The 69,277-nt window shown below is 47.8% G+C and overlaps 1 protein-coding gene across 1 annotated transcript; it reads left to right on the forward strand.

Moving 5' to 3' along the window:
- Positions 1–3,812: 3,812 nt before the first annotated feature.
- On the forward strand, positions 3,813–55,677 carry RSPO4 (R-spondin 4). The gene is made up of 5 exons (XM_053243139.1): positions 3,813–4,286; positions 43,820–44,008; positions 47,967–48,110; positions 52,135–52,323; positions 55,240–55,677. The coding sequence occupies exons 1-5, from the start codon at positions 4,208–4,210 to the stop codon at positions 55,323–55,325; spliced, it is 687 nt and encodes a 228-aa protein (XP_053099114.1). The 5' UTR covers positions 3,813–4,207; the 3' UTR covers positions 55,326–55,677.
- Positions 55,678–69,277: the final 13,600 nt, after the last annotated feature.

The raw sequence follows: 69,277 nt of genomic DNA on the forward strand, positions 1-69,277 counted from the left end.
GAACAGGCACTGAGAACTAATGCAATAATAGCAAAAGTCAAAAAATCAACAACAAACAGCAAGTGCCGCCTTTGTAAAGAAGCAGATGAAACAGTGGACCACCTGATCAGCTGTTGTAAAAAGATCGCACAGACTGACTACAAACAAAGGCATGACAGGGTAGCAGGGATGATACACTGGAACATCTGCAAAAAATACAAGCTACCTGTAGACAAAAATTGATGGGATCATAAAAAATAATTGACATAGCAATACCAGGTGGTAGCAGCAAAAAGCAACTTTACTGGGAACAGCCTATATTTTGCGACAATATTGATAATAAAATTCAACCATCCCAGGTCCGTGGGAAGGACTCGATGTCTGGATAAAACAAACGAGTCAATAACACCTGTCTGACTGTGTAAACAAGAAATAAATAATAATAGTAATAGTAATAATAATAATAATAATAATTCATGTAGACTTTGTTTTGGATAACATTTTCTCAGCAATTAGCTCCATATTCGCTGTCTGTGAAACATCATCCATTTTAATAAAATATTCAATATTTTCATGACAGAACAGAATTGCCATGTTGACCCCAAATATTTTTACAATGTGTTCCTATCCTCTGCCCGTGACAGCGCATTAGAAAATCCCCCAAATTATTTCTTTATTTCATGCATCTGTTTTAATTATCCCACTTTTCTTCAAATTACTTTTCTTCAGTAACAGCAATTCATAAAACAATAGAATATCAAAAACTAAGCAAAACATAAAAGCAAAACCATGAGACATCATTCAATGTATGAAGAAAAAAGAAATAAAGCAGTGGAACCAGAGAAAGAACCCCACAGAAGGAGAACATAAAGCACATCGTAACCAGGCTGGTCCAAAGAAGACCTTTCTCAAAATCCAGGTCTCAACAAGGTGGCTGAACAGCTGGAGGGTGGAGGTCTTGGGGTCTCACTCCTAGGACTCTGCTCTTAGGAGATACCCACTGAGCTTTAGTGGGGCTAACATCTCACTCAGGCCCCAGGGACGGTAGTAGATTTAAACTGGGAGTAGATTTAGATTGAGGACTGGGAAGAAATCTCAGAAGGTAGGGAAGCTTAGAGGGACAGCTGCTGAAAGGCAAGGAGGCTGAAGGAATGACCTGTGCACGTTTGAAAATATTAGACCCAATCCACAAATGCCAGTTCATTATCCTTTGGACCCTTCAGAATGTTGGGGTTGGGGTTGAGATAGCCCCCCCCCCGTGAAAATTCCCATAGAAGTCTATGGGAAAGCTCCGATTTCTCCCAAATGAGGTCAGAAAAATGGAAATGGACTTCCCTAGTTCGGATCGGAAACTTCTCAGACCTGAGAATGGTCCATCTTGGGCCACTTCCGATGTTCCTGACCTGACATGGCACAACCCTAGGGTAGAGTAGGATTGAGAAACAAACCTGATGGAAGAGTAGGTGGAGGAGAAGGAGGCTTGAGGGCAGGCAAGAGATGGGACTGAAGAATTTCACATATTGACTTGAATGAACGAACAAATTCGAGGGTGGCAAGGCTGTTTAGCTGTTGTTGAACTACAGCTCCCATCATCATTGTGTCTGGGGATGATGGGAGCTGTAGTTCAAAAACAGATTGGCCCTCCTTGGCTTCAGGCTTCATTTGGAAAGATACAGTTCCCTCTGAGGTCCATTTGCAGTCTAAACATTAGAGTAGGTGTGTCATTAGGAGGATGAAGGGGAAGGAAAGAGATTATAGCAACTCTCATAGTGGAGAGTGTCCTCCTTCCTTCTTATAATGCCATCTTCTTCACTTTCAATAATATGTCTTTTGAACCAATTCTCCTCTCCAAATTCACCAAAGCCCTTTGCATACCTGGTGAATTTCCACTTTCCAGAATCATCCGTCAAACCCAAGTTCCTCAGAAACATACCCTTCCCCTTTATGCAACAAGCCAACTCAAAGGAAAATGTCACGTATTTTGAGGTTTAAAAGCAATGAATTGCTGTTTAACTTGCTTAACCCCCAATAAAAATTATTTTATAATTGAAGAGGTCAAGATTTAGATTTGGATAAAATTCAGAAAAAGTTAGCAAAGGAAATGAAAACTGCATTCAGTGTGAATATGAAGATTTTGCTACAAATTCAGTTGAAATTCTTAAAGTCAGTTGTGGTGCAGAGCAGGGGCGTAACTATAATAGGGCAAGGGGAGACAGTTGTCTGGGGGCCCACTGTCTTGAGCGCCCCCCCAGAGGCAAGTCACATGACTGACTCCCCCAGCTGCACACCCGCCTGGGCTTCCTTCAGTTGTATTCATCCTCTGAAATAGATGTGAGTGTTAAGACTTGGAGCTACCAGAACAGCATGTCTTTCTGTAGTACCATTAAATGACTTGCATTGTCCACAATTTACAAAACCTTTTTAAAAATAATTTAGGATGGTGTTCTATTGTGGCACATAGGTCATATATAAATATATAAAAATATTACTATGCTTTTTGATACCACTATTCAGCCTCATTTCTTTAAAGATTTCTTTAAAGATTTCTTTACTTCATGAGCTGAGCTTCAGCGAGGGGGGCCCATTTTAAAATCTTGTCTCTGGGCCCACTCCAACCTTGCTATGCCCCTGGTGCAGAGTTCTGATTCTAAAACAAGACAGGTAGGAAGGAAGGAAGGATGGAAGGAAGGAAGGAAGGAAGGAAGGAAATTAAAATGTAGATCCTTGCAAAAATCTTTATTTTATCCTGAGTGTATTAACTTAATTGGATAATGTCAATGCTAAAGTTCTAAATTTGGTAATGACATGAAATTCTCAAATATTAACAATGAAAGAAACTTGAATGTTGCATTTGATATACTCCATAATCTGGTGGATTTCCTTGTTTATTAACATTTGGAAATGATGTCAACAATGTTAATGCTGCTTTTTCATCATCTAAATATTTTCAAAGTTTTGTCCCATCCCTGAAATATCATTTAATATAATTTTTAGCGACATAGATAATATCAAGACTCACAGGTTTGTTTTGAAAGAGGGATAAATTATCAAATCTGTATCTTAATTAAAATCTCTTTAGATTTAGATCTAGATTAGATTTAGTCATTTGTAAGCTCTGAAAAAATTGTTTTATTTTTTGAAAAAATGTTCCTTATTTGCTAAGCTTTAATTGGTTTTTTCCCTCTCTTAAAATATATTTAGACCTTTTTTCCCCCCAGGGATATGGAGAATGTCAGTTGTTGCCAACTATTTGTGGAAAATGAAACACTGAGCACTAGAATTAGTGAACAGACGAGATGACTCGATAAATGCAGAGAGATCTGCTGTTGTTTTGCTCACTGGAAGGAACAATATTCTTCGGTCGTGCAGAGATAAAGTTTGAAAAGAGACGTCCCAGGTCAGTAGCAATCAAATGAAAATTTATTAGTTGCTGTAGTAAGTGGTGGCTGTAAAAAAGCAAGTGCAGGATTCTTTTGATTCTCTCTTTCTGGTTGCTCTTGCCCCCTGCCAAGACACACCGCGTTTGTCCTATGGAATGCGGCGGAGTAAATTGAAGTGATTAAATTTCCCCTTTCTGAAATAAAGTCTCGAGGAGAGACCGGCATTTGTGTCTGACTAATCCAGAAAGTCTGTCAGGGATTTCACGGGGGGCTACGGAGACTGGGGGCAAGGGTGAAAGAGCAGCTTGTCGGCAGAGAGACAGTTAATTCCCTGACTCCACCCCAGCCATTGGGAAGGTTTTACATTGAACCTGGTTTCCCAACCATGGCAGAAGTTCAGCCTGAGCAGTGCAATGCAGCCCAGCACTTCCCAGCAGAGGTGAAGGCTGATGCTTTCTGGAGTGGCAAACTTGCTTCAGTTGGTTTCCTTGACGTGGGATCTTCTCGTATTGCGCATGGGACAGGTGAGGAGGGGGACCTCAGCTTATAAGAGTCTTCCGGACCTGCCCGTCCTGCTTCTTTGGTACCATGACTCTGATGACAGACTGAATGCCTGCCTTCTCCTGTGAGGCATGCTCCATGCCACCACAGAGCCTGTATTTCGTGACCACTTCATGCCAAGATCCCACTCCTGGGGGATGCTGTGAACATCTTTTCTTTTCTTGTTGTTGTTGTTGCTGCTGCTGCTGCAAGAGCTGCTTTCTCTCCTTTGCTCAGTCTGCATTTGGCAGAACGTCACTCTCTTGGATGATCTGATTCTTTCCTTGCCCCAATTTACTCCTGGCCAGATGCAGGGGATACTTGTTCTGTTGCTGTTATTCATAAACTCCATGGAAATGCTCACACAAGCCAGAAGGAAGAAACAAGGTATGGGTCGCGCTCGGTCGTTTTGCCTTGATAGCTGCAAAGGCTCCAATGGATTCGCACCACTGCCTTTGAGGTGGTGAGTCCTACTTGAGCCTTTGCTCTTTTCCCAGCACATGTGTTGGGTTGAATGGGTCTTGTGAATCCTGGGGTGGGGGTCTGTATTACCACTCATCACACTCTGGTTCAGAAAACTCCAGAAAGTGTTTTCAGGACATGTTGAGTTTTGTCTGGGTCAGGGGTTGCATGCACAGCTTTGGGTAGACCCAGCTGGACCTGAATTCAGGACATAAATACACACCGACTGAAAGGCCAGCCGAGATGCAAATGCCTGTAGTTATCCCTTGCCGCTTTGCCACCTTTGGGGCTCTTCATTTGGTCATTTCAATCTCAGTCTTCATTGATACTGTCCCTGACCAGTAGAAGTAGAAGACACTTAACAGTATTTTGCTCGGTCATCAGAAACGCTGGTCAACACACAGTTCTGGAGAAGATTTAAAGGGCAGGAGGGATCCTGGGCTACTCACAGAGATGTCAGAAGCATCTTCTCTTCCTGCGATATTCTGTACACTCATTAGTCCTGGCCCCTCTTTGTCCTCTTTTTGTCTTTGGTCAAACAGGTTTTGGGGATTTCTTGAGGATTTCAAAAACCCCGAGAACTTGTCTATGGAAATGATAGTGGGCTGGGTGGGCACGATCCTCCGTCTCTAGTCAGAAAGAGCTGATGGGAACATGAGCATCAAAGCTCTCCCTCCGCTAGCTCCAGAGCCCCGAAAGTCATGGGACCAGAACCTGACTCTCAGTCCCAGCCCTGCACAGCTCCAGCTGAAGCATTCTCAAGACTGATTCAGTCCTCGCACTGGTGCTGCGAAAGAATTGTCCCATTTTATTTGTTTGTTTACTTATTCATTTGACCTGTTTATATGGCACCCCAAACCTGTGTCTCTGGGCAATATACAACATTTTCACTTTGTCGCCAAAAAACTCAATTGTGTTAATATGATCCTCCCAAGTTCATGAGTATTTGTGTGTGTGTGTGTGTGTGTGTGCGTGTGTGTGCACGCACGCGCATAACTTATGGCATTCAGTGCTGCAAGATGTGGTTATCACTATTAGCATAGATAATGCTATGCACATTATGCATGTACATAAATGTATATATCATTGTTTGGTAACAATATGGACATTGCAGCAGGTGAGAACGATGAGCAAAAAGGTGCTGTGAAGAATAACCAAGACGATTAAGAGGTTGGGAGGATCTTCTCTACAAGCAAAAGGCTAATCTATGTTATGGGTTTTTTTAGTTTGGAACAGGGACTCCCACTTTGCGTCCTCAGATGTTGTTAGACTACAACTCCCATCATGGCCTTTGGCCACTGTGGCTGGGAATGATGAGAGTTGTAGTCCAACAACATCTGGGGACCCAAGATTGGAACTCCCTGCCTTAGAAAAAGGACAACTTACTTTCTCCTGATACAGGACCTGATAGCGGTTTGTAAAATTATGGCTGATGTGAACAAAACAAATGGAATTTCTTCTCCCTGTATTTATTCTACTAGATCTTATGAAAATGTATGGTAGGGGGTTCAGGGCAGATTTTAAAAAATGCTTCACAGAGCACGTAATTAACTTATGGCATTCAGTGCTGCAAGATGTGGTTATCACTATTAGCATAGATAACTTTATTATTATTTATTATATTAAAAATATTCACATCCCACCCCTCCAGTACAATATTGCTCGGGGTGGCTCACAACAGTAAAAGTAATATAAAGTTTAAAACAACAAAACAAATAAAACACAGCATGAAATGAATCCAATTAAAACAAACTCATTACAAACCTTTTTTAAAAAGACCATCAATTTATCATTAAAAGATTTTAAAAGCCTCTCTAAACAGATGGGTTTTTAGATTTTTTTTTTTTTAAACAAACCTAAGGGAAGGAGATTGGCAAACAACCTCTGGTTGGGCATTCCATAGCCAGGGGGCCACAACTGAGAATGCCCTGTCTCTGTGAAACTGTGAAACATCCCTTGGCAGCTGTGAAAAAAGGCCAATTCCATGCTAGGGATCATTAAGAAGGGGACTGAAAAGAAAACTGCTAATATTATAACGCCCTTATACAAAAACTATGGTGTGGCCACACCTGGAGTACTGCATACAATTCTGGTCACCACATCTAAAAAAGGACATTGTAGAACTGGAAAAGGTGCAGAAGAGGGCAACCAAGATGAACAGGGGCCTAGAGCACCTTCCTTATGAGGCAAGACTACAACACCTGGGGCTATTTAGTTTAGAAAAAAGACGACTGCAGGAAGACATGATAGAGGTCTATAAAATCATGCATGGTGTGGAGAAAGTGGACAGAGAGAAATTCTTCTCCCTCTCACATAACACTAGAACCAGGGGTCATCCTATGAAATTGATCGCCGGGAAATCTAGGACCAACAAGTACTTTTTCACACAATGCATCATCAACTTGTGGAATTCTCTTCCACGTGATGTGGTGACAGCCAACAACCTGGATGGCTTTATGAGGGGTTTGGATCACTTCATGTAGGAGAGGTCTATCAAGGGCTACTAGTCGGAGGGCTACAGACCACCTCCAGCCTCAGAGGCAGGATGCCTCTGAGTACCAGCTGCAGGAGAGAAGGCATGCCCTCAACTCCTGCCTGTAAGCTCCCAGCGGCATCTGGTGGGCCACTGTGTGAAACAGGATGCTGGACTAGATGGGCTTCCTTGGGCCTGATCCAGCAGGGCTGTTCTTATGTCCTTATGTTTTTGTCTCTGTCATCTGAATCTCTGTGAATGGCAGGGCTGCGAGCGAGGCACAAGATGATGAATGAAGAGCCCTGGCAGATTTGTTTGGGCAAATGCGGTTTAAGAGATATCCCAGCCCCAAGCTGTGTAGGGATTTAAAGGTCAAGACCAGCACTTTGAATTGGGTCTGGAAGCAAACTGGCAACCAGTAAAGCTGCTGCAGGATATGCATGATCCTTGAGGAGCAACTAGCACCCACAAGCATCCTTGCAGCAGCATTCTGGACCAGCTGAAGCTTCCAAACTGTCTTCAAGGGCAGCCTCACATAGAGCACATTGATTGCAGCAGTCCAATCTGGATGTTACCAGTGCATGAGTGACTGAGGTCAGGTCCAGCTTCTCCAAGTAGGGTCACAGCGGGCGTACCACCCGTAGCCGGTAAAAGGCGCTCCTGCACTTTGCTGCCACCTGTGTCTCCACAGGCAGCATCGAAGACCCAAGCTGTGAACTTGGTATTTCACAGGGCGTGTGACCCCATCAGGACCCCCCAGCACCACCATCTGAGCATGACCCTCCAGGTAGGAGCGGAACCATCATATAGCTATGCCTCCAAGTCCCAGCCCAGGCCTCTGAGAAGTCTAGGAGAACCAACAGGGTCACACTCCCCCCATCTATCTCCCAACATAGGTCATCCTCCAGAGCGACCAAGGCAGTTTTCATCCCATAACCAGGCCAGAAGCCAGACTGGAAAGGATCGAAGTAAACAGTTTCATCCTCCTTTAAGGCAGGATGAGGCAAATTTTGTACAGAACAAGTCTGCTAACCGTTATTTACCAGCCATGCCGACTAAATAGAACCTCCATGTTCAGAGGCAGCCTGCCTCTGCCTATCAGTTGCTGTTTCTTTTGAGCCCTGCTTCTGGCCTTCCCATTCCCAGAGGCATCTGGCTGCTTATTGTGGGATTATGGATGCTGTTCTTTTAGCTGTATCTTAGGCCTGACCCATTCAAGGCTCATTTATTTTCAGTTTTCATAGAACTACAATAGCATCTATCCTGAGTGGCAGATACGATACACCCTTCAAGGGTTTGCGTTTCTGCAGATGTACTTTAGTGTTAAAAACACCCCAACACCTGACCTAAGGTAATCTGGAGAGAAAGACTTGCCAAGGGCATCTGGATTGCAGGTTATTTCTCTCCACAGCCACTGCTTACTCACTGCAAGAGTGTGTGGAAGATCTGCTTCCAGCATGAAGAGAATGGAAATGAATGCAGTGTTGGAGCGGTGTGGGTGGGTGGGTGGGGTTAGGGGACGTTTTTATATTGAGTCTAACTGGATGAAACAGATGCAAAGCACTTTAGAAAAAGCACCTGGAGTAATTACTGTAGGGGGGGGGGAGAAAGGAAACCCAAAGACACATGGGCAGCCCTTTCCTGAGGCAAGGTGAGGCAGTACCTCAGGTGGCAGATTATTGAGGGTGGTGACATACTGCCCTTCCCCTCCCCCGGCCCTCAGCATCAGAGCATCTTTTGGACCACTTGGCCCCTTGCAGGCTTTGGAAGAAGCGCCTGTCCTCACACTCATTGCAAAGTTTGCAAGACCCATGAAGAACAATGCTGCCCAGAGAACAATTTGTTATGGGGCAGCTAACAAATGCAGTATCTTATTCATTATAATTATTTCTTGTTTACACAGTCAGACAGGTGTTATTGACTGGTTTGTTTTATCCAGACATCGAATCCTTCCCAAGGACCTGGGATGGCTGAATTTTATCATCAATACTGCTGGTTATTATAGATATCGTCACAAAAAATAGGCTGTTCCCAGAAAAGTTGTTTTTTGTAATTGGCTGGTGGTGATTTCTGTGGCCCCCTATGATGTTGAGGTGCTCTTCAGGGTGTTTTGGAATTGCTCCTAGGGTGCCAATTACCACTGGGATTATTTTGGTCTTTTACTGCCACAGCCTTTCAATTTCAATTTGTAGATCTTTGCATTATGTGATCTTTTCTATTTCTTTTTCTTCTATTCTGCTATCCCCTAGTATTGCTATGTCTATTACTTTGACTTGTTTTTATTTCTTCTTGAATACAGTTATATCTGGTGTGTTGTGTGGCAGATGTTTGTCTGTTTGTAGTCTGAAGTCCCATAATATTTTTACATCTTCATTTTCTTCAACTTTTTCAATTTTATGGTCCCACCAATTCTTGGCTACAGGTAGCTTGTATTTTTTGCAGATGTTCCAGTGTATCATCCCTGCTACTTTGTCATGCCTTTGTTTGTAGTCAGTCTGTGCGATCTTTTTACAACAGCTGATTAGGTGGTCCACGGTTTCATCTGCTTCTTTGCAAAGGCGGCACTTGCTGTTTGTTGTGGATTTTCCGACTTTTGCTCTTATTGCATTTGTTCTTAGTGCCTGATTCTTGTGCAGCCAGTATTAAACCCTCTGTTTCTTTCTTCAAGTTGCCATTCTTAAGCCATTGCCAGGTCTTGGTGATGTCTGATTTTCCACTTATATTGTGCAAATATTGACCATGCAGTGGCTTATTTTTCTGCTCGGTTCTTGACTTGTTCTTTCTTGTAGGCTGCCTACAACCATCCCAGTGGTTGTTGTTATTGTTGCTGCTGCTGCTGCTGCTGTTGTTGTTATTATTATTATTATTACATTTATATCCCGCTCTTCCTCCAAGGAGTCCAGAGCAGTGTACTACATACTTGAGTTTCTCTTTCACAACAACCCTGTGAAGTAGGTTAGGCTGAGAAAGAAGTGACTGGCCCAGAGACACCCAGCAAGTCTCATGAGTCTGAGTGGGGATTTGAACTCGGGTCTCCCCGGTCCTAGTTCAGCACTCTAACCACTACACCACAAGCCCGGCATGATAAGCTTCTGCCTAGTACCTCCCTGGAACCCCACCATTCCCCCAACACACACTATCTCCCCTGAGAGCCTATCTCTAACCCCATCCGTCCCCATCTGCCTCTCTGAGCTACCAGTTAGACAGTATAACTGCCCCTCTCTGCTCCACTCTCTGCCCCTCTCTGCTCCACTTGCCCTGGGCATGGTTTGTTTGTTTTAATGGATATCTATTTTGGAGGGCTGTCAAGCTGGCCCTCGCCTTGCCCGTTATTGCAGAGGGGCCCCTGTGGCATGGGCAGGGTGTGCTGCTTGTGGTGGAAAGAGCCGCATTCCTTGGATTGCCAAGGCGATGCAAGGACCAGGAGAGCTGGTCTTGTGGTAATCCACCTGCCGGCTTGCATGCAGAAGGTTCCAAGTCCCCTCCCTGGCAGCATCTCCAGGATAGGGCTGAGAGAGAGTCCTGCCTGCAACCTTGGAGAAGCCACTGCCAGTCTGTGAAGACAATACTGAGCTAGATGGACCTATGGTCTGACTCAGTATATGGCAGCTTCCTATGTTCCTATGAGGAGGAGAGCTGGCCTCGTGGTAGCAAGCAGGACTTGTCCCCTTTGCTAAGCAGGGTCCACCCTGGTTGCATATGAATGGGAGACTAGAAGTGTGAGCACTGCAAGAGATTCCCCTCAGGGGATAATGGGGCTGCTCTGGGAAGAGCATCTAGGTTCCAAGTTCCTTCCCTGGCATCTGCATGATAAGGCTGAGAGAGAGTCCTGCCTGCAGCCTTGGAGAAGCTGCTGCCAGTCTGTGAAGACAATACTGAGCCAGATGGACGAATGGTCTGACTCGGTATAAAGCAGCTTCCTATGTTTCTAAGCTCCCTTCAGCATTCTGACCTGTGTGTAACTCCAGCAGATGGTGTGGGGAGGTCAGGGAGCATCACCCAACTGTGTAGGGAATTCCCTTCCCTCCCCTGGCCATGCTGGGAACTCAAGGGAAGAGGCAGCTTCCATCTCCTGCCAGGCTGCTTCCTTGGCTTTGAACAGCCACTGAAGAAGCTAAAACTGGCGGAGGGTTTTGTGGGGCATCTGAGATGAAGTGTGGCTGCAGCAGCGCAGTGGTCCATCTGGCACTGCCATGGACGGGCCACTTTTGGCCATCCCTTGAGTTGCAACATGGAGCTTCACCATCAGCCTCTAAACCAGCTTCTGACTCCAGAGCCAAGGTGCTCACACGTCCAGAGTCTGGATCACATGCAGAACAGAGGTTCTCCCATGATCTCACTGATCTCCCGGTTCCCCTCCTGTAACAAGCAGGGTGCCAGCAGATGGTGGTCCTAGTAGGGTGGACAACAGGGATGGGCTGACTACATCAGCCCACAGTACCTGTGAAGAGGCTGGAGCAAGAAAAAGACATGGAGTGCACCCAGGGATGTCAAGAACGCAGCCTTTCCTTTCCAGTCGATGTGCCGGAGCGAAGGGCACCTGGCATAAAGTGACACGCATCAGACTCTGAGGTCATTCTCATGACCTGCCCTGCCCGGGTCGAGCTGGTGGTGAGAACCACTGGTGTCACTCCTGATCCTGGAGCTCCTCCGTTGGGTAGCCCAGGTTTGGAACCCGGGAATGGACCTTGCCTTCCTGTGCTGAATCATATGTATAAGTAAAGGGGAATCTTGGGCAACCTGGCAGTCTTCTGGTCAGCAGGAGTTTCTGCCGGACCTTTCCCAGGGGGGTGGGGTTGTCAAAGCCAACAATCCAATAGTCCCCTGCGCTCTGGGAGTATGGAGTCCAGTGGGAACTGGCTCAAACCAGGGGGTGCAACTCTCCCTGCTCGCCCCCTGCTCTGGACACCCGTGATAATCAGCCCCCTCAGGGTTGTCCTTCGGGCATGGCAAGCAGGGTGATTGCCCCTGGCCCTTCTCTTTGAACCCCCATTCAAATTAACTGGAAGGGGCCCCCACACTGGCTGATTGGACCCAGGGCCTGCCCCCTGCCAGGGCTCTCTAGGGACAGCCCTGAGTCCCCTGCTCCGTCAAGTTGGAAACCCTTTCTATCATGCATGGGTGCCAGCTGGCAGCTGGTACAGGCCAGTGTGTGTGTGTGTGTGTGGGGGGGTGTCAGCAGGTGGGTGAGCCTGGCTGTAGCCTTGCCTTGCCGCCTGGCTCCCTTTAGTACTCTGCTGCTGCCTAGATGAATGGCAGCCATACCCCATGGCACAGGGACGTGGAGCTGGGTTCTTGGGCTCCCTAGAACAGCAGTTACCAGCCTTGGGTTCCCAGTATCACCCCTATCACCCCCAGCCACAATGGCCTTCTGCCAAAGTGTTCCTGAGAGAGGCTGTCCCCTTTGCTAAGCAGGTTTTGCCTTGGTTTTTAGTTGGATGGGTGACCACATGTGAGTACTGTCTGCTGTAAGACATATGTGCATCACTCTCCTTAGGAGTTGTGGCCATAGCTCAGAGGTACAGCACCTCCTTGCATGCAGAAGGTCCCGGGTTCAATTCCTGGTGGCATCTCCAGGTAGCGCTGGGAGAGCCACTGCCAGTCAGTGTAGACAATACTACGCTCGATGGACCAAGGGTCTGACTCCGTATATGGCAGCTTTCTATGTTCCTAAATAATGGAGCCCGCTCTCCATAAGAAGGGAAATAAATGGTAAGCAGAGGGGAAAACACAAAGCCATGTGTCTGAGTCTGATGTTGGAGAACTGGACAGATCTGATGGATTTTATAGAAACCGGATGGATTTTATGCTGTCTTGAAGATTTGAGCAATACTTGGCATTCAGCATATGGAAAAACGATACAGCTCATTAAAGTTTAGGCGCTGTCATGTACTGTGCTGTGCAGTGAGCAGGAAGGGCTCTGGCTAACTAGCTGCTGCGGTTAATCTTGTCCAGGACAACCTCATTCCTCTGAATGACAATGTCTGGTCCAGGAGCAGCGTCTGCTTGCCAGCGAGGCTCTGCCCTGAGCCCTGCTACTGCTGCCGCTTCCAAGGGAACAAGAAGGCCACATCTCCAGGTGAAAATGGCCCTCCTGCAAAAGAGGGAGGATTTCCTCTTCCAATCCTGCCAACCCCCAGATAGCTTTTACAGACAAAGACGCAGAAAGTTCAAATGATTATTAACAGTAGTAATAATCTATATTGCACTTTTGAGTAGTGCCAGACCAGAAAAATAAAGGAATGGAAAATGAAATAAACTTCTAGACACCTCTTTTCTTCAGGTGGACTTAGCCATTTGCACTGGTTTTGTGGTTCCCCAGATCTTTTGTCCCCCAAATTAGGTAACTGGCATGAAAGCAATCTGGGCACTTCAGTGCAATGCACTGACACCAGAGCCCCCTTCAGACATTATGTGGTATGTGCATACAGTAGAAGTGTCTGTACTGTTCAGGTTTCTGTGTGAATGACATTCATTTTCAAGGAGAACCAGGGTAAAGGCCTCCTCAAATGCAAAGTGTATTACTGTAAACGTGTTGAACGTCATGTCTGAATCTGTACATTCATACAGATCTGTATGTGTGAACACTGTGCACTGCTTGTATGTGTGTTAAACTTAGTGTGTGAACAGGGCTTTGGTGATGCCACACATGGCTATTCATGGCACCAGCTGTGGTGGGGTAATTTGGTTTCCACCGCCTGCACATGTCAGACTAACAGGGAGTGGCACAAACACCACGAACACACCTTTGTATGCCTTTCTATCACATGCACACTGCGGATCATAACAGGGTTAGGGTTCTCTAGGTTCTCATCCTTGAGACGTTTGGAGAATGACAGTGTTGCTTGTAGGATTCTTGCTGGGAGACAAACATGCTGTTGGGATGCAGAGCCCATCACATTGCATCCATCCCCGAAGCAGCCCTTGGAAATGGCTCCCTAATTCTACGATCGCGCAAGTGCGCAGCTGAGACTTATAGGCAGGAACTTGTGAAACACACCTGTAGCATTCTGCACAGTAATCTTTTGCAGTCTGTTTGTTTGGACATTTGTCCCAGGGGGATCCTGTGTGTGTGGGAGGAGTCAGAAAGGAAAAGGGAGGGGAAGGAGAAGGAGAAAATGGAGTTGTTGCTGAAGGAACCTTTAGTTAATGTATCTGACATATTTTTATACTGCCCAAAATGTATGTCTCTGGATGGTTTACAACAGAAAACAAAACATTAAAATGTTAATTAAAACAGAGAAATGACAACAGAGAAATTAAGACATTGGCTAAAATAAATGACAACAAAAAGTTAAAACATTACAACAATTTAAAACCTTAAAACAATATTTTTAAACAATATTAAAACTATTAAAATGGTATTTAATTATAAGCCTGGGTGAACAAATATGTCTTTAAAGATTTTTTTTTTTTAAATTGTCAGAGATGGGGAGGCTCTAATTTCAGCAGGGAGTGCATTCCAAAGCATTGACATAAATTAATCATAATATAAAAAAGTTAATCTACATAAGATTTCCTTATAGACATGGGGGAAGCAGCTATAAAACAATCCTCGGTGAACAGACACAGGAATTTGGGTTGCAATCTAGATTTCCTCTATCCAGCATTCAGGAAATTCACACTGAATGAGGTCTTCTCAGGTTCAAATCACTGAATTTCATGAATGGAAGCTGGGTCCTTCTGAGTGAGTTGGACCAAGCAGGCTCCAGGAGATGAAGCCAGACATGCAACCATTGGCACTGGCAACAGCTCCAGACACAAATACTTTAAGTAAAGCTCTGATGTCTTGGATTCCAGCTGAGTCTTTGTCGGGATGCAAGAAGAGACGGGCAGGCAAACGTCAGGGATGGAGACAAGCACATCAAGCAGAGGAGTCTTCGGCTTGGCTCTGCCCAGCTCCGGTTGTAAACCAAACACACCTGCTGGCAAGAGCAGGCCTATTGTGAAGCAGCAGGCTGTTCTCTCCCAGGCCTTTCTGCCCACAGTACCTGTGAAGAGGCTGGACTAAGAAAAAGATATGGAATGCACCTAGAGATGTCAAGAATGCAGCCTTTCCTTTCCAGTCGATGTGCCAGAGCGAAGGGCACCTGGCATAAAGTAACACTCATCAGACTACCGTATGAGGTCATTCTCATGACCCACCCTACCTGGGTAGGGCAGTGCTAGCCTGGGTCGAGCTGGTGGTGAGAACCACTGGAGTCACTCCTGATCCTGGAGCTCCTCCGTCGGGTAGCCCAGGTTTGGAACCCGGGCTAAAAGTGAGGTATGAAGATGCAAGTGCACCTCCTACCTGGCCGCCTGGTCATGTGGGCGAGTGGGCTGCTGCCAGAAGCTCCTTTTGGACTGCCAGCAGCCATATTGCCCATAGAGGCCAGGGGAAGGAGCGTCCCAGCAGCTGGGAGGTATTGCAATGCTCTGCACATACCTCACACAGTAAATAGTGGAGGCTGGGCCTCCTTCCCCTGGCCTTTGGATTGGTGCGCTGCTCGCTGCAGTACTGATCATGTGGGTGCATGAGTGATGGTGCCCGGAGCTGCAAGGATTGTGTGGGGGGGGGAGGTCGGTGGGATCCTGCCTTCTCCCCAGCTCTACCCAACCCCAGCCTAAGAGGTCGTATGAACAACCGTATTCTGTGCAGAACGCCAGATCTTCCTGAAGCGAGCTTACTGTGTATCTAGCCCTATTCAGACACTGGCCTGGTTCAAACAATCATTCAAATGTGGGTTACCAATGTGTGCATGTGTGAACCCATGCCAAGGTAGCTTATGGCCCAAGATGAATATGAGATTCCCATCTTGGTGTGGGTACACACAATCACACTAACGTTGCTAACAGACCTAGGGGTTGTTCACATGACTTCACACTGCCGTTTGGGAAGTCTGTGGGGGAGGCAGGAGCTTGCCTGCCATCCTCAACAGACAAGAGTTATCCACTTTGCTTTCACCACACTGCACGCCCACATGAGCAGCGGCTCAGCAAAAGCTGGTAAAAGCTCAGCAAAAGAGGACTTCCTCTTCCCAATCCCAGAGTACCCTGCACCCGCCATTAGAGCAGCTGCCATGCTCGACGTGGTCCCTCCTTCCCCTGGCTTGGTGCTGGAAATCTATCTATCTATCTATCTATCTATCTATCTATCTATCTATCTATCTATCTATCTATCTATCTATCTATCTAACTTCTATACTGCCCAAACTTTCATCTCTGGGACAGGGGGAAGCCTATTTATCTGGGGGCGAATGTGCACACAATCACCTACCGAGGTAGAACAAACCACAGGTAAAACCGTCTCGGTAAAACCCTGGGTAAAAAAAACGGGGGCTGCCACGTTCTGGAGCAGCCAGGAGCAGAGGGCTCTTGGTGCTCCAGATGACTCAAGATGCCTGGGTTACCCCAAGCAGCTCGGTTGGATCAGCATCCTACAGGTGCTGGTCCAACAGAGGTATTTTAGAGGCCAGTTAGTTGATTTTCTCAGTACTTTTAGAATGATCAGCAGACAGCTCGTGTCGTGTGAATAGACTTCCCGATTTGAATGATTGTGTGAGCCAGGCCATTATGTTGCATGTGTGTGCAGGTGTCTGAGCATATGTACATGTTCTTATGTGAATTATTGTACAGGTGTGCATCTTAAAAGTGAACCTAGGTATGGGCCCTTAGGCCCATACTGGTGGGTACAGTTGGGAAGTACAGATAGGAAGTGTACAACCGTGCGTGTGTTGAACATAAGGTCTGATTACCTGTATGTGCATACTGATCTGTATGTGTGTGCACTCTGCACAGTGTGTGGAACATAATGCATGCATAGGGCTTGTGTGCAACACCTGCGGAATGTCTTACTCTCTAGAGCCTGCTTATTATGGTCAATGTTGAGGGCAGGGGTGTAGTTATAATTGAGTGGATGGGTTCAAAGAACCCGGGGCCCCCAGCTCCTGAGGGCCCCCCAGATCCACACCTCCCTCTTTTCTTCATTATCTCCCTCACTCCAAGGGGCCACCGGGGAGAGGGACGGACACGGGCCCCCTCACCCCCAGCTACATCACTGATTGAGGTGTAAGTTCAAAATAGTATTTGTTGATTTGTAGCTTGCTTCTTCCCAAGTTCTCGCAGTGGAGAGAAAGAAAGAAAGAAAGAAAGAAAGAAAGAAAGAAAGAAAGAAAGAAAGAAAGAAAGGAAATAAATGAAGGAAGGAAGGAAGGAAGGAAGGAAGGAAGGAAGGAAGGAAGGAAGACTGTACCACATTCCCTGTCCCTTTTCCATCTTAATTCTATGTCCTAAGGGATCGTTCAAACTTCTTACAATCCTGCATAGACTTTGGTGGGTCTGCAGGAGTAGGAAGTGTGATAATTACTGGGCAAGGGGTGGGGGTGGAGCTCAGAGGCAAACTATTGAAGTTATGAGAGGTCCATCTTTCACTAAAAGCAGCCTCAGGTGGAGGGAAGGAGATTTTGACTGGGGCAACAGTGTCACTTAAAATATGACCTCTGTGAGGGGGAAAACATACAGGCATCCAATAGGCCTGCATGAAAAGAGGTCTTCTTTGATCCAGTATTCAGATTCAGTATTCAGATTCCGTATTTGGAGCATGTATTATTTGGTGATTCAAATCCTCCCAATTAGGATTTGGCGTTCTATCTCTCCATCTCTCTGTCTCTCTAACACCTGCTTTATGTATCTCTTGGCGGTGTACATAATCTAAAACACAACAATCTGAATCTGAAGTTTTGAAGTTTTGAATCTGAGCATTCGGTTGGTTCTCTGAATATTTGTCCATAGGATATCATGCCGAGAATCATTAAAATGCCTAATGCAGAATGGGATGAAACTTACAGATATGGTAGCCACTTAAATGTGCATGAGGCTTGAACAAATTTCTGTTAAATAGGTGCAGGGTTTTCCTAAAAAACAAACTCTAACATTTTTTTAGGGGAAAGCCCTAAAATTTGTGCTTTTTAAAATTATTATTATTATTATTACATTTATATCCCGTTCTTCCTCCAAGGAGCCCAGAGCGGTGTACTACATACTTGAGTTTCTCTTTCACAACAACCCTGTGAAGTAGGTTAGGCTGAGAGATGCGTAACTGGCCCAGAGTCACCCAGCTAGTTTCATGGCTGAATGGGGATTTGAACTCGGGTCTCCCCGGTCCTAGTCCAGCACTCTAACCACTACACCACACAACAGCTCAATGTGGAATAACATGGTATTCGTAAGCCCTTCTGAGGGCATTGTGCCTGAAAAAATTCATGCAAATAGGTGCAGGGGTTTTTCTGCAGGGCAAGTTTTTGAACGTTTTAAAAAGTGTTATAAGTGGCTTGCTTTCTGGTGGAATGAGAAGCAAATAGCAGGGAACCAAGAACCCCTTCTGAAGGAGCCTGCTGTATGTCAAGCAAAGAGGTGCAGGGAGGATTTCTGTCAAGTCGAACAAGAAGCTAAGCTATGACACACAGTAAAAACAGACCACTCCCCCCCCCCCCGCCACACCCCTCAATGCCTTCTAATTGCTACTGGCTGTATTTGGAGACATGTGTGTAGGAGGTACTTTGGTGGAGTGAGCAGAGCTTGATATATTCTTTCTACATCCCTCTGTCAAAGCACTGTGATTGGAAGGGGACAGAAAGTTGGAGCAAAGTCATTGGCCAACTTGAGAAAGCAGTTTCAATTGAGGATTCTTTCTCCCCCTTCAGTGGCTTCCATATATGGAAGACACCATATCCCCTCTCTTTGGTCAGTTTCGACAAGTTAAAATGTTTGCGATTGGAAATCAGTGAGGGAAATCTCTTCAGATCTCTTTGAATCGATTTGAACACATTGCTGATTTGGTTTGAAGAGATTTGGAGGTCTAGCCATTCAATTTGGATTTTGCAGTTCGATGCCCGATTCAGCCTGAATCTCAGCCGGATAGAATAGCAATCTGAAGTTTCGCACAGCGTTAGAAGCCATATTGCACCTGTCTCCCCCTTGAATGATTAAGTCAGCAAAATGGTGCAGGGAGAAGGGGCTAAAGCTCCTCACACCCAGCACTGCAGTCCTGACCCAAATCCTCCCCCATGCCTGCTATTAGTGCATGTAAAAGGTATGGGGAGATCTGTTCATGGATCCTGTCATTTGATGTTTGGCCTGTGGAGATATCATGAAGGAGCCAGCCTAGCCTGCTCGTTGACACGCTAAGTTGCATCCTGCAGTGATTTCGTCGTTGTGTGTGCATCAGGGGATGCAAAGATAGGTGGGCAGGTTGGTTACTGCCCAGTTGGGGGCATCAGGCAATTATCCAGCCCATGCCTCAAGGAGGAGGGCAAGACAAGGCAGAGTGAGGTGGCCAGGGACAGGGGAGAGGGGAACAGGAATGAGTCCCGCTTGTACGGGATGCTACTGGACTTGCATTTTTATTGTAAGCCAGCTCAAGATGCTGGAGGGGTGGGATAGAAATATTTGGAATGAGTGAATGGATGAATGAAGTGAAGCCTCTGTGTTCAGAGGCACCATGCCTCTGAATTCTAATTGCTAGGCCACAAACAGTGGAGGGAGGTCTATAGCTTGTAAACTTCATGGATGGATCTGGGTGGCCAGAGACGAAGGCCTAGGAACATAGGAAGCTCCATATACTGAGTCAGACTATTGGGCCATCTAGCTCAGTATTGTCTACACAGGCTGGCAGCAGCTTCTCCAAGGTTGCAGGCAGGGGTCTCTCTCAGCCCGATCTAGGAGATGCTGCCAGGGAGGGAACTTGGAACCTTCTGCTCTTCTCAGAGCGGCTCCATCCACAAAGGGGAATATCTTGCAGTGCTCACACATCAAGTCTCCCATTCATATGCAACCAGGGCAGACCCTGCTTAGCTATGGGAACAAGTCATGCTTGCTACCACAAGACCAGATCTCCTCTCCTAAATCCCATGAAACTGAAGGCAGGAAATTTAGGACCAACAAAAGGAAGTACTATTCCCCCACAGTGCATTCTTAATCTATGGAATTCTCTGCCACAGGATGGGATGGCTACTAGCTTGGATGGATTTAAAAGGGGCTTGGACAAATTCATAGAGGACAGGTCTATCAGTGGCTACTAGTATAGCGGCTATAGGCCACCTCCAGCCTCAGAGGCAAGATGCCTTAGAATACCAGTTGCAGGGGAGTAACAGCAGCGCATGCCCTCTTGCCTGTGGACTTCTCAGAGGCATTCCACCGTGTGAAAAAAGATGCTGGACTAGATAGGCCTTGGGCCTGATCCAGCAGGGCTGTTCTTATGTTCTTATGTGGCAGTTGCTAGTGTCTTTTTATTTACTTACTTACTTATTCAATTTATATACCACCAATCCTGAAGTGGCTCAGGACAGTTTACATGGAAATCAAAAACATGTAATAAAACAATTAAAATCAAGAAACATTTAAACCAGATTAAATGTCATTATAATTAAGGTTTAAACGAGATATCATTAAAAGCCAGGCTGGAGAAATGAGTCTTTAAGGCTCTCATGAAGGCCTCCAAGAAGACACTCCTCTTTTGTCCATGGGGAGCATGTTGCACAACCTGGGGCGACAACTGAAAAGGCCCAATTCCAGGTTGCCACCAGAAGATCCCTCCTGGTGATCTTAACGAATGGTGGGGATCTTGTAGAGAAAGGCACTCTCTCAGGTAACCTGGACCTAAGCCATTTAGTGCTTCAAGGTAATAACTAGCACTCTGTGCTTTGCCTGGAAGCGTATCAGCAGCCAATGTAACTGTTTAAGAACAGGCATAATGCTATCTGTCCGGAATACTCCCAAGACCAATCTGGCTGCCACATTTTGAACTAACTAACGTTTCCAAAAAAAGGCAACCTTACATAGAGCACATTGCTGTAGTCCAACCTGGAAGTTACCAGCTGGTGCACCACTGTTTTCACGTCATTCTCTCAAGGAATGGGCAGAGTGTAACCCCATCCAGAATAGGAAACTAACCTATCTTGCAGATTACGACCCCCATCAATAAGCACCTCTGCCTTATTTGGATTCAGCTTCAGTTTATTATCCCTCATCCAGTCCATTACTGCCTGTAGGCAGGCATTTAAGGGGCTAATGCTGTTTCCTGATATCGATGGCAAGGAAAAATAGATTTGGGTGTCATCAGCATATTGATAACACACAGCACCAAATCCCCTGATGACCTCACCCAGTGGTTTCATGTAGATATTAAAAAGCATTGGTGACAGAATGGAGCCTTGAGGGACTCCTTATAATAGCTCCCGTTTTGAAGAGGAAATGTCACCAAGCTCCACCATCTGGAATCTGCCTGAGAGATAGAAAGAAACTCAAACTGAAAGAGAAACTCAAGTATGTAGTACACCGCTCTGGGCTCCTTGGAGGAAGAGCGGGATATAAATGTAATAATAATAATAATAATAATAATAATAATAATAATAATAATAATAATAAGATGATGATAGAAGTGGAACCACTGCAAAACAGTGCCTCCTATCCCCATTTCCCCCGGGCGACCCAGAAGGATACCATGGTCGATGGTATCGAATGCCGCCGAGAGATCCAAAAGAACCAGCAGAGTCACACTCCCTCTGTCGATTCCCCAGTAAAGGTCACCCACCAGGCCGACCAAGGCAGACTCAACCCCATAGCCTGCTCTAAAGGCAGTTTGAAATGGGTCTAGATAATCAGTTTCCTCCAAGACTGCTTGGAGCTGGTCAGCCACCACCCTCTTGATCATCTTACCCCACCATGGGAGGCTGGAGACTTTTTAGATTGTGAGCCCATCCTTTGGGGACAGGCTACTTTTATTTAATTATTCTCTTTAAAATGTAAAGCAGCTTGAGAACCTTTTGGTTGAAAAGGTTAAATAGTGGCTGACATGATGCCATTACGGAGCTGGTGTATACCCTGGCCACACTGCTGCAGGTTCCGAAGGGAGTGAGAACACAGGCCAGTTGAGCAAGCAGCATCCCCCCAGTTCTGCCCATTCAGCTTTGCAGCAGACACTGCTGTGGGGATGTTGCTTGCATGGCCTACTTGCGTCCTTGCCTGCCTGCACTGTTGGTGGCAGAGGGAGTGCCAGCGGGCCCTAGAGTAGACGCCAGGGAGCCGCCGCTGGGGAGCTGCCAATACAGGTAAGGTGACCTCTACCTTGCCCACCTGCCCGTCCTTTCAACCCCTTTTTGGCATTAGGGATCCTCTTTGCTTGTAAATCCCTTACCGGATTTCACTTTACAAGCATCCTAACCTGGCTGAACTGGACCTCCGAACCTGTCCTGGTTTAGTTTGAATTCTGACTGGCCCCCTTTTGCAGAGGGCCGGTCCAGTTCGAGCTTGAACCGGTTGAACTGGGCCAGTACTGATCGAAACGGGCTCGATTCAAACCAGTTCTGCACACCCCTACACTGAATTATTTCCCCACCCTACTTAAGTCTGGCCTCATCGATACATGTAACTGCTCCCCACATGATCACTTTGGGATTGCAAGACACACAGTTTATCCAGGATTACACAGAGCAGGGGTTCTCAGTCTTGAGCCTCCAGCTGCTGTTGGATTTCAGCTCCCATCATCCCCAGTCACAATGGCCTTTGACATGCAAGAAGGTCATAAAAACCTAAGAACAGCCCTGCTGGATCAGGCCCAAGGAGGCCCATCTAGTCCAGCATCCTGTTTCACACAGTGGCCCACCAGATGCCGCTGGAAGCCTACAGGCAGGAGTTGAGGGCAGGCCCTCTCTCCTGCTGTTACTCCCCTGCAACTGGTACTCACAGGCATCCTGCCTTTGGGGCTGGAGGTGGCCTATAGCCCTCTGACTAGTAGCCATTGATAGACCTCTCCTCCATGAAGTGATCGAAACCCCTCTTAAAGCCATCCAGGTTGTTGGCTGTCACCACATCCTGTGGCAGAGAATTCCACAAATGGATTATGCATTGTGTGAAAAAGTACTTCCGTTTGTTGGTCCTAGATTTCCTGGCAATCAGTTTCCTGGGATGCCCCCTGGTTCTAGTATTATGGGAGAGGGAGAAAATTTTTCTCTCTCTCCACTTTCTCCATGCCATGCATGCAGCTGAGCAGATGCTCAAAGCTGCTCAGTCTCTTGCACTGGCATGACTCTGATTTACATTAATTGGTGGTGTGAAATGCCTTGCGGCTATTCTGATGTATCTGTACTTTTTTCTTTCTTTTTAAAAAGTCTGTCTTTTGAAATAGTGTGCTTGGTTTTAATTCTTTTAGCTTGAAAGGTGGGATAAAAATGTGCAGTTGATTAATTAATTAATTTCCAATTGTCCCAGCGGTCGATCTCTCTAGGGTGTTATTTACAGAGTCTGGCCTCCAGACTAACACTGCAATTGTGCTGCAAAGTTGCACACCTGCATGAAAACTGTTGGACTGCACCAAATCTCCAAGCTGTGCAAACGATCCCTGCAACATAAATGGATGGAGGAAGCGGTTTCCCAGCAGTGGGTGCATCACAGATTGTGCACCGTGTTGCACAAGCATGAGGCTGTTTGCACTAGCGCAACACTAGTCTGGCGTGCAAGCTCCCGACAAGCAGAACTAGCTCTCACAATATCTGCGCTCTTATGCAGCACATTTGTGCAAGCCAGTGGCGTAGGGAGGCCAGTGTCCCGGTTCAGCCGAGCAACTCTGTTTGCACCCAGACCCAAGGAGACACAGAGACATTGCTGTGGTGGAATCGGCCAATTTTATTGAGGCTTAGTTGTGTTATGTTTACAGGCAAATTAGCTGGGATTGGTTCCACCCCATACAGTGCGGTACCTAGCAGGCAGGCCACAGCCGTGGCCACCATCACCTAAATGACCGTGGCGTTAGCACCTTGGCTCTAGGCAGCTCCTCCACTCTAAAGCAGGGGTGCCCTTCTTTGCTGTCCTAAGGTCAGGTCTCGACTATCAAGCGCCACCCCTCCGATGCTGCACAGCCATAGGGAAGCGATGTCGCCTGCAGAGAGGAAGGAGTTACACAGCATCCCTGATCGGTCAAGCCTCAAGGGATCCGCCCCTCCTCTTTGATGTAAGAAAACTTACCTAAGGTGCCATTTACCCATTTACTTAGCTGCTGAGCCGCTCTGTTTTTCAGAAACTTAGCCAGCACTGGCTTCCCAGTCTGGCTGGGAACGCGTCTCCCTGCCTTTTAATATGGCGCTGGCTGGATTTTGCTCGCAAACGGGCCGTACTGCCCCATTTGTGAGAAAAACCACACACCCTGTGTCTGATGTCAGATGCAGGGGCGTGGCTGGGGTGCAAGGTGCAGCCCCTGAGCGCGGTGGCCCGGGTTCTTTGAACTCGTCCGCGCAAATGTGCTTCACCCCTGGTGCAAGCATTTCATTAGCTTGGATGTCAACTACTATTTGCACTATCATGATAGAGAGGAGACAGTCCTTCTACACATGACACAGATCTAAATTATGACATTTTTGCTGTCACAAAATGTTCCACAAGATGTGCTGATGGCCACTAGTTTCAATGGCTTTCAGGAGGGATTCAACAAGTTCATGAAGAGGTCAATAACGAGCCTGGATGGCTATGTGGAACATCTATGTTCAGAGGCAGTATGCCATTGAATACTGGGGTGTTGCTTTTGTGCCCTGCTTGTGAACTATCCAGAGGCATCTGGTTGGCCACTGTGGGAAACTAGATTGGTTTTGGGCCTTACCCAGCAAGGATGTTCTTTCTTATGTCCTTTTGCATTTAGTTCTGAAGCACCACAATTCTCCAGATAAAATGCATAGTCCAGACCATGACCACCTCTAGAAAGGGATACTCCATATGCTGTTTGGGTGTCTTCATAATAACAGGATTATTATCCCCCACTTTCTAAATATGCCCCCCACCCCCAAATCAGTGCAGTGATTCTGGAGGAGCAGTGGTTTTGGAGGAAAAACGCCTTGCCAGGCCACAGGAGAGAGGCTGACACTGCAACTGTGTTTTAAGTGAGCAAAATATCCACAAATTAAGGTTGGGACAGAAACGTGCAGTTAATTAATTAATTAATTTCCAATTTCCAGGACGACAAGAGAGAAAGCTCTGGGAGGCAAAGTAGACTGGCAATGATGTCATCTTGGACCACAATTTCATACTTGTCTCTGGTGGGGCAGGAGCAGCCGGGCCGTTGCCCAATTCTGTCGAAAACCTCCCGTGTCGGGACTTACCACTGAGTGACAGAAAGATTTTATTTGCATTTAGTCATCTGACTGTAGCACAACAATAGCAAAACAATGCAATAAAAACAAATGACAGAACACAAGTAAAGTAATGACCTCAGAGTGAGTGTGCAGCTACCAGATTCCTAATGGTTTTTTCTCCTCCAAAGTAAGGGTTGCCTTTAAAGGGGCTGAATGTGAGACTGAGACCACCCCCACCCACTACCGCTTCCCATCAAAATGGTAAATGTGGCTTAGTGTAAATAAGTGTAATGCGAAGCACACTGGGCCAATTTTTTTAAAATTAAAAATTAAATCTGAACTTCACATGTGCACTGATGGGGTCTGGGCTGATCTGGGGCTGCAGCTGATGCTAGAGCATCTTATCTCAGCATTCATAAGGTTCCAGGTTCAATGTCTGCTGTCTCAAGGTGTGTGTGTGTGGGGGGGGGGGAGACAAACCTTTGCCTGAAACCCTGGAGAATGATTGCCGGATAGAGAACTGTTCTGATCACACCCAAGTGTTAAAATGGACTATATATGTTGTGGAAGATTCTTTGCAACATTTGCATGTACTTTGTTGCATTAGGTGGGTGTGTTATTTTTGCCCAGATATGTGTACCATATAAAACTGGGGTTGATTGATTGACTTCTTGAGCATCCCTATCCCAGTTCATCTAGTCGCGTTATGCGATTCATTCATTTGTTTATCTATCATGTGGCTCCTGTTGGGTTAGTGATGCCAGACAGAGAAGACAATGAGGTTGTCCACATATCCAGGAGGGCTCCAGGGCTCCACTGCCCACGTGCTTCCATGATGAGTGGTGCTGTGGCGAGCCGGGCAGTGACCGGGAGCGGGGAGGGAGACAGGCTGCACGAGCACCGTGGTGCATTGGGAAAGATCCCTTCTGTTGGGCTGCTCCTTCCCTCTGGACCTGTGATAAAGATGGTTGCCAGCAGCCCACGAGAAGCCTGGGCTTAGAATCGGGGTGACCCGAGGAGGAGTGGCAGGATTGGGAGTGATTCCAGGGCTTCTCACAACCAGCCCTACTTAGGCTAGCCCTCTCCTAACTGGGTAGGGCTGGTGGTGAGAACGTCCTTAAAACTGAGCTAGAGGGACCAATGGTCTGGTTCATGATAAGGCAGTTTCTCATGTCACTTGATGGTTGGATCAAGACTAATCAGGAAAGGAAACCTGGGTTTGTGGTGGATGGTTCAGAAATGTGCCTCAGTGCACAGCGGCTGAATGAAAGGCAAATGCCATGGCAGGGATAATGGATGTCTGTGGTGTGTCTGCAGTTGGAATACTGTGTCTGCAATTCAGATTTCCACATCTCAAATACGATATTATGAAGCTGGCAACCAAAATGATCGAGGGGCTGCAGCACTTTCCTTGTGATGTACGGTTACAGTGTTTGGAGCTTTTGCGTTTAGGAATAACGGTGCCTAAAAGAGAGACATGGTGTTGAGGGTTAAAAAATTATGCATGGTGTGGAGAGAGTGGAGAGAGAGCAGCTTTTCTTCCTCTCCCACAACACTGGACTGGAGCCAGGGGTCATCGCCAGGGGCAGACCTAGGTAATTTGGGTGCCTGGACCACCCATCCGCGAGGCCCCCCTACTTGTACAAGGCTCCGTGTTTTTTTAATTACTACTGCAGCCGAGGGGTGGCTGTGGGGTGGGGAGGGGGGAGGCAGTCCTCCCCTCTCCCCCCCAGCAGCAACGGCAGGGGCTGGAACAACTCTGGGCCCATCTGTTCGGGCCAGAGTCTTTTGCCAACTGCAAGGCGTGCCTGCGCAGTTGAGATTGCCGCAAGCCCATGACATCACCGGCTTGAGACGATCTCTCAACTGTGCAGGCGCACCTCACAGTTGGAAAAAGACACTGGCCCATACAGACGGGCTGAGCATCACTCCGGCCCCCACTGCCCCTGCTGGGGGAGGGGGGAGAAAGGAGAAAGACACTATAACAACAATAATAACAACACTGAGGTTTGGTGGGGCAGGTGCGGGGTGGCCCCGGCCCCTGGGACCCCCGCCCAGACCTTGGAGGACCAGACTGGGTTCCCAAGTTCCGGGGCTTAGAGTGTCTCTGGCCATCACATGAAACTGATTGCCAAGAAATTTAGGATCCGCATAAGGAAGTACTTTCTCACACAGTGCATAATTGATCTATGGAATTCTCTGCCACGGGATGTGCTGGTGGCCACCAGGTTAAGTTAGAGGGCTTTAACAGGAGATTAGACAAACGCATGGAAGAGAAGTCTGTCAATGGCTATATGCTGCCTCTAGGTTCAGAGGAAGGATGCCCTTGAATAAGGGTTTGTTGGCATCGACTCTTACCACCAATAACTCATGTTGACCACTTGGGCCATTAGGAGCAGAGGTGAAGTGTACAGGATTGCCCACTTGTTATCTCTGTAGTCTTGTATCTCTGCTCTTAGTCTCTTGCTATTGTTATACTGACACTCTTAGGACACTCCCTTCTCTCTGTTCTTCCTTCTTCTTCCTTGCATCATGAGATAGCTAGTAGGTAGGGGTGTTCCCCGAACCGAAACTTTAAGGATGGGGGAGGGTGCACTTACCCCTCTCTCCGCTCCCCCCTCCCAGTGCTCTGTTTTTTAAGGCTCCTTCGGGGCGGCAGAGTAAGTCCGGGCAAGGAGGAGACGGGGCAGCAGGGAGGTATGCTGCTGCCCCAAAGGAGCCTTAAAAAATGGAGTGCCAGTGGGTGGGGGAGTGGAGGGAGGGGTAAGTGTGCCCTCCACCCCCCTTATAACTTACCCCTGCTAACTGGGCAAAGAGGCACCTTTTACTGTGGTGATTCTCTTTATTTAGCAGGGGGAGAGTAACTGGCCCTATCCACCCCCAGCACAGTACTTCCAGTGACTGTTGCTGGTGTGTGTCTTATGCTTCTTTTTAGAATGTGAGCCCTTTGGGGACAGGGAGCCATCTTATTTGTTTTATTTCTCTTTGTAAACCGCCCTGAGCCATTTTTGGAAGGGCGGTATAGAAATTGAATTATTATTATTATTATTATTATTATTATTATTATTATTATTATTAATAAAGTGCAACGCCCGCATCTTTGAACTGGTCAAACAGCCGGTTGCTCGAACTGGTTCGGAGGCTGTTAAAAGGGCCTCCAAACAGGTTCGTGCATATCCCAACTAGAAGAGGTGTGTGAGTCATCTCGATTCGAATTGTTGTTCGAATCAAATCGGCCCAGTTTGGGTGGTCCGAGTTTGAACCAGCACAGCCCCCAAAGGGGGGTGCTGGTCCGAGTTCGGACCGGACGGGCCTTGTTCTGAACTGGTTCGGGGATATACTTGTAAAGGGGAAACCAGTAATCAGTAAAGGGGCAGGGGGCTTCCCTAAGTCATTTTAGGTTACTGAAATGGCCTCCACCCGTGAGCATAGGCCAGCACTGGGTTGGCCCTGGCTACTCTGGGGGAGGCCAGCAGAGGTGTGTGTGTGTGTGTGTGTGTGTGTGTAGCTGCCACCCCACTGCCCCACACAGCTGCCACTGCTATTTTTAAGTACTACAGACTCCCCTCTCACCTTTTCTAGGCTTAGGGAAGCCCCCTGACCCTTTACTGGTAAAGGGGAATCATCACTTGATTCCCTTTTACTAGTATACCCCCAAACTGGTCTGCGAATTGGTTTGAACCAGTCTGGAGACTGAACTGGACCAGGTCTGGTTTGACTGGAACTGAACCGACAAAACTGGTTTTGTGCACACTCCTAGTAACTAGCTCGTACAGGGTGCAGGCGTTCTATCTAACTTTGTAACTTCTTAAAATAAATCTTCACTGGTTTTAGCCCTTGAGCAATTGTTTCCAGATCTCCTCTGTGAGCTCTGCTCTCATCATACTGGATTTCTTTGCTAAATAAAGGGTGGACTCAAATTCTCCACTACCAATTGCAGAGGAGCACAGCAGGAGAGGGGGCATGCCTTCATATCTTGCCCGTGGGCTTCCCAGAGGCATCTGGTGGGTTGTTGTGGGAAAGGGGATGCTGAACTAGAAAGGCCTTGCTATCCAGCAAGGCTCTTCTATTTGTGAAATCTTTCCACCTGTATCAATTTGGCTATAGCAAACCAAGAAAAAGGGGATTTTTTTAAATCAGTACACAAGGTGATAAAGGCATCAACAAATACAGCAGAGGAAAAGGGGGCAGCGTCAAATGCCAACAAAGGAGAACATAAGAACAGCCCTGCTAGATCAGGCCCAAGGCCCATCTAGTCCAGCATCCTTTTTCACACAGTGGCCACTCGATGCCTCTGAGAATGCTCACAGGCAAGAGGTATGTGCATGCCCTCTCTCCTGCTGTTGCTCCCCTGCAACTGGTATTGAGAGGCATCTTACCTCTGGCTGGCCTATAGCCAGCGGACTAGTAGCCATTGATAGACCTGTCCTCCATGAATTGGCCTAAGCCTCTTTTAAAGGCCATCAAAACTAGTGGCCATCACCACATCCCGTGGCAGAGAATACCATAGAATAATTATGCGCTGTGCGAAAAAGTTTGTCTAATCTCCTGTTAAAGGACATGTTCCAAGAGACAGTGAGACAGCCTGTTGGGGCACTTTTGCTGCTTGCTAGACCGTGATTAATCCATCATATTCTCATGACCATCTTGGGGCCAATTTGCAATTTATTGTGGATATAAAAACCTTCTCACATGGAAGCTGTTTCCACTCGCAGCCTCCACACAATAGACGTAATTTTGGGCGGGGTATAAGCCACCCAGAGATGTAAGTTTGGGCGCGGTATAAACTAAACAAACAAACAAACAAACAAACAAACAAATACCAGTAATGTGTGCATAGCCCGCAAGGTGTATTTTATCTTGTGGTCCAGACCCCGCTGTCAGACCTGGCTGCTTGGTCCTGATATAGTTCCATTATTCCACATATATGGACTAGAGCCTTTGTTTGCTGGCTGGCTCTTAGCATCGTAGGCTGAAATCCGCCTAGCTGCCTAGATTCCAACCTAAGACCTTTTATACCTGAGAGATTCATGCACACTTTGCAGCTCTGGCAGCTGATTTTAAAGGGGAAAGCACCACTGATTCCTGTTGGAAGTCATGTATGGTTGCATTGTTGAATTGCCTGCTTGCTTCTCTGCTCGGATTTTCAATCTTAGCGGCCAAAGGAAGGATCTAAGAAAGAATGGGAGGAAGACTAGACTTGAACCAGGCATTCCCTACTGCTGAAGTAAAACCCTGGGAGATGCAGCCTGGAGCCCAGATGCAGCAGGCAGTTAGCAAATCAGTGGAGTCGGCCATAAATCCTTAAGACTCCCAAATGCACCATTAACTGGTTGGGAAGACGCTGAGCGCTCAGTCGCAACAACAGTATCAAATCACAGCCGTGTCATGGAGGGGCAGGCCTTGTGGTGCCTCCTTTGGATGCTCCACCACAGAACCCTACCAGTGTTCCCTGTGACAGGAATTCCCAAAGGCCATTGCAGCTGGGGATTATGGGAGTTGTATTCCATGACACCTCAAAGCAGTTTACAGAGAAAAATAAATAATACATTAAAAAATATGTCCCCCTGTCCCCAAAGGGCTCACAATCTAAAAAGAAACATAAGGTAGACACCAGCAACAGCCCCTGGAGGGATGCTGTGCTGGGGTTGTATAGGGCCATTTTAAATCCCCTCCCTCTTCAGCTGTTCAGGGTGTAGGAGGGGGGAGTTTTATGCAGAAGATGCATGTTTTATGTTTTATGCAGCAGAAGATGCATGTGTGAGGTCGGAGAGAGCGTCTCATTAATAGTACCTAGAGACTGATGCTTAAGGTCCACAAGGCTTATTAGGGAAATTACATGCTAGGACAGAAAGCCTGTGTCCCTGCATCTAGCTACCTCATGATGCTGGGGAGAGAGAGGGAGAGGGAGAGAGCGGGGGCGGGGAGGAGAGAGAGAGAGAGAGAGAGAGAGAGAGAGAGAGAGAGGGTAGCCTGAGAATCTCTGTCCATCTGTTAGGTGCATTCAGAGCAGAGATGAAAGAGCAGAATCAAGAGGGATCCCTCCCTCACTACCTCTACTCCTAAAGCCCCAAGTGGTCAGTAGGACAAACAGTTGCAGGGAGCCGATGTTTCAGGGTGCTTTCCATATTAGACCCTGCAATGGGGTCACGTTGTATCTCGGAAGTGTGCTTCCACCCTTCCTGTGTTGTGACACCACAGTCCCTACACGGACAGCAGGGTGCCGTTCACATTGCCAATGCCTTGTTTCGCATTTAATCGCTGCTATATAGAGCTAGGACGTCGTGTATCTGGTTTGGAAAAGTTGCTGGTTTGTGGGGTTGTTTGTTTCTGCGAGACTGCTCCCCCTGCTGTTTACGTTTCGAATGCGACTTGCCTGAACGGAGGCATTTTGCTGCTGTTGAGCAGCTAGTCTGGAAAGCACCCAGGAGTCACATCTCCGACACAGGGTTGCTTTTTCTTTCTCTCCCATTATTTCATCTCCAGCTTCTTCCTCCCCAAAGCAACGTCTCTTGCTCCCCTCATGTCCTGGAACAAATTTCTCCTGAAATCCAGTGGTTTGGATTAGGGATGTGCGAACCGGTTCGGATCCGAACCGGTTCGGGTCCGAACCGGTTCCGGTTCGGAGGTTCGGATCGAACCGAACCACCCCTGGTTCGGTTTGAATCCGAACCGAACTGGGGGTGGTTCGTTTCGAACCGGTTCGGACCGGTTCGGATCGGTTCGGAAAGCTGAAAATTGGTCAGATGGTAGCTGGCACCCAGGGGTACCTGTCACCCAAACCCCAAAGCAATCGGACACTCGTACGATTTTTTATGAATTTTTGAAAAATATTTTTATTTTTCTCTCATAGGATATAATGGGACCCGAACCAGGCCATTATTTCTTATTGTGGAGCACTCATGGGTGCCAACAACCATGCAAACCCTGAAGCAATCAGACACCCCTGTGATTTTTTATGAATATTTGAAATATTTTTAATTATTTTTCTCATTGAGTATAATGGGACCCGAACCAGTCCATATCCCCTGTTGTGGAGGACCTAGGAGCACAAAAGCAGGGTGGGTGGTAGACAGGCATGGGTGCCTACCACCCAAAAAATCTCAAGGCAATTGGACACTCCTCTGATTATTGGTGAATTGTTAAGTGTTTTTGAATTCCTCATAGAGAATAATTAGGATTGCAGCAAATGTATAGCTTCACGTCGGGGGGAAAGGGGTGTCGTAGAGTGCAGTGTGGTGGGTGGTAGTTCCTAGGGTGGGCAAGGAAGCTATCAGAATTATTTGAAAGGAATTGGGCAAAGAGGTGATTTTTAAGTGATTTTTGAAGTTTACGCGTCTTTAAGGTTTTTCCTCATAATAAGTTATAATGGAGCTTTCAGCAGCCCTATAAGTGCACATGGGGGTGCTGGGGTGGCCCAGAGCAAGTGGTGGTGTAGTGCACATAGGGTGCCAACCACCCCCATGGGTTTCTAACCCATGGGGTACAGGGATCTCTGGTAGGGGCACCCCCATGGGTACAGGGTTCTCTTGTTTCTGAGGTATTGAGTGTGGATTCTATGATAGCAAATGAGATTTTCAATGAGACACCATCAATCCACTCTAATATGCTATCATAGAATCCACACTCCGCCTCCTGCTTCTTCTCTGTGTGTGTGCTTAGTAGGGGTGTGCAATTTGGGATTTTGGGTGATTTGGCTCGGACCCGAACCGAATCACCCCCGTTCTGTTTTGTGCCCAAATCTGGGTCACCCGAATCACCCTTGATTTGGTTCGGATTCGGATTTAATCCAAATCCAAATCGATTCGGGGGGGTAAAAAGGGGCCCAGGGGCAAAATTTTGGGGTGGGGTGGTAGTGCCCAATGGGTAGAGTCTACCACCCCAATTTCAGGGGGATTGGGCAAAGGGCTGATTTTTGGTGAATTTTTAAAGTTTTAGTGACTTTGGGGCAGTTCGGGGGCATAGCATGGGATTTGGGCAAAAGGAGTGGGGTGGGGTGGTAGTGCCTAATGGGTGCAGGCTACCACCCCAATTTCAGGGGGATTGGGCAAAGGGCTGATTTTTGGTAAATTTCTGAAAATTTCATATCTTTGGGGCATATTGGGGCATATTGGGGCAGAAAGTGGGGCCTGGGGCAGAATAGTGGGGTGTGGTGGTAGTGCCTAATGGGTGGAGGTTACCACCCCAATTTCAGGGGGTTTGGACAAAGGGGTGATTTTTTGAGAATTTTTGAAGTTTTAGTGACTTTGGGGCAGTTTGGGGGCAGAAAGTGGATCTGCCCCAAAATAGTGGGGTGGGGTGGTAGTGCCTAATGGGTGGAGGCTACCACCCCAATTTCAGGGGGATTGGGCAGAGGGCTGATTTTTTGAGAATTTTTGAAGTTTGGGTGTCTTTGGGGCAGATTGGGGGCAGAAAGTGGATCTGCCCCAAAGGAGTGGGGTGGGCTGGTAGATAGTGCCTAATGGGTGGAGGCTACCACCCATCCCCAATTTAAGAGTGATTGGGCAGAGGGGTGAATTATGGTGAATTTATTTGTATGAGGTTTGTCTTCATAAGGTGAAGTGTGCTAAATTGATTACTTCCTCATATTATTCATAGTAAAGGAAAGTGTGAAAAAGTGAAAGTGGGGTCATGAGAGTTGTTTAATTGAAAAATATCTCATTTGCTATGATAGAATGAGAATTCACACCTTTTCTATTCACCTTCCAGGCCTGTTGGGATTGGCCACGAGGACAATTGCCCAGGGGCTCACCCATGGAGGGTTGTGTCAGCACTGACAAGGGGCACACTCAGCTGAGAAAAAAGTGTCATGGGCACAGGGTACAGTGGGAAGGATGGTGGTGCACCTTCAACCCCCTACAACGGACCTCTTGCATTCTGCACCTCTTCTCTGCTGATCTGGAGCACAGAACTCATACAATCATTCTGCATCTTGATACAGTGCAGAATCTCAACAGAGAACAAGTGAATCACTGCTTTAAGGAAGTCTAAATTAGTTTGGATTTTTTAAAAGATAGACCTGCAGATATACAGAGCTTCCTCAGTCTTTCTAGGACTGCTGCCTGAGATACTTCTTAGCTGGAGATGCCAGGGATGGAACAAGGTGTCAACCAGGGACTGAGCCAGGGTGTGTGCAAAGCAGCTGCTCCATTACTGAAATATGGTGCAACAGAAGACAAGCCAACCACTCGCAGTTTTTAGGACAGGGCAAAAGCTGGATAGAGATCTTCTGGTAATTCTCTGAGGAACCTGCAATGGATTGGCAAGGCTGCCCGGCTCCCAGTTATTTAACATTAATACTAAGTAGAAATGCAAGTAAAAACAACAACCAACCTCTACCATTGTTGGGTTATGTGAATAGCTTCTTTCTCAGCCTCAGTGTTCCACACCTGTAAAATAGGAGTGTTAGGTTGTATTTAAGTAGATCTGTTTACAGCTCTGCTGGCTAGTTTTAGAATTTTGTTTCTGGATCTGTAGTGTTGCTTTCTATATGAATAGGCAGATCACCCTAGTGCATGGGTTCTCATATTCGGGTTTCCAGTTGACGTTGGACTACAATTCCCATTCACCTTTGGCTGGGGAAGATGGGAATTGTAGTCCAACAACATCTGAGGCTCCAAGGTTGAGAGAACGCCTGCCCTAGTTGGGGCTCCACTGAACCAGTTTGGTGTCTGACTCTGTTTCCCCCAGCTACTATTTTGTGCTGGGCTCCAATTGGTAGATCTCTGGATCTTGCAGGTCTGGAGTCTGCCCCTCCCCTAGAAGATAGACTAGGGGAAAAATAGCCCCCTTTATTTATTAGATTCAGTATTTAAAGTAAAGCCAGTGCTTGCTTGCTTGCTTGCTTGCTTGCTTCCTTCCTTCCTTCCTTCCTTTCCCATTTTAGCAGTCTGATTTTGATGATTACCATCTCCATTAATATTTTGTGGACACAACAATCCAGCTGAAAGGGCCCATTCTATGGTGGTTCAGATTCAGACTGGCAAGAAGCTTTGCTACGTGTGGAGGGGGGTGAGGGGAAATGGTCAGAAATCTCCCTTTCCCTGCTCATGTGAAGGCACAGCGGTCGTCTGGGTCTCAGCACTGCTGCACAAGCACAGCACTAATCTGGATGTCAGCCATAGTTTAGCATGGTCTTTTGAAATGTATATACATCTGTATATAAAGAAGTTAACACAAACACCCCATCAAAGGAACCAGCTGCTAAGAGACATATTTCCAGGGATAGCAGCCTGAAAATACCTATATTGTCTTTGACAGGAGCTAGATCCTCACTCCACTGTCTCCCACAAAGGGCTGCTTTGCTCTGACCCTCATTGCCTGCAAAGAGTGGCAGCATTGTGGCAAGCTCAGCACACTTTCTCCAAGCTACCACTTGCCTTATGTTGGTGGGTGGAGCAGAAGAGGAAGCCCATTCCTGCATTCAGCATGTTAAAGCAACAATGACCCTGGCACCTCAGGCAGTATGGAGGACCAGGGCATGAAAGAATGGATCCGGGGCACACACCCAGGTGGATCAGTACTGTCAATTTCCTTGCGTAGACAAATCCCTTCTCCCATGAATTTGCTGGGTTTTTAAAATCTATGCTATACAATCTATTTAAAATCTATTCGTTGTTGTGTTCTAGTAAGAACTAATCAGCCTACTTGCCTTGCAGTGTCTCTACAACTGTATTAAATCTGGTTAAAATCGAAGTTCACAAGTTAGATCTCTTGCACCTCAAATGTCCATGCATCCACCATCTTGGATCAGGGTGGATGACATTATTACAAACGATACCATTGAGGTGTCCCTGTGTGTCACTCACTACAACAGTATCAAATTTGGTTCAAATGGATTAGACAGTCCTCAAGTTAGTGCATTTGTGTCTCAAAGGTTCACACGTTCACCACCTTGGATCGGGGTGGATGACATCATCACAAACTATACCATTGGGACATCTCTATGTATCCATACAGCTGTAGCAAATTCGATTCAAATCAGTTAGACTGTCCACAAGTTAATGCACTTGCACCTCAAAAGTTTACATGTCTGTAATCTTGAATTGGGTTGGATGACATTGTTACAATCTACATCGCTGAGGTGTCCCTACTTGTCTCTACAGCTGTAGCAAATTTTGTTCAAATCAGTTAAGTGGTTCACAGGTTAGCCCACTTGCACCTCAAATGTTTACGCGTCTGCCATCTTGAATTGGGTTGGATGACATTGTCTCAATCTATGCCGTTGAGGTGTCCCTGTGTGTCACTCACTGCAACTGTATGCAATTTGGTTTAAATTGGTTAGACAGTCCACAAATTTGCCCGCTTGTGCCTTGGATGTTATGCGGCTGCTATCTTGAATTGGAGTGCATGACATCATCACACACCACACCATTTGGGCATCCCTATGTGCCGCTACAGCTGTAGCATATTTAGTTCAAATTGGTTAGGTGGTCAACAAGTTAGCCCACTTGTGCCTCAAAAGTTTACGTGTCCGCCATCTTGGATTGGGGTGGATGACATCATCACAAACTATGCCATTGAGGTGCCCCTATGTGCCCCTACAACTGTATCCGATTTGGTTCATATTGGTCCAGGCATTGCAAAATTGATAGGGGCGGGGAGACACACAGACACACACACAGAATGTCGGGTGATTTCATAAAAATATACACAATTTCATATTTAGACATATAAACAAACAAAAATGGTCTTTTAAAAGGATTTGAAGAACAGCATATTGCCAAATTGGGGGGGACCCAACCTCATGAGATTTATTTATTTATTTATTTATTTATATACCGCCCTTCCGATACGGCTCAGGGCGGTTCACAACATGATGAAAACAATTAAAAACAAATTAACAATTAAAATCAAACTATTAAAACACAATAAAACCAATAAAACAGCTAAAAGCCCTGGAAATCAGGGCAACAATTTAAAACAGTTTAAAACAATTAATCACTTTAAAACTCTGGAAGGCCAGGCCAAATAAGTACATTTTAAGGGCTCTCTTGAAGGACAGCAATGATCTCAGATTACGAATTTCTGCCAGGAGTGCATTCCATAGCCCAGGAGCAGCTACAGAGAAGGCCCACCTCTGCGTTGTCACCAGATGAACTGGTTGCAACTGGAGACGGACCTCTTCAGATGACCTTAACGTGCGGTATGGATCATGTAGAAGAAGACACCCTCATGATTTTGTGAGTCGTGTAGTAACACTGGCACCTAATTCTCCAAAAACTATATTTGCTCTGGGTTTTTAAAGAAACGGGGGATCCTCCAATAGCAAAATATGGCTGGCGTTTTTCAGAAATCTCCATTTTTAAACCCAGCTCCACATGCATCGCTATATTTTGGTCAGCATCCCAAGCAATGCTGTGCCTGTGCGGCTCAGAAGCCACACACTCCAGCAGAGGCGCTCTTACCCCTGGACTGCTTGGCCAAAGTCCAGGGCCTCCAGAGCCCCTGGGGGACCCCAAATCCCTTTTAGTCTATCCTGGGTGGTGTGGTCGCCCGGCTGAGCATGATGATGCTTAATTTGCAGGGGAGAGGGGTCTCCAAAGGCCTTGAGGTCCAGGCTCCACAATTACCGAGGTGCACCTCTGCATTCCAGAGTAAAGCAGCCCTAGTTCTTGCATGGGGCGGGGCAGAGGGGTGGGGGGGGAGATTTTTTTAAACTGATCTCCCTTTCCCTCTGAAGCCTACTGTGCCACCTGAAAATGGGTCCCTGAGGGCTGAGAGAAAAGGGGAGATCAGTGAAAAATAACATCTCCAGCATCACAAGAACATCAGAACAGCCCTGCTGGATCAGGCCCAAGGAGGCCCATCTAGTCCAGCATCCTGTTTCACACAGTGGCCCACCAGATGCCTCTGGGGAGCCCACAGGCAAGAGCAAGGGTGGATTAAGCTTTTTGCTGCCCATAGGCAAAAAGGCTTTTGCCACCCTTTTACCTTAAACAGAAGATTTGCCTTTTTAAAAATAAGGTCGGGGGGGCATTCTCCTCCCCCACTCCACCCTTGCGGCAGCCTCCACTGCCCACAGAGAGGGGTGGCAAAATTTGAGGGAGGGCAAAATTTGCTGCTCCTCAAATTTTGCTGCCGTAGGCAAATGCCTACTCTGCCTCTCCATTAACCCACCACTGGGCAAGAGGTCTGTGCATGCCCTCACTCCTGCTGTTGCTCCCTGCAACTGGTATTGAGAGGCATCATGCCTCTGAGGCTGGAGGTGGCCCACAGCCACCAGACTAGTCGCCATTGATAGACTTCTCCTCTACAAAGCACTGGTGCTGCTTTACTCTGGAATGCAGCGGCTACATGCATGCTTTCTTGCTGCATGGGTGCAGTGTGGGTCAGGATGCCAGCCATCATTTGTAAAAACCAACCAATGGCTGCCAGTATTCTTCTGGTAGCTAACCCTGCAATGTGCAAAATGGAGAACAAATAATAGTGTTAAGCTGTTGCCGGTGTTGGCATTTCATTAATATGCAGAGAAGCTCACTTTGCAAGGAGCTCTGGACTGATTGAGCAAATTAAGCTATTGCAGCATGTAGCACGCTTCACATATTCTTTTCATCTGTGACCTTGTTTTGTTTGTTTTGTGAACTTTGACTGTTTTATACTGTTTTTATATTTGTTGTATTTTCTAATCTGTACACTGCCTAGAAATGTATCTATCAGGCAGTACAGAAATATGATAGATAGATAGATAGATAGATAGATAGATAGATAGATAGATAGATAGATAGATAGATAGAATTTAACTTGCAAATAGGGTTGGCCCATGACCAGTGTTCTCTCTAATTTTTTCCATCTGTGTGCGGAATGAGTTTTGTTCTGGGCGGCAGTATCCAGGCTGTGTGCGTGCACATGTGCATTTCAGAGTGGTGCCTTCCCGATTCAACCTAAGCAGGATCTAAATTCAACTGAGCAGGCATCAGAAAATGTGTGAGCATTAGAGGGAACAGTGCCCATGACTCACAGCCTATGGCTCGCAAAGAGTGGCTTGCTCACAGAGGAGTTTGTCTTCCTCTCTTACATCACTAGATCCAGAGGTCATTTCATGAAACTGATCAGCAAAAGATTTAGAATGGACAAAAGGAAATATTTCTTCACACAGCATGTAATTAATCTCTGGAATTCACTCCCACAAGGTGTGGTAATGGCTAATAACTTAGATGGCTAAAACGGCATTGGACAAATTCATGGAGGAGGAAGGGTCTATTGATGGCCTCTAGTCTTGATGGCTACCTGCTGCCACCAGGTTCAGAAACAGCATGCTTCTGAAAATACCCATTGCAGGCGAGCAACAGCAGGAGAGGGGGCATGCCTTTGTCATCTCCTTCTTGTGGGCTTCCCAAAGGCATCTGGTAGGCCATTGTGGGCAACAAGATGTTAGACTAGATAGGCCTGGGGCCTGATCCAGCAAGGCTGTGCTTATGTTCTTAGGACATGTTGAATTCTGAAGCAGACCATCAGAAGCAGCACCCCCCTTCGCTCCCGTTTTTATTTTTTCCTTCTAAACCCATGCCCCAAATCCTCCCTTCTTCCAAAAATTTCCCATTCTTAACATGTTCTTGTTCTCAGGGCTGCCATTCTGCCCCTAGTGAGAACAACTAGCCCAGAATCTGTTGCCTGAAGGTGCCCACATCACCTTGCCTCACGGTAGGGCAGGCCTTGCTGGCAAAGGAGCTCTCTGTGCAAGAAGAGTTGGTCTTGTGGTAAAGGGAAAGTGTGCAGTCAAGTCGATTTCGACTCCTGGCGCCCACAGAGCCCTGTGGCTGTCTTTGGTAGAATGCAGGAGGGGTTGACCATTGCCTCCTCCCGCGCAGTATGAGATGATGCCTTTCAGCATCTTCCTGTATTGCTGCTGCTGCCCAATATAGGTGTTTCCCCTAGTCTGGGAAACATACCTGACCCTGCTGCCCAATATAGTACCAGCGGGGATTCAAACCAGCAAGCTTCTGCTTGTTAGTCAAGCAATCCCCCCTTGTGCCACTTAAGGTGACTTGTAGCAAGCCTGAATTGTCCCCTTTGCAAAGCAGGGTCTGCCCTGGTTTGCATTTGAATGGGAAACTATGTGTGAACACTATAAGATATTCCCCTCAGGGGATGGGGCTAAGAAGAGCATCTGGGAAGAGCATCTGCAGGCAGAAGGTTCTAAGTCCGTCCCCCCCCCCCACCAGAAGTATCTCCAAAACAGGGCTGGAAGAGACTCCTGCCTGCAAAGCTGGAGAAGCCGCTTCCAGTCTTTGTAGACAATACTGAGCTAGATGGACCAACCAATGGTCTGACTCGGTATAAGGCAGCTTCCTATGTTCCTAAGCTCTGGGCTGCTCTAGCACAGGGATCTCAGCTTTCAGTCTCCAGATGCTGTTGGACTACAACTCTGATAATCCCTAGCAGCAATCGGCCATTATAGTCCAACAACACCTGGGGACCCAAGACTGGGGCTGTGTTCAGACAACACAGGAAACCTGAGGCAAACTCACCTCAGGTTGGCCCGCGGTGATATCCAAATAGTCGGAGCCATGGTTCTGGGACCCAACTGCGGCTCTGATTCTCACCCCCTGGGTCCATCAGATGAACCCTCGGTTCTAAATAAGGTTAACTTACCAAACCGAAGGTCCAGAGGCTGGAGTGTGTCATCTGGTTTGGACACTCAAATCTGAGTTAAGGGAGTAAGCGCCTCCTGCTGCCTGAACGTCATTGGCTGGTGTGGCTTTCCTTCCTGGGTTCAGAAAACCCCACACAGCCACTTTCCGCTCCCTTCCAGGCTTGGCAAGCACAGCTCCGGCTCATCTGGGAGCACTTCAGGGGAAGGGGAAGAGAACCGCTGGTTCAGTGAATGGGCCCAGTGAAACCCTGATCGAACAAATGGGCTCTTGCAAAGCTTTTTCTGTGCAACAATTGCACTACAGCGCCTCCATGATCAATGAGTAATTTTTGTGGGACATTCGCTGCCTAAGGCATTAAGGCAGGCGTGTCCAACTCAAATGTCGGAACCAACCATGATTTAGTGCATATCGGTGTGTGTGTGTGAGTGTCAATTTTCAGCATATTAATTATTACATTAAAATTATTGATTGATTGATTGATTGATTGATTGATTAAGTGCCATCAAGTCAGTGTCGACTCTTAGCAACCAGATAGATAGATTCTTTCCAGGATGATCTGTCTTCAACTTGGCCTTTAAGGTCTCTCAGTGGTGCATTCATTGCTGTCGTCATCAAGTCCATCCACCTTGTTGCTGGGTGTCCTCTTCTTCTCTTTCCTTTAACTTTCCCCAGCATTATGGACTTCTCAAGGGAGCTGGGTTTTCACATAATGCATCTGAAGTATGATAGTTTGAGCCTGGTCATTTGTGCCTTTGATTGATTGATTAAGTGCCATCAAGTCGGTGTTGACTCTTAGCGGCCACATAGAGAGATTCTCCCCAGGATGATCTGTCTTCCACTTGGCCTTCAAGGTCTCTCAGTGGTGCCTTCATTGCTGTCGTAATCGAGTCCGTCCACCTTGCTGCTGGTCGTCCTCTTCTTCTCTTTCCTTCAGCTTTCCCCAGCATTATGGACTTCTCAAGGTAGCTGGGTTTTCTCATTAAAATTATCGATGAACGCAATTTTAGTTACTTGTTGACTCCCCACCCCATGAAGGGACAGAAGCAATGTTTAACCATGGATATTGACCAGAATCTCTACTGAGTCAGCGGAGCACAGAGTGCACGCCAGCCTCAAACAAACACCAAGTTCTCTCCTCTCCCTACATTGCTGTTGCTTTCAGGCTGCAATCCTAGGCATGATTACTGGGAAGTAAGCCTCACTGGGTGCAGCGTGGGATGTATTTCTGAGTAAACGTGCATAGAATGGCGCTGTAAGGTAGTTTCCAGTTCCGATGCTGCTGCAGAATACTCCTACTGGGGACCAGTAAAAAAAGTCCCTGGGGGCCGGCTCCAGCTCCAGGCCTTATGTTGTGCAGGTCTGCATTAAGGCCAATCACTCATTTTGGTCTGTCATTTCACAATTGTCCCCCTTTCCTCCCCCTCCATCCGGTTGACATTTAGACAGGCATCAACTTGTTATTTCCACAAGCTCTCTTGCAAACTATTTTGTCCCTTCGCATGCTTTGGAATAATTGGAGCTGCATGTTCAGTAGCAAGAGCTGTGCCTTGCCTCTGGTTGCAGGGAACAATCTCTCCACGATGGTTTTCAAAGGGGGCTCTCTAGGGAGGCAAAGGCCGTCAGCAAACTAAGGCAGTAGCAGTCCAGGCTTCTTGGAGCATGACGGAACTCCAGCAAACCTGTTTGACGAGAGACGAGAGCAGGATCAAAGAAGACATGAGCAATGACTGCAACGAGACACAAGTGTGGCCCTTGCTCAGCAAAGCCAGGAAGTGTTTCACATGGGGCTTTGAAAGCCCTTTAATGCGCATCTCCTCTGGAATGGAGGGCGGGGGGGGGGGGGGTCCACATATCGGCCAATTTTACCCCAAAGTCCCTGCAAGTTATTGGGGAGCGGTTCACACACAATTCGGGCTTTTTACTGTGCGTTAGATGTAGCCCAGTTTATATCCAGGGTAAAAAAATCCACTATTTTCGTCGTATTTGGGGGGACAACTTCGAGTTTGCAGTAAAGCCTCCCAGAAGACTTGCAGTAAAACCTGCCATGCATAAAAGTCCCAGGAGGAACAGAGAAGCCAGGGGGGAACAGAGATACCATAAAAGCGCAACAAAGGATCCATGGGTTTGTTGGTTATGTTTTTCCCACCCAAAGGGCTGAGGCTTGAGGAGGAGCACAATTTGGATGTTCTGGTCGAGCGCCAGCATCTTTGGGATGTCTCCAAGCCCAAACTCCTCTCTGATGCCCCCTTTCCAAATGTGATTGGGCCAAGTATTGGAACGCTAGCCTGTGCATCCGTGGGTCGCCCATTTCCGCCTGCCAATGATTTTTGCATGTAACCTTCCCCCTGCCTTTTCTTTTGACATCCTTGCTCCCACAGCAGGCACGGGTGCGGGTGGATGTTGCAAACAAGCCAAAAAAAATGCTCTTTCTGTTAGTCTTCATGCTCTGGAAGCTGCTGGCTCTGAGCAGACATCTGCACCCAATCAGAAATCCAGGGAACCTGAATCCAGTGGTTAACTTCTCCACCCACATGGGCTATCCAGATGACCAGCTCTCGGTTGGGTTGTACGCAGACTGGGAGCAGTCTCTCCTAACAAGCCAGGGGTGGGGGACACCAAGGGGGGCACAGCTGCCTCTGCTTCCTAGAGCTCGGTTTGCTCCCCGCCCCCCCCCCGCCGCTCTCTCACTCTGCACGGACTGCAGCTTGGCCATTAATCAGGCAAAGCTGCTAAGTTAACCACAAAGAGCAGCTGCATCTCATTCCCCCCCAACCCCCCATGGCTCATTAGGATGAGCTGCTGCTGGGAAGATGGGCATCCTGTCTCCAGGGATATTTCCCTTGGATAAGCATTCAAGAGAGCCATCATCCCTGGGGCACAGTTCTTCAGTTGTAGGGAGCTGCAGGCTCCCCTTCTGCCACTTTTGCCATGGGCTTGTGGACATCTTGGTCTTGTGGCAGCAAGCATGAATTGTCCCATTTGCTAAGCAGGGTCTGTCCTGGTTTGCATTTGAATGGGAGACCACATGTGTGAGCACTGTTAGATCTTCCCCGTAGGGGATGGGACCTGCATGTTTGCATAGAGAAGGTTCCAAGTTCCCTTCCTGGCAGCCTCTCCAAGATAAGCTAAGAAAGACTTCTGCCTGCAACCTTGAAGAAGCTGCTATCAGTCAGTGCAGACAATAACTGAGCGAGATGGACCAAGGATGTATGGCAGCGTCCTGTGTTCCCATCAGCTGTCCTGCTGACAGATGGTCCTGTCTTGCATCTTTACCGTCTTTCTCTCTTTCAGTAAGCGCTGCCTTGTTTGAGAACTGCACTGGATGTGTCATGTGTTCAGAAGACAACGGCTGCATCTCCTGCCAGCAGAGGCTCTTCTTGCTCATCTGGAGGGACGGGATCCGCCAGTACGGAGCATGTGTCCATGCCTGCCCACCGGGGTACTTTGGGCTGCGAGGCCAAGAGGTCAACCGATGCATAAGTAGGTGGCTGATTCCAAAGAGGACTCTCTTCCTGTCCCCCAGCACATCTTTTTAGCGCCCCTTTCTCCACTTATTTATTATTCATTTATTTTATTTATCAGATTTGTACACCGCCGCAAACTTTCGTCTCTGGGCAGTTAACAATAGCATAAAACCAGTTAAAAACATACTATACAAAAACTTAAAAAACAATTTAAAAATAAACCAGAGATTAAAACCCCAAAATTTTAGGAAGCTGAGAAAGCTTGGGCCAAAAGATGGGTTTTCAGGTGTTTTTTGAAAATTGCCAGAGATGGGGAGGATCGTATCTCCGCAGGGAGCGCATTCCACAATCTCATTTACAAGCAATCCCATTAGACATTTAGCCTCCCTGTTCTTCAGTCTCAGTCTCTTATCTGCAAAATGAGAATTTCTCTCTCAATTGGCAGTGGGGCTGGTTTTGAGGGGAGGGGGGCCACCTCCCATGGGGGACCCACAAGTAGGGGTGTGCAGAACCAGTTCAAATCAAACTGAGTTCAATTTGAACCGGCTCAGTTTGACTGGTTCAAGCTCGAACCAGACTGACCCCGCAAAGGGTTTGAGTTCGAACCCAACCAGGCCTGTATTGGACCAAACCGATTTGGCTGGTTCAGGATGCTTGCAAAGGGGAATCTCATAAAGATTCACCTTTGCAAGCATCAGGGGATCCCTAGCAATTAAAATTGGGTTCCAAAGAGTGGCTTTGGTGGACCGGCGGGAGGTCACCTGACATGCGGCGGCTCCTCTAGGCCCAGCTGGCGCTGCCCCCGATCAGGGGGGCCTGGTTCAAACCTCCGGCCTGTGCTGATGGAGGGGGGTGCTGGCAGGGCCTAGCCCTAACCGGTGCTGCTAGCCCAATGCCACTCCCATGGAGCCACTGCATGTAAGGTGCCCTCCCCCAGCCACTCTTTTGAACCCAGTTTTAGTTGCTAGGGATCCCCCATTGCTTGTAAAGGGGAATCCCTACCGGATCCCAAACTGGGGTAAACCAGTTTGATCCAGTTCGGCCCAGTTTGTGCCAACGAATGGAACCGCCCCGCCGGTTCTAACGAACTGAACTGCCACTGGTGGTTCGGTGCACACCCTTGCCTGCAAAGTCAAAGGGTCCACCATAGGGAGTTGCCTTTCTGCCCCCCGCCCCAGTTTCCAGCATGGAGCCCCTGAAAAGCACCCCTGGAGCTGGGGCAGAGCAATTCCCCTCTGACTTGGCTCCAGGCGTGGTTTTCAGGGGCTGCGTGCTGGAAATTGGGGGGAAGGGGGGAGGGAAACCCTCCGTGGGAACCCTTGGACCCTGTGGATCCTTGATGGTGAATTGCCCTGCTCCATCGGTGGAGCAAAAGAGCTAGCTTCAGCACAGCTTGAGATTTCAAGGGAGGGAGGCTAGTTCAAAGGCAACCATTTCACCCACTAGGGCAGTGGTGGTGGAATTTACTGACAGGTCAGAATTCTGACGGATTTCTGCCAGAACAGGAGGGAATTTTGTCAGAGTTCTGACTGTCAGTCAGGGCTCCTCCTGTCATGGTCTCCCTCTCCCATCACACTAGAACCAGGGGTCATCCCATGAAATTGATTGCCAGGAAATCTAGGACCAACAAATGGAAGTACTTTTTCATGCAACTCATAATCAACTTGTGGAATTCTCTGCCACAAGATGTGGTGACAGCCAACAACCTGGATGGCTTGAAGAGGGGTTTGGATCACTTCATGGAGGTGAGGTCTATTGACGGCTACTAGTCGGAGGGCTATAGGCCACCTCCGGCCTCAAAGGCAGGATGCCGCTGAGTACCAGTTGCAGGGGAGTAATAGCAGGAGGGAGGGCATGCCCTCAGGTCCTGCCTGTGGATTCCAGCGGCATCTGGTGGGCCACTGTGTTTTGAAACAGGATGCTGGACTAGAGGGGCATCCTTGGGCCTGATCCAGCAGGGCTGTTCTTATGGCAGAACTCCTTCTGATCATGTCCAATAGAGGGCATATTGGGTCTGGAAGGCCTGCACAGCCCTAGAAATTAAGCCATTCCCATTGTGGCTGGAGATCATGGGTGTTGTAGTCCAATAATATCGGGGGCGGGGGGTGGCAAGTTGGAGACCCTTAGATTAAAGGCTGAAACACATCGTCAGAACACTCAGGCGAGGCAGTCTTCCCTGGACTGCACCATTTCAGACTTAGAGGGGCATTGTTGTTAGGCACTTAAAAGATCGGTGGCTCAGCTTCACAGGCAGTGTTCTCTCTCATTTTTTTCACCTCTGTGTGGAATGAGTTTTGTTCTGGGCGGCACTATCAAGGCAGTGCATGCGCACATATGCATTCAGAGTGAGGCCTTCCTGATTCAACCTGAGCGGGATCTAAAATTAATTGAGCAGACATCCAAAAACTTGTGAGCGCGCACATGTGTGCACGCCTTAGAGGGAACAGTGGCCACAGGGCATGGCTCAGGCCCATAGTCTCCTCCCTGACACCCATTTTGATAATGAAACCTCTTTATTCTCTCTAAAGGAACCAAACACTCTGTTTCAGTTTTTGAAGCCATGAATCACCAGTACATCCCTGTTATCTGGAAGCAACAACAAACAATATTTGCTAGCTGCCTCGTTACAGATTATTCTGTGGGTGGCTCGCAACACAGCATTAAAAAACATCCAATAAAAACACATAAAACATGACAAACAAACCACAAAATTAGATACAAAATGTTTTAAAAATGTCTTTAAAAATCAATTTTGAAAGTCAAATTTAAAAAGCTTGAGTGAACAGAAAGGCCTTTACCTGGCATCTAAAAAGAACAAAGTGACAACGCCAGGTGAGCCTCACTGGGGAAGCTATTCTACAGACAGGGTGCCACCACCAAAAAGGCCCTCTCCTTAGGAGCCACCCACCTCACCTTATGTGGCAGGGGCATTCGGAGCAGGGCCTCTGACGAAGATCTTAAGGTCTGGGTCGAGACATATGGGGCAACGTGCTCTCTCTCAGGTAACCTGGTCCCAAGCTGTTATATCTGGGAGTATTTCGTCCAGGGCCATTGCCAGGATCCTATTAGGATTGGGCCCCTGGTTCACTACATGTGCTTTGTTTTCAAATTTCCCCTCCTTGCAATCACTCTTGCAGTGGCCTTGCTTCTATGTGAAATGTTGAGGCTATGGGCTTACAGCACATTAGTATCTCAACTTTTCTTTTCTCTGTGTGTGTATGATGGGTGGCTTTGCCCTTGCACAACCATTTTAAATGGTGCTTGGGTAAAAATTCAGCAGTGTTTGGGAGTGGGGGGGGTCACCCACCTCCTTCTCCTGGGCTGCTGCTGCCACCACCTCCACCACTGAGCCCAGCATTGGGGTTGCAGATGGGCACGAGGCCTGGGGCCCTATGCACGGAAAGAGGGCAACCCCCTCCCCCTCCCCAGGAAAGGGGAGGGGCAGAGAGTGGGAAAGGGGAGAAGGCACTTTCCATCACAGGTGCATGGCGTGGGAAGGGGAAGGTGCAGCAATGTGGGTGGTGGTGGGGGGGCTCCTGTTGGGCTGGAATCTTCCCTCCAGTTGCCACTGCCTCCCTGTTTTGTCCAAACAAGTCTGGCTGTGTGGGGGGGCGGCGGGGGGTAAGGCAGGCAATTGGTTTGAGGCGCCCAGACAGACCTAGCCCTTGGGCCCAGTGCTAGCAACATCGACAGACGAGTAGGTTCACGTGGAAGGTTGGAACAGAAGTCCTTTCCTCTCTCTTGGTAACTGACGGCCATCCAAAGCTATGCCTCTGCGATAGACGGCATCAGACCATAGCTTTGTAGGGGCCACCAGAAGCGCTCCAGGCTGCCGGGGTGGGCGGTGGGCGCTTTCTCCCAGCCCTGCCTGGCGATGCTGCCCGGGATCACTGGCCTGGGACCTGCCCCCTGCAGCGCAAGGGCTCCCCCGCTGGGCAACCCCCTCCCCTCAGGCTTCCTCTTTCCTTGCGCAGAGTGCAAATCGTCCAGCTGCGAGAGCTGCTTCAGCAAAGATTTCTGCATGAAGTGCAAAGAGCAGTTCTACCTGCACAAAGGGAAGTGCTTCCGCACCTGTCCTCCCAACACCACGGCCCAGAACAGCACCTGGGAATGCCAAGGTAAGCCGGCTGGCGGTCTCTGGCCTCGCCCCTCGCGGGATGAAGTGCGGGGGGGGGGGGGTGTCCCGCTCCAGCAGCACAGCACGGAGCAGGCTGGAGTCCTTCCTGCCCACGTGGGAAGAAGCACCACGGCTCTCAAGACACGAGGCACAGTCCCGGGTTCGGGCATCCAAAGCACACGTGCCGCCCTAATTCCGGGGCAGCCTCCCTTGCCTCCCCCCGGCGGCCAGCTGGTCAGTCCTACCCGCTGCTGCCCACCCACTCGCTGTCCTGCCCTCTCACTGCCCGCTGGCCGGGCTCCTCCCGGTGGGAAGCAGGGAGGCCCGGAATGGGCCCTTCCTGCCCCGCCCTGGCCTGGAGCTGGCTGGGAATGCAAGGCGTGCATGGAGGGCCCTGTGTTGGCATCAGGGCACAGGCGTGTCCTGCATTCCCAGCTGACCCCAGGCCGGTGGGGAGCAGGAAGGGCCCATTCCGGGCTTCCCTGCTTCTCGCCGGCCTGAGAGGAGGCTGGCTGGCAGGCGGAAGCGGCAACACGGGTGGCGGGGGGTTAGTGGGGTGGGGCACGCAAAGTGTGTGCTGCTTGTGGGCGCCCATCATCGTGGGTGGGGGGTGGGTGTGGGCACGTGAAGCATGGGGCCATGTATGGGGGGGGGGCGGGGTGAACACGAGTCTCCCATGCCCTAGCTACGCCAGTGACCAGTGACCATGATGATCTCTGTAGCGATAGCTCTAGTGCTTTCTCCCCACAATAGCTTCATAGCTGGCTTTCGGCATTCCAATTAGTGGTTAAGTGGAAACCCCACTTCCAGGGGCAGTATACCTCTCTAATGCAGGAGAGCCAGGGTGGGGGAGGTCCATTCTCAGTATCTCCTGCACCTGCAGTATCATGGAGGCACCTGGCTGGCCACTGTGGAAGCAGGATACTGGGTGGACTTTATGTCTAATAGACAACTCCAAACTGCTGCTTGGAGAATGTCCTTGTAGCAGCTGCATTTAAATGGGGGCTGTTCCATGCTGAAATGCAGTTGATTAATCATTTACCTTTCAATTGATTAATCGATGCAATCTTCATACATTTGCATCCGAATAAATACCAATCTGAAGGGAAAACACACTTTGTGTTTCTGTGATACTTGCATATGTCACGGCCGCCGTACACTTAGGAGAGGCAACAAGAGAGATTTCCCTTTTTGAGATGGCATCTGGCACCCAAAGCTTTTCTAAAGTACTTGAATGAAAAACAATTCTCTCTCCCTCTCTCCCTCTCTCACACACACACGCACATTCCCAAACATGTGTGAGCACTGGAAGAGATTCCCCTCAGGAGATGGAGCTGCTCTGGGAAGAACAAGAAGGTTCCAAGTTCCTTCCCTGGCAGCATCTCCAAGATAGGGCTGAGAGAGAGATTCCTGCCTGCAACCTTGGAGAAGCCACTGCCAGTCTGGATAGATCAGTGTTTCTCAAACTTTTTGGAGTCAAGGACCGCTAAATTCTTCGTGCAGAGTTTCAAGGACCGCTACATTCTTCATGCGCAGTTTCCCGGACCAGCAGTTAGTAAAGGGGTTTCAAGTCTGTCTATCTATCTATCAGACTTCTATACTGCCCAAAACTTGCATCTCTGGGCAGTTTAGAATGAAAATAATATAAGCATTAAAATAATTAAATTTGGAATCTTTTGCAAACATTGAATATTAGGGGTTCTTAACCTTGGGTCCCTCAGTTAAACTCCCATAACCCCCAACAACAATGGCATTTGGCCATTATGGCTGGGGATTATGGGAGTAGGTCCACCAACGTCTGGGTACCCAAGGTTGAGAACCCCTGAATCTAAAAGCCTGGGTGAACAAATTTGTCTCCAGTATGTCTGGAGTAGAGGTGCTTGTGATTACTCAATGGAGAGGGGATGTTGGGCCATTAGAAAAATTCAAAAGCTACACGGGGCCAATGAAAACAACATACAAGCAAGCCCCACTGATGCAAGAGGGAAACAGTGTTCCCTCTCAAGGCGCCTCGACCACAACAGGCAGCTGGGTTTCAACCAACCAACCTTTGGCTGCAAACAATGAGCATGCAAGAACCAGCAGCCCTTCAAGTGGCGCCCACTGCCATACTTTTTCCTCCATGCCCCCGCATCGCATACAGTTTGAAGCTGTAAAGATAGGGAATAAGATAGCTGTAGGAAGATCTCAGCAGCACGTGGAGGCAAGGCACAAGAAGGGTCCCATGCCTCCGTGATACTCTTCCTCTTCTGTGCCATGTGCAAAATTGAGGAAGTGAGTGCCTTGATTTCAGTTGGGGGGGGGGGGTTGACTCCCAGTCAGGGACCGGCACTCAACCCTTCGGGGACCGGCAGCGGTCCAGGGACCGGTGGTTGAGAAACACTGGGATAGATAATACAGAGCTAGATGGACGAATGGTCTGACTCGGTATAAGGGAGCATCCTATGTTCCTATCTTTTTTCAAGAATGTAACTTTCTAAGAAGTCTCTATTGTTTCTGTCCGCCTCAGTGGTAGTTGGTCACTATTGGTTTTTTCTTTATTTTCTTCTCCTGATGAGGATCAAGCAGGGTGTGTGCGCGCGTGCATGACATTTCTGGAAAGTCAACTACTATCTTGGAAAAAAAACACTTTCATGAGAATTTGGGAGACTATTCTAAAATTCAGTAGAAATTCCTCAAAATTCTGCCTTCTCATATTCTTTGCCTTAGAATTTTCAGAGAATATTATGGGGGGCATATTCTCTCAAAATCTGTTTTTAATATAAACTTCTTCAGTTATACATTTTTAGAAAAATTGATGATGAGGCCCATCCTTGACTGAGCAAAGTCATGTTTGAATGACTTTTATCAGCTTCTGGGAAAGTGGAAGAAATTCAATATATGTAATGCTGGGGAAAGTTGAAGGGAAGAGAAGAGGACGACCAGCAGCCAGGTGGATGGATTCTATCACGACAGCAATGAAGGCACCACTGAGAGACCTTAAAGGCCAAGCTGCAGACAGACCATCCTGGAGAGAATCTATCTCTGTGGTCGCTAAGAGTTGACACCGTCTTGACAGCACTTAATCAATCAAGCAATAGAATGTAGCTCTTTTCACAATCTGTAAGAAGAGCTCCTTCGAGGTCTGCGGGGAAGGCAGGTTTCGTTCAGCCTCCCCACAGACAACCACTTACCCTGTGCTGGGCGGGTAGATCGCCCACTCAGGTGAACAGCGGATCTTCTGTGGATCTTCCCCATGGCTGTAAGCAGCTGTGGCAGACACACGATCACAAGAACGAGGTCAGAGGAGTGCTCGCTTCCTTAACCTTGTTTAACTAGGAGGCTTCACAGGTGGGTTTGCCACCGGGATCGATCCTGATCTCAGTGGTGCACACAAACGTCCAAAACTGGGCTGGGCTCCCTTAGCTCAGTTTTGCATGATCGTGTAAATAGCCTCATTGTTTTATTAAGGTGCTGGCAAAAGGGAATTAAAAGAACTGTTCGAAATTCATAGGCTTTCCCATCATTATTCATTTCATTGAATAATTACCATTTATGGTAAATTTAAACCATTGTAAATCTGGATCTGAGAAAGATCTTCTCCTTCTTAGGGCATGATGTCATTTTGGAATTATTGATCTGATTACTGAGTGATAAAATCTGTTGAGAACAATAACAATTTGTTATGGGGTGGCTAACAAATAAATTTGTTTATTATCATTATCATTAATAAATGTTCATTATATTTAGAATTTCTGCTAAAAACAATTTAAAAAAAATGTTTCACCCAACATATTCCGGTGTAAAAAGTAATACATTCAGCTAATTTCAGTGGCAGGATTGTATATGCCTAATTTGGTGCCTGTAGGTACCAAATGGTTCATGATTTGGTACCTGTAGTTACCAAATGATTCATTAAATCATTGTTCAGTTTACCTATTTAGTTAATCAAACTTTTTTTAAAAAAAACAACCATGGGTTAATCTAACCCATGGGCTCTGTTGTCTTGATGGTGGATTGTGGACTTCTGTCTCTTCCCTCTGCAGAGAAGTGTGAGATGACGGAATGGAGTAACTGGAGTCCCTGCAGCACCAACCAAGGCCGGACGTGTGGCCGCAGGTGGGGCTCAGCATCCCGGGTCCGGGAGGCCATCAGAAACAGCAAAGAGGAGTCAGCAGCATGCCCAGTGCTCTCGGAGACCACGAAGTGCCGGATGAAGAAGCGCTGCCCTGGAGGTGAGGCCTGGGGATGGCGGTGCAAGCAAGGAGCCGGGTCTCCCGGAGAGCAAAAGGACGAGGAAGGAGCCACTCTTTTAATTGCAGCTAGTCCTGAGAAATCCAGAACCACTCTTCGCACGTGTAATGCTGTGGGTGCTGTTGCGTCCTTTGCCTTTAATTTCTTGAAATATACGCTGTCTGATGTCCAGGCGAAAGGAGCCGCAGTGCTACGGAACAAGAGCCAGTGCTTCTGAAGCATTCCAGACAGACACTGCACTGGTCCTCATGAAGGGGGGGGCGGGTAGTAGTGTGCCCGAACCGGTCCGGCGGCCATTCCAAAGAATGGCCGAACTGCCGGACCGGTCCGGCCCTGCCTGGTCCGGGTCCGGGTGGGGGGTATGCCTTTAAGGGCGGGAGGGCTTGCTTAGCCCTCCTGCCTTCTTGCCCCCGCCAGGGCCCGTATTTTCTAGTATAGGGGTGCTGGAAACCAGCCGCCCCCCCCGCCGCTGCCGCCGCCACCGCGGCGAAAGAACTCCCAATGCCAGCCCTCCCTCCCTCCCAGCTAGCTGCCCGCCCGCCCGCCCGCTCGCTCACCCGCTCACCGCATAGGAAACGAGAGGAGCTCCGGCACAGAGCTCCTCTCGTTTGGAAGGCCTCCGGCATAATGGTGTTTTGCGCGCATGCGCGCGCCGCAAAACACGCCGTTCGCCGGAGGCCCGGTCTACCCGCCGGGAAAGGGCCAGGTAGACCGGGCCTCCGATCGCTGGGTAGACCGGGCCTCCGGCGATCGGAGGCCCGGTCTACCCGGCCCTTTCCCGGCGGGTAGACCGGGCCTCCGGTGAACGGTGTGTTTTGCGGCGCGCGCATGCGCGCGTGCACGCAAAACACCATTATGCCGGAGGCCTTCCAAACGAGAGGAGCTCTGTGCCGGAGCTCCTCTCGTTTCCTATGCGGTGAGCGGGTGAGCGGGCGGGCGGGCGGGCGGGCAGCTAGCTGGGAGGGAGGGAGGGCTGGCATTGGGAGTTCTTTTGCCGCCGCCGCCACCGCGGCGGCAGCGGCGGGGGGGGGCGGCTGGTTTCCAGCGCCCCTATACTAGAAAATACGGGTGCTGGCGGGGGCAAGGAGGCGGGAGGGCTAAGCAAGCCCTCCCCGCCTTAAAAACAAGGCCCCCCTTAGGTGCCGGTCCGGACTTCTCCGGACCGTGTACATCACTAGGGGCGGGGGCAAATCTTTGTTGGGATTTCCCCATAAACATTGCCTCAGTTCTTTATATGGGGCATGCTTGTCTCTATTGGGATGTAGCTATGTACTGGCTTGCGGGTGGCGTCGCAGTTTTTTACTTGCTGTCTTGAATTCAAACTGAGAGGTTCTCCCTCTCTCTGCCCAAGAGACTGTTAGTCTGTTTTCGTAGCCTACATTTTAGTAAGCTTATAGAGAGAGAGAGTTTCTGAGTTAACGTTGCTTCCTGTACAATTGCTTATTTTAACAGCCTCCCCTTCCCCTAGAAGTACTCTGTGCTACCCAAAAATAAGTCCCTGAGGGCTGCATGTGTGTGGCACAGAATACTTTCAGGGGAAGGAGGAGAGGTTGTCAAAAATCATCCCTGCCCCTCTCCCCAGTGCAAGCACTGAAGTCGAGTTCAACAATTTAGACATGAGCAAAGGCAGAGTCTACTTCTGGAGATAATTCAGGGGCAAAACTGCCTTCTTTTGGAGAAACCAGTGTGCTAGTGAAAGGAACCAAGAGGAATGGGCATGCCCTTCACTTTGGCTGTATAATGCAGCAGTTTCTGGGAGCACACCTAATGCAGACAAGGGGTTCCTGTGTCTTTTCCCCTATGGGGAGAAAAGCATCTGAGGGAGGACATTGTTGAGTTGAAAATGTCTGGGGGTTACGAAAGGTTAAGCAGCCTCTTTCTGCCCACCCTTGGACCACTTAGATTGGCATCTTGTGGAGAAGAACTTGGAATACCACAAAATATCTCATTTGACCCTTAGAGGGTGGAGTTTAGCAGCACCGCTCATAATAAGCATGCAGAAAGCCCAGAGTCTGTCTTTGGCATCTCGAGTTAAAGCAGGACCACTCAGCTCCCGGCATCCCCAGCCACGGTGGCCAATAATCAGGGATGATGGGAGTTTTAGGCCAACGTGCAGGGGGGCCAAAGTTGAGTAGCCCTGAGTTAAAAAATCTCATCTCAGGTAGCAGGGCTTGCTTGGAGCCCTGGGGAGCTGCTCCACCAGAGCAGACAATATTGGGGTTGAGCCAAGTCTTTGTGGATTTGAAAGTTCATATAAAAATCTGCATTTGTGATATGGGAGAATTTTCTAAGCAAGTTATGTAAACACTGGATGCGGTTCTGCTGTGTTTCATACCTGAGCAAAAAGCATTGATGCAAGGAATTGTGAATGGTGTTAAGACTCAAGGGGGCAAGATGAATCCACAAGGACCAAGTTCAAGGATGCTCCCAGTCTCAACTGGTCCAAACTTGGTTTGGGAGCAAAAAACTGGCCCAGCTTGGTTGAAAGCAAAAATCAGCCAATCAAAAGGCAACAGCAATGGAAGTGGGGCTTTGTTTATGATGATGATGATCACAAAAGAGCATAATGGCAAGAAGAAGCACAGCTGTCAGCCCAAGGGTGGGTGACAGTTGGTCTGAGCTGGGACAAGAGGGGTCCTAATTGCCTAGGGTTGGGGTTCTTAGACTTGGATCCTCAGATGTGACTGGAATACAACTTCCATCATTTCTAACTCATCATGGCTGGGAGTGATGGGATTTGTACTCCAGCAATATCAGGGGACCGAGATTTGAGAATCCCTGCCCTAGGTTTATAGCTATAGTATATAGCCTAAAGTATATAGCTTTTTTATCTTTGATTTTTGCTTAGGGGATTCAGTAGAACCTCATACTAACTTGATTCTGTTTTTGTCTTTCAGAGAAGAATGAAAACAAAAGGAAAGAGAAAAGGGACAAGAAACAAGCGAAGAAGAAGAAAAGATTGGAGGCTGTGATGGTCACTTAGTTGGCTTCAGAGCGCATGGAACGATCATGGGGGGAGCAATGCATGAGGCAGTCCAGCAGGGGGTGCCATGGAGGGCCAAAGAGACTTTCCCTCTTTGTCTCAGCTTCCTCAGCTTTTGAGTCTTCTCCTTGGCTTTTCCATCCAGATCATCTTGCGCAATCCTTCTCCTTCTCCTTCCCAGCATGGTCAGACCAAGAAAGAGAGAAGAGGGAGAATTTATGGCCTATGATCCGTGTTGCCCTTGTACAGATTCTAAAATGCAACATGAAACTCACCCAAGATCCCTCCCTCCCTCTCCCTCCCTCCCTCCCTCTGTCTCTCTCAGACCTAATTTGTTGGGACATTCATTGGACTTCATAAACAGGACAGCACTGAAGGAAACGTCATGGCTAGTCAGTGGGTGTTGCTGACCCTGCCTGCATTGCCCTTATCGGAAGGGAGGGATATCCCCTTCACTGTCTGCCACAATGAGATTCACAGCAGAACTGAGAATAAGGATGAGTGAGTTCCACAAGCAGGCGGGCTTTAAAGGAAGCTTTAATTAAGCAGTTAATGAGAGTCAGTCAGCAGGACATCCTGACTCAGTTAGGGACTGGAAGCGTCTCCTAGGCCTCAGATCCCTACCCCGCACTCCAAACGGCCATCCTCTAGGCCGCTAGATTTCTCTAGCCATCACTGGCTCATTTCACAGACTGGTTTGTAGATGGCATTGTCCTGGACTTTCCCACGTAATGGAACTGACTGGTCTGCCTAGTTTCCACCTCCTTTGTCTGGGAGCAGAAGACTTTCTCTAACATGACTGACCTGGAAGGAAGCCCCTGGCAAGGACCTCGCAGACACCCAACAGATCTCTGCATCTCAGATGAGGACAGGGAGCATGTTCAGCAGTTGCAGGGCAACCATGTGATGATTCCCCCCCACTCAGCTGCATCGGAAATGGTCAAGGTCTTCCCTGCAGAGCAGAGACACGAAAGTGAATGGCTAGAAACATCTTCTTGGGTGTGTGATCGCTTGAGGGCTTGTGGGTTCCTTTGCTGTTCCTGCTTAGCTTAATCCAGATCTCCCAGCTGGTTATCAGGAGAGATAGTTTGATGGCAAGGTCCAAGGCCAGCATGTGTGATGTATGTTCCCAGTGTGACTTCCCTAAAGGTGTACCAACAACACATGCATTTCACCTCCCACTTTGCTGCTTCCTTCTGGGGCTGGTACTTCCTGCATAGCTCTTTGCTTAGTTTCAGGCTACTCACACAAAGAGCGGCCCAGGAATTACTTATGAGTAAGTGCTGTAGCCTGCTGAGAGCAAGTTGGAAGCCCTGGGTGCTTATGCACAAGTCGATCTTCTGGTCATCTGGTGCCTCAAGCTTCCTTTTGACACAGCAGGCCGGAGTACCTAGTTGCAAAGGGTCCTACTTGAGAGCAAAGCCCCCCCGCCCCGCCCCGCCCTGCCCCCGGGTTACCACATCTCGAAGGGCTGGATTGCAGGGAACAGCTGCGAGATCTGCCACTCCCAGAGCAGCTACTCTTACTGGAACGTACTACCATTTTGAACCCTGCAATTAATCCATTCCATGTTTTCACCCCAAGTATTGTTGTTGATACACTGATGATATTATTTTGTTTTCTGGAGGCAACATTTCTCTTGAATTTGTTAATTGGTTGAATACTATCAGTGGTCATTTGGAATTTACTTCTTATGTGGAGTGTACCAAAGGCAGGTGGGCAAGAAGAAGCCGGAGGAAGAGAGCTGGTCTTGTGGTAGCAAACATGAATTGTCCTTTTTGCTAAGAAGGATTTGCCCTGTTTTTTATTTGGATGGGAGACTACATGTGAGCACCTTCTGCTGTAAGGTATTCCTCTTAGGAGATGGGGCTATAGCACAGTCCTTATCTTTGGACAACTGTGTGCAGAGGACACGGGTTGCTCAGTGGTGTCAGAGTGAGGGGGGGGCACCCAGTGAGGCCAGGGTGGGGGGAGCCAAACATTGCCTGTGTCTGCAGCCACATGCAGGGGGGTTGGAGAGCTGGCCTTGTGGTCTTTAGGAGGAGAAGAGCTGGTCTTGTGGTAGCAAGCATGTATTGTTTCCTTTGCTAAGCAGGGTCTGCCCTGGTTGCATTTGAATGGGGGGCTACATGTGTGAGCACTGCAAGATATTCCCCTTAGGAGATGGGGCCGCTCTGAGAAGAGCACCTGCATGTGTGCATGCATGCCGAAGGTTCCAAGTCCCCTCCCTGGCAGCATCTCCAAGACAGGGCTGAGAGAGACTCCTGCCAGCAACCTTGGAGAAGCCGCTGCCAGTCTATTTAGACCAGTGTTTCTCAACCACCGGTCCCTGGACCGCTGCCGGTCCCCGAAGGGTTGAGTGCCGGTCCCTGACTGGGAGTCAAACCCCCCCCCCCAACTGAAATCAAGGCACTCACTTCCTCAATTTTGCACATGGCACAGAAGAGGAAGAGTATCACGGAGGCATGGGACCCTTCTTGTGCCTTGCCTCCACGTGCTGCTGAGATCTTCCTACAGCTATCTTATTCCCTATCTTTACAGCTTCAAACTGTATGCGATGCGGGGGCATGGAGGAAAAAGTATGGCAGTGGGCGCCACTTGAAGGGCTGCTGGTTCTTGCATGCTCATTGTTTGCAGCCAAAGGTTGGTTGGTTGAAACCCAGCTGCCTGTTGTGGTCGAGGCGCCTTGAGAGGGAACACTGTTTCCCTCTTGCATCAGTGGGGCTTGCTTGTATGTTGTTTTCATTGGCCCCGTGTAGCTTTTGAATTTTTCTAATGGCCCAACATCCCCTCTCCATTGAGTAATCACAAGCACCTCTACTCCAGACATACTGGAGACAAATTTGTTCACCCAGGCTTTTAGATTCAGGGGTTCTCAACCTTGGGTACCCAGACGTTGGTGGACCTACTCCCATAATCCCCAGCCATAATGGCCAAATGCCATTGTTGTTGGGGGTTATGGGAGTTTAACTGAGGGACCCAAGGTTAAGAACCCCTAATATTCAATGTTTGCAAAAGATTCCAAATTTAATTATTTTAATGCTTATATTATTTTCATTCTAAACTGCCCAGAGATGCAAGTTTTGGGCAGTATAGAAGTCTGATAGATAGATAGACAGACTTGAAACCCCTTTACTAACTGCTGGTCCGGGAAACTGCGCATGAAGAATGTAGCGGTCCTTGAAACTCTGCACGAAGAATTTAGCGGTCCTTGACTCCAAAAAGTTTGAGAAACACTGATTTAGACAATACTAAGTTAGATGGACCAAGGGTCTGACTCAGTTTATGGCAGCTGCCTATGTTCCTATGTCCACTTATCCTCATCCTTCCCTCTTTCTGTAGCCTCCACTTGGCCGCAGTCCTGTTGCTGCTGCTTGCCTCCACCTACCAGTGCCAATGAAGTCCAGTGATGTCACCACCTGGTGCCATGCACCAGATGATGACATCATTAGAGTGCAGTGGGCCAGGGAGGGAGGGAGAGATGGAGGCAGGCAGGTAGAGACTAGTGGCTGTGGTGATGGTGTCAGTGGCAGGATGCCACCAATGTCGCTACGCTAGTCGGCAGGTAGCTGAAGGGTCAGAGCAAATAAAACCCAGCACTGACCTTGATTCCTGAAATGGCTCAAGAGAACTCCCAAGAAAAAGAAACAGCTTGCAGAGACCCTCCTTGAGAATTTATTCTGTGTTTGCCGCTTAGCTGCATTTCTGTTGCTCGCTATAAATACAATTGGAGATACTCCTGGTCAATAACCAGAAGCAGAATTTTGGAGCACTGCCTTTTAAAGCAGCCAATTGAAAATTATCTTCTAGTCCAGCTTTTTCCGTCACCATAATCTTTCCTGCTCAAAAATAATAATTTTTTTTAAAAAATCTGAAAATGAACCAGCACTCTGGGGTTGTATATATCTGAAATGATGGAATCATGTAGTAGTTGCTATCCTACAGGAACTTCTCCCGCAGAAATGGCACTGAAATTATTTTCAACGTGGCTTGTGTAAGAAAGCCTCCTGGTGGATAAAACCCATAAAGTCTCTCTCTGTTCCATGGATAAAATCCTGCAGCGCTGTAAGCCAGTTGTGGATTTAAAACACATTTTTGTGATTCTGGATGTGGGGGGGGGAGGGCTTTTTATTGTTTATATAAATAATAAATATATATTAAAATATAGAAAATTTATTTCTAGAATGTCAATGTATTTAAAAGTGTCTGTCACTATATATATATATAATTTTTTTAAAATTGATTTTTTGTCTTTTGTTTAAAAAGAAAGAAAAGAAGATGCATTGTAAATAGCTATCTGTGTTTCAAACCGCATCCAGAATTAGGCTGGAAACAAGCAAATAAAAAAGCATGCAAGTCTGAAGCAAACTTTAGCCCTTGCAAAAGTTATCTAGATATTCCAAGAGCTATGTCATTTTTATCACCTACCACATGGCAGCGCTACAGAGCAGAAGATGTCTGTTCCTATTTTCCTGCTTTAACTTAATAAGTAATTTTAACTCTTGCTTTCTGCTGAGCTGAAGGAAACACAGAAGCATCAACTATTACAGTTCTGTATACTGCCCGCATTGCATCAAGAAGCAGGGCAGCAGTCTGGATTATTCACTATTCAATAAAGATATGGTTAAGACACTTTGAGTGGTATTCATTATGTATTTCCTTGCTTGACCGAGGAGCAGGAACGTAAGGCATAATCTGTCCAAAGTTAAGCACTTTTCTTTTTAGTTGCATTGACTTCCACGGGGCCACATTAGGTAGGCATTAACTCCCACTGAAATGAAGGCAACATAAAAAGCACCCTGCTTAGACCAAAGATCTATCCGGTCCAGGAGTTCTCAGCCATGGGTCCCCAGATGTTGTTGGAATACAACTCCCATCATCCTCAGCCACAATGACCTTTGCCAATGTGGCTGGGGATTATGGGAATTGTAGTCCAACAACATCTGGAGATCCAAGGTTGCAAACCCCTGACCTACTTGAACAACCTGTTTCTAGCAGTTTTTGGAAGGCTCACAGGAGTCCAGGAAGGCAAGAGCCCCTTGTGACTTGTCATCAATATTCTGTCCTCAGGGAGATACTGATTCTGAACATGGAGGTTCCAAATAGCTATCATACTGAGCAGCTGCTGATAGACTTCTCCTTCATGAATTTGATTAAGCCCCTTTGAAAGACAACTAAGCCAGCAGTCATTAACATAGACAAAGAAACCTCAATTTCCTGGACCCTTGTATCCGGATTTTGAATTTTCCGGACAGCATTTGTGGAACTGGAAGTTTGGCCATTTTGCTTCCTCATTCTGGTCTTGACTGCTGTCTGAGCAGGCATATGCTGGGCAACCTCACCTCATACAGAAAAATCACTTTCCATGTCCCAAAGAGTGTTTTGTGTGGCAGTGTACACATTTCTTTTGTTGTCCATTGCCTTCCATGTCCCAAAAGCTGCATGATAGAGCACCTGGTGGTGCAGTGGTAAAACTGCCGCCCTGTAACCAGAAGGTTACAAGTTCGATCCTGACCAGGGGCTCAAGGTTGACTCAGCCTTCCATCCTTCCGAGGTCGGTAAAATGAGTACCCAGAATGTTGGGGGCAATATGCTAAATCATTGTAAACTGCTTAGAGAGCTCCAGCTATAAAGTGGTATATAAATGTAAGTGCTATTGCTATGTTTTGTGTTGTGAAAACTTATTTTAGCAACTTTTGTAACCACGTGCTTTTTGCCTTGATTTTTGGACAGTTGTCTAATCTGGACTAACCTTCCCCCCAATTAGTCTGGAAAATTGAAATTTTCTGTACTGTGGCAGCAATGGAGTAAACGGCTGATTGCTTGATCCACTTTCTCCACACCATTCATGATTTTATAGACCTTTATCAGGTCTCCCCACAGTTGTCTTATTTCTAAATTACTAGCCCCAGGTGTTGTAGCCTTGCCTCATAAGAAAGGTGCTCTAGGCCCCTGATCATCTTGGTTGCCTTCTTCTGCACCTTTTCCAGTTCTACAATGTCCTTCTTTACATGTGGTGACCAGAATTGTACGAAGTACTCCAGGTGTGGCTGCACTATAGTTTTGTATAAGGGCATTATAATATTAGCAGTTTTCTTTTCAATCCCCTTCCTAATGATCCCTAGCATGGAATTGGCCTTTTTCACAGCTGCCGCACATTGAGTCAACACTTTGAACGAGTTGTCCACCACGACTACCTCTCCTGGTCAGTCGCCGACAGCTCAGATCCCATCAGTGTATACTTGAAGTTGGGTTTTTTTGTCCCAATGGTCATCACTTTACACTTGCCAACATTGAACCGCATTTGCCATTTTGTTGCCCACTCATCCAGTTTGGAGAGATCCTTTTTGAGCTCCTCACAATCTGTTTGGATTTCACTGCCCGGAAGAGTTTGGTATCATCTGCAAATCTGGCAACCTCACTGCTTACTCGTACTTCTAGATCATTTAATTTTTAATTTATGAATAAATTAAAAAGTACTGGTCCCAGTACAGATTCCTAGGGGACCTAACTTCTTACTTCCATCCATTGTGAAAACTCCATTTATACCTACCCCCTGTTTCCTGTCCTTCAACCAGTTAGCAATCCATACATGTACTTGTCCCCTTATAGCAATAGCAATAGCACTTACATTTATATACCGCTTTATAGCCGGAGCTCTCTAGCGGTTTACAATGATTTAGCATATTGCCCCCAACATTCTGGGTACTCATTTTACTGACCTCGGAAGGATGGAAGGCTGAGTCAACCTTGAGCCCCTGGTCAGGATCGAACTTGTAACCTTCTGGTTACAGGGCGGCAGTTTTACCACTGCACCACCAGGGGCTCATCTTATCCCATGACTGCTAAGTTTCCTCAGGAGTGTTTGATGAGGAACTTTGTTGAAAGCTTTTTGGAAGTCCAGGTATACTATCTCGACTGGATCACCTTGATCCACACACTTGTTGATACTCTCAAAGAACTCCAAAAGGTTGGTGAGGCAAGATTTACCTTTGCAGAAGCCATGCTGGTTCTCTCCCAGCAGTGCCTGTTCTTCTATATGCTTTACAATTTTATCCTTGAGGATGCTTTCCATCAATTTGCCTGGAACGGACATTTAGGCTAACTGGCCTGTAATTTCCCGGAGCGCCCCTGGATCCCCTTTTGAAAATTGGTGTTACATTTGATACTTTCCAGTCCTACGGTACAGGGCCTGATTGCAGGGATAAGTTAGATAATTTTAGCAAGGAGGTCAGCAATTTCACATATGAGTTCTTTGAGGACTCTCGGATGGATGCCATCTGGCCCTGGTGATTTGCTAGTTTTCAGTTTTTCCAAACAGTTTAGAACATCAACTCTTGCCATTTCTATCTGACTCAGTTCTTTAGCCTTCATCCCTAATAAGCCTGTTTCAGGAACAGGTATATGCTCAGTATCCTCTGCTGTGAAGATGGATGCAAAGAACTCATTTAGCTTCTCTGCAACCTCCATATCCTCCTTAATGATCCTTTTCACTCCTTCATTGACTAACAGTCCAACCACCTCCCTGGCAGGTTTCCTGCTTCTGATGTATTTTATTTTATTTTATTTTATTTTATTTATTTATTATACCACCCAAAACTTACGTGTCTGAGTGGTTCACAACCAGATAAAAACAAAGATAAAAACATTAGTTAAAAACAAAACAAAACAAAATTTAAAACACAGCAATTTAAAAACAATTTTTTTTAAAAAAAGAAGCTATTTAAAGAAGCTTTTGTTATTTGCCTTGATGCCTATGTTCCTCAAACTCTCTTTTCAACTCCCTTATTGTCACCTTGCATTACTTTTGCCAGAGTTTGTGTTCCTTTTTGTTCTCTTCATTTGGGCAGGCCTTCCAATTTCGGAAGGAAGTCTTCTTCCCTTTTATGGCTTCCTTATCTTTACCTGTTATCCATGCTGGCATCCTCCTGGAGTTAGTGGTACCTGTCCTCCTTTTGGGTATACAATCTAACTGGGCTTCTAGTATTGTGGTTTTGAGTAAACTCCATGCATTCTGAAGTGACTCTCCTGTTTCCCCCCCTCAGCTTTCTTTTCACCATACTCCTCATTTTGGGGGAGTTTCCTCTTCTGAAATTCAAAGTGTCTGTGTTAGACTTCCTTGGTGATTCTCTCCCCGCATGTATGCTGAATTTGATCACACTATGGTCACTGTTCCCTAAAGGGTCGGCGACACTGACATCACACACCAGGTCCTGGGTGCCACTCAGGATTAAGTCCAAGGTCGTCTTCTCTCTGGTTGGTTCCAAGACCAACTGTTCTAGGGCACAGTCATTCAGCATATCTAGAAATTTGACCTCTTTGTCATGACCTGACTGTGAATATACCCAGTCTATGTGTGGGTACTTGAAGTCACCCATTATTACTGCCCTGCCCCTCCCTGATGCCTCCCGATTTCCTCCTGCAACTCCCAGTCACTATCAGCATTTTGATCAGGAGGGTGATAGCACGTCCCCAGTAGCACGTTTCCTTTCAGGCCTTGTATTGTCACCCACAGGGTTTCTGTGGAGGACTCCAGTCCACCTAGGTTTTCTAGCTTGTTAGATTCTATCCCTTCTTTAACCTACAGTGCTACTCCACCTCCAAGGCGCCCCTCCCTGTCCTTTCTATAGAGTTTATAACCAGGGATAACAGTGTCCCACTGGTTCTCACTGTTCCACCATGTTTCTGTTATGCCCACTATATCTATTTCTGTATTAGCAACCAAGCACTCCAGCTCACCCATCTTGGCTCGGAGGCTTCTGGCATTGGCATATAAGCACCTATATGCTGAATCTCTTCCCTGGTGTGTGCTATCTTTCTTTGGACTCTTTGACCAGCTGGCACAGTCTTCTGTCTGCTCTTTATGTGATTCTGCTCTGTCTCCTTCTGTTTGATCTGAATCCTTTGTACTCTCACACTTTAAAGGATGGCATTTGCCGAACCGGATACTGTCCAGCTCCTGTTGGCTATTCCCCAGGCGTCATTTTAAAAGCTTCTCTGTAACCTTTTTTATTGTAAGTGCCAGCAGCCCATCCCTTTTGTACAGGCCTTGCTTGCCCCAAATGTATCCCAGTGCCTAAAAAATCTAAACCACTCCTCCCAGCACCAATGTCTCATACATGCATTGAGATCCCTCAGCTCTGCCTGTCTCACTGTACCTGCGCGTGGAACCGGTAGCATTTCTGAGAATGCTACCTTGGGTGTCCTGGACTTCAATACGCTACCTATCCGCCTAAATTTGGCTTCCAGGACCTCCCGACTGCATTTTCCCACATCGTTGGTGCCGACGTGCACCACGACAGCTGTCTCCTCCCCAGTGCTGGCTAGGAGCCTGTCTAGATGCTCCGTGATGTCCGCAACCTTCGCACCAGGCAGGCAAGTCACCATGCAGTCAACATGTGGGTCACAAACCCATCTCTCTATACCTCAAATGATCGAATCACCCACTACAAGGAGGCCCCACCTCCCGGAGGAGTATCCTCAGTGTGAGAGGATATGGGCTCATTTTCCATGGAAGGGGTCCCTCCCTGAGCATTTCCCTCTTCCTCAGACCGATTCCTCCTTCCCCGAGACCTTCATTCTCCCTGATAGCAGAGGAACTATCAGCCCTGGAATGGGATGCCTCTACTACGTCCCTGAAGGTCTCATCTGCATGCCTCTCTGTCTCTCTGAGCTCCTCCAGATCCGCCACCTTGGTCTCAAGGGAACAAACCTGTTCCCTGAGAGCCAGGAGCTCCTTGCACCGAGCACACACCCAAGACTTCTGCTCATGGAGCAAATAGTCATACATGCAGCACTCTGTGCAATACACTCCTGACGTTCTATCTTCATAACTGGTTTTGTTGGCAGTTTACAGTATTTAGAGATAGTTTATTAGAAGGATAGGTCTCATCTGTAATGGTCAGCTATTTAACTGTCCAAGCAGCCTATCTCAAGATTATGAGGAAGAGATCAGTAATTATATGAGGAAGGGATTTGTACTTACCTTCTCTTCTCCACCGAGCTCCTTGTAATCACAGGCTCCCCCACAGACTTCCTGCTAACCCCCCACAAAACTCCAGTGCCCTCTTTGCTATCCCTGTTGGCTATGGTCTGTTGGCTATGCTCTCGGGCCTTCACCTCTTATGTAGAGAGTAGGCTTCAAACTGAGACACAAGATGTGGGTCAAAGGAATTTGGGGCCTCCCATAGCCCTAGCTGACTCCACCCCCTCCAGGCAGGGACAAACAAAAACTGGATGCCACAGGGCCCCCAATGCTAGCCCTGGCAAATGCTAGCCCGGGCAAATACCAAACACACAGACTAGAACTTATCCCTTAAAAGAAACCAGCCCCTCAAAACCTCCCCTCCTCCTGTTAGTCAGTTTGAAGGTCGGGGGGTGGGGGAGGCTTGATGTTGTTCTGTTTAGAAAAGCTTGCTTACCTCTTGAAGCTGTTTCTGCTCTTCCCAGAGTAGGCTTCAAACAAAGTTCAAGCCCCAAACTGTGTTGAGTTCAGCTTAAAGAAGGCTGGCCCCGGCTTGTACTAGGGCTGGCCTATTCAAGCAGGGCAGGGATTCTCAACGCTGGGTCCCCAGGCGTTGCTGGATTACAACTCCCACCATCCCCAGCCACAAAGTTTTGGCCATTGTGTCTGGGGATGATGGGAGATGTAGTCCAACAACCTTGAGAATTTACATTTCGGCCTTCCTCTTTTGGGATGCTCCCAGCCGCTTGCTTTTCTTGCATCTGAAATACGGGAACAGCAGATGGGTTGCAGGGTGACTGTAAGGTTGATGAGGTAATAAGACTTTGGAGAACCCAGGGAACCCTCTGCAAGGTGTGGTTAAGGCTGTTGATTCTGGTCAGGGTCTGGGCACCGAATGTTGTGCTGGATTGCAGCATTATAATTTGCATCAGGAACCAGGGAAGGTTGGGTTTGATCCAGGGCTGAACGCAGACCAAAGGGCAGCGTCTCAGAGGAGCAATCAGTCCACCACACATGTAAACAGGACTGGCGGGGATGTTTATTTGCCCAGCTGGCAGGGCCCCAGCAGAGGCCCCTGGCAGAGGGGAAGAATCCCCCAGAGCTTCTGTTCCGACATCTCTGACAAGGACTGGAAATGTGGAGAAGCTCTTCGGATGCTCTGACCAGCCTGGAATGGCCTGGAATAACTTCTTAAGAAGAAAGGGAAAAGGAAAGACATAATGACTGATGAACAGAATTAGAGCAAAAATAAACTTCCAGTCTCTGCTGGTGTGATTAATATGGAAACATTCGGTTGCAGCCCGCTGGCACTTGGGCTAAGTTAGATTCCCGAGCTGAACTGCAAGGGGCAGAAAGGAAATGTTCCCTTTCACACACTTGGAGAAAGAATCATATAACAGCCCGTGCCTCTTCTGGGTGAGAGAAGCCAATTATTATGCTTGGGAGAGCTTTAATGGGCCTCGCACAGTAGCGAGCATGAATTGTCCCCTTTGCCACACAAGGTTTGCCTTTGGATGGGAGACTACATGATATTCCCTTTAGGGGAGGGGCTGTCGCTCAGTGGAAGAGCTACTTCAGTGAAAGATGCTCCGCTTTGCTGGCAGAAGGTCTGTTATCTGCTGCAAGATATTCCCCTTAGGGGATGGGGCAGATAGCTCAGTGGTAGAGCATCTGCTTGGCATGCAGAAGGCCCCAGGTTTAGTCCTTGGCAGCATCTCCAGGTAGGGCTGGGAGAAACTCCTACCTGAAATCCTGGAGAGCTGCTGCCAGTCAGTGTAGACAAAACTGAGCTAGATGGACCAAGGGTCTGACTCAGTAGAAGGCAGCTTCCTATGCTCCCCCGTGTGTCCCTAACCAGGAAAGACCAGCATTTCAACTTTCCTCAGCTACTCAACTTGACTTCAATGGCTTTCATCAGTCTATCTATCTATCTATCTATCTAATCTCTCTATCTATCTACCATAGGAACATAGGAAGCTGCCATATACTGAGTCATACCATTGGTCTATTTAGCTCAGTGTTGTCGTCACAGACTGGCAGTGGCTTCTCCAAGGTTGCAGGCAGGAGTCTCTCTCAGCCCTATCTTGGAGAAGCCAGGGAGGGAACTTGAAACCTTCTGCTCTTCCCAGAGCAGCTCCATCTCCTGAGGGAATATCTTACAATGCTCACACTTCTAGTCTCCCATTCATATGCAACCAAGGCAGACCCTGCTTAGCTAAGAGGACAAGTCATGCTTGCTACCACAAGACCAGCTCTCCACACAAGGATCTATCTATCCTTATTATTTACATTTATATCTCGCTCTTCCTCCAAGGAGCTCAGAGTGGTGTACATGGTTATTTTTATCTTCACAACAACCCTGTGAGGTAGGTTAGGCTGAGGGATACATGACTGGCCCAGAGTCACCCAGTGAGTTTCAGTGAGTTGAATGGGGATTGGAACTCGGGTCTTCCCGGTCCTATCCAACTTAGCTTCACTGGCTCTCAAGGGCACCACATCTACTCAATACCTACCCAAATGGACTTCAGGGACTTTCCTCTCATCACAGTAGGTCCAGCCAGACACATCTTGGTTGTCCAGCTGGGGTGAAGGGGAAGAGCAGATCACCCGAGTGTTTAAGAGTTGTGCATTGAAAGAAAATGTAGGTCCGTGCACAGTTTGTTTAATCAATACATGCATATGAAATGCTGCTAGGCCATTCACCTCTGCTTGCCCTGGCGAAGAAGGGTTCAGTTGTGACACTTTCCTCATTACTGGATGGGTACGAGGTAGCTGGCCACAGAGAACAAGATTTATCCAAACAGAGCTGAAATCTGTCAGATGGTCATTCTTAGGAGATAAACCCTGGGATGAGAACAAACAACTTGACCAAAGACATGTGCAGTGAAGGGGAGGAAGGAGCTATGAGAAGAAGCTAGGTTTACCAGAAGCAGCAGATAAGGAACATAAGAACATAGGAAGCTGCCTTATACTGCCTTATACCCTTGGTCCATCTAGCTAGGTATTGTCTACACCAGGCCTGCTCAACTTAGGCCCCCCAGCTGTTTTTGGACTACAACTCCCATAATCCTCAGCCACAGCAGCCAATAGCCAGAGATTATGGGAATTGTAGGCCAACATCTGCAGGAGGGCCGAAGTTGAGCAGGCCTGGTCTACACAGACTGGCAGTGGCTTCTCCAAGGTTGCAGGCAGGACTCTCTCTCAGTCCTACCTGGAGATGCTACCAAGGAGGGAATTTGGGACCTTCTGCCTGCAAACATGCAGGTGCTCTTCCCAGATTGGCTCCATCCCTTAAGGGGAATATCTTACAGTGCTCACACCTGGAGTCTCCCATTCCAATGGTGGGCCAACCACAAGAAATGGGCAGCCACCAGGAAGGACCACCCGGCTGGGATAAGCCAACCACAAAGAATAAAACACATGACTGAATATGGTCTTTGATTCTGGAGGAGGTGGTGGTGGGGGGGCTCTAGAAGTAAAACTTGATGAAGAAACGAGGCTGGCTATTCCTTCCTGCCAGCCCGTGCTGCCTTCATGCATGCTGTCTGCCTGTCGTACCTTGTCTGTCTTGTGTCTGCACACTGCCGCTTTAAACATAATGTGATACAAGAAATGTTAACCAATGTCCCTTTATTCTTTGTGTTTTAATTGCTTGGCAGAGGGCAACAGCCTGAAAAGAACTGGGTCCCGATGCAGCTGAACAATGGCCAGATGGTGCTGCATTTTCCGACAGAGCTTTGTACCCTAACCCTGGCGGCCCAGGGACGTCCGTCCCCCACTTGTCCAATGATGGCTACGCCCTTGGTCATGTACCTGCCTGCATGCCTTGGGAAGCCCTGGAAATCCCCCATCCACAGCATCCCTATCATCAGTGGCTCAGGCTCTTGGAACCCTGTGTGATGCCTGATGTGGGGCTATTAGTGGACGCTGCCCAGCACTGCTGTGGAACCTCCCAAGTGGATAGTTCCCTTTGAGCTCTTACTGTCCC

Source organism: Hemicordylus capensis, chromosome 4 (assembly GCF_027244095.1).
Source record: "Hemicordylus capensis ecotype Gifberg chromosome 4, rHemCap1.1.pri, whole genome shotgun sequence".
NCBI classification, from domain to species: domain Eukaryota; kingdom Metazoa; phylum Chordata; class Lepidosauria; order Squamata; family Cordylidae; genus Hemicordylus; species Hemicordylus capensis.

What these genes read in the sequence shown, in the direction of transcription:
- RSPO4 (XM_053243139.1), top strand. Translation starts at nt 4,208, where the DNA reads ATGCAGGGGATACTTGTTCTGTTGCTGTTATTCATAAACTCCATGGAA. An exon ending in CAGCACCTGGGAATGCCAAG is followed by an intron (nt 48,111 to 52,134) that starts GTAAGCCGGCTG and finishes TTCCCTCTGCAG; the next exon opens with AGAAGTGTGAGATGACGGAA. An exon ending in GAAGAAGCGCTGCCCTGGAG is followed by an intron (nt 52,324 to 55,239) that starts GTGAGGCCTGGG and finishes TTTGTCTTTCAG; the next exon opens with AGAAGAATGAAAACAAAAGG.